The sequence below is a fragment of the Triticum aestivum genome, chromosome 6D, assembly GCF_018294505.1.
Source record: "Triticum aestivum cultivar Chinese Spring chromosome 6D, IWGSC CS RefSeq v2.1, whole genome shotgun sequence".
NCBI lineage: Eukaryota > Viridiplantae > Streptophyta > Magnoliopsida > Poales > Poaceae > Triticum > Triticum aestivum.
Window position 1 is genome coordinate 126,380,529 of NC_057811.1, and position 72,089 is coordinate 126,452,617.

General features: G+C 43.2%; 2 protein-coding genes and 1 long non-coding RNA gene across 13 annotated transcripts; 1 reads left to right on the forward strand and 2 right to left on the reverse strand.

Moving 5' to 3' along the window:
• Window positions 1–11,512: 11,512 nt before the first annotated feature.
• LOC123144050 (putative methyltransferase At1g22800, mitochondrial) lies at window positions 11,513–14,896 on the reverse strand. Of its 4 annotated transcripts, none has more exons than XM_044563064.1 (10): window positions 14,487–14,893; window positions 14,144–14,282; window positions 13,777–13,846; window positions 13,623–13,687; window positions 13,465–13,543; window positions 13,221–13,308; window positions 12,863–12,927; window positions 12,676–12,765; window positions 12,082–12,216; window positions 11,513–11,982 (listed from the first exon to the last, which is right to left on the reverse strand). In XM_044563064.1, the coding sequence occupies exons 1-9, from the start codon at window positions 14,803–14,805 to the stop codon at window positions 12,100–12,102; spliced, it is 1,032 nt and encodes a 343-aa protein (XP_044418999.1). In that variant the 5' UTR covers window positions 14,806–14,893; the 3' UTR covers window positions 11,513–11,982; window positions 12,082–12,099. The 4 variants fall into 4 exon arrangements, 2 of the variants coding, with proteins under 2 accessions (XP_044418999.1, XP_044419000.1); XM_044563065.1 differs by having other exon boundaries at window positions 12,077–12,216; XR_006471236.1 differs by lacking the exon at window positions 12,863–12,927 and having other exon boundaries at window positions 12,077–12,216; window positions 14,487–14,896.
• Window positions 14,897–16,303: 1,407 nt separating this feature from the next.
• On the forward strand, window positions 16,304–34,736 carry LOC123144052 (uncharacterized). 6 transcript variants are annotated; one of them, XR_006471238.1, is made up of 11 exons: window positions 16,307–16,555; window positions 17,665–17,979; window positions 19,198–19,290; window positions 19,402–19,493; window positions 20,923–21,017; window positions 24,110–24,306; window positions 24,394–24,419; window positions 25,841–26,369; window positions 27,706–27,762; window positions 33,326–34,300; window positions 34,429–34,736. It is a non-coding gene; the product is annotated as an uncharacterized lncRNA (long non-coding RNA). The 6 variants fall into 6 exon arrangements; XR_006471241.1 differs by lacking the exons at window positions 27,706–27,762; window positions 33,326–34,300; window positions 34,429–34,736 and adding exons at window positions 25,136–25,245; window positions 26,457–27,258 and having other exon boundaries at window positions 16,304–16,555; XR_006471242.1 differs by lacking the exons at window positions 27,706–27,762; window positions 33,326–34,300; window positions 34,429–34,736 and adding an exon at window positions 26,457–27,258 and having other exon boundaries at window positions 16,304–16,555; window positions 20,906–21,017.
• LOC123144051 (cinnamoyl-CoA reductase 1) lies at window positions 33,545–36,301 on the reverse strand. Of its 3 annotated transcripts, none has more exons than XM_044563067.1 (7): window positions 36,112–36,301; window positions 35,811–35,927; window positions 35,551–35,705; window positions 35,286–35,471; window positions 34,853–35,208; window positions 34,133–34,292; window positions 33,545–33,804 (listed from the first exon to the last, which is right to left on the reverse strand). In XM_044563067.1, the coding sequence occupies exons 2-7, from the start codon at window positions 35,917–35,919 to the stop codon at window positions 33,736–33,738; spliced, it is 1,035 nt and encodes a 344-aa protein (XP_044419002.1). In that variant the 5' UTR covers window positions 35,920–35,927; window positions 36,112–36,301; the 3' UTR covers window positions 33,545–33,735. The 3 variants fall into 3 exon arrangements, with proteins under 3 accessions (XP_044419002.1, XP_044419003.1, XP_044419001.1); XM_044563068.1 differs by having other exon boundaries at window positions 36,055–36,142; XM_044563066.1 differs by lacking the exon at window positions 36,112–36,301 and having other exon boundaries at window positions 35,811–36,048.
• Between the last annotated feature and the right edge of the window lie 35,788 nt (window positions 36,302–72,089).

The following is a 72,089-nucleotide window of genomic DNA, read 5'->3' on the forward strand; positions in this document are numbered from 1 at the left end:
CTCGTAGACCGAAAGCGGAAGCGTTAAGACAACGCGGTTGATGTAGTCGTACGTCTTCACGATCCGACCGATCAAGTACCGAACGCACGGCACCTCCGAGTTCAGCACACGTTCAGCTCGATGATGTCCCTCGAACTCCGATCCAGCCGAGCTTTGAGAGAGAGTTCCGTCAGCACGACGGCGTGGTGACGATGATGATGTTCTACCGACGCAGGGCTTCGCCTAAGCACCGCTACGATATTATCGAGGTGGATTATGGTGGAGGGGGGCACCGCACACGGCTAAGAGATCAAGAGATCAATTGTTGTGTCTATGGGGTGCCCCCCTCCTCCATATATAAAGGGGGCAGGAGGAGAGGGCCGGCCAAGGGGGTGGCGCGCCCTAGGAGGGGGAACCTACTCCAAGTAGGTTTGCCCCTCCCTTTCCTAGTCCAAGAAGGAGGGGGAAGGAAGGAGTGGGAGAGGAGAAAGGCAAGGGGGCGCCGCCCCCCTTTCCTTGTCCTATTCGGACTCAAGGGGAGGGGGCGCGCCTCTTGCCCTGGCCGGCCCCTCTCTCTCTCCACTAGGGCCCAACAAGGCTCATTAGTTCCCGGGGGGTTCCGGTAACCCCCGGTACTCCGATAAATGTTCGAAACCTTCCGGAACCTTTCCGGTGTCCAAACATAGTCATCCAATATATCGATCTACATCTCGACCATTTCGAGACTCCTCAACATGTCCGTGATCACATCCGGGACTCCGAACAACCTTCGGTACATCAGAACACATAAACTCATAATATAACTGTCATCGAACTTTAAGCGTGCGGACCCGACGGGTTCGAGAACTATGTAGACATGACCGAGACACGTCTCCGGTCAATAACCAATAGCGGAACCTGGATGCTCATATTGGCTCCCACATATTCTACGAAGATCTTTATCGGTCAAACCGCATAACAACAACGTTGTTCCCTTTGTCATCGGTATGTTACTTGCCCGAGATTCGATCGTCGGTATCTCAGTACCTAGTTCAATCTCGTTACCGGCAAGTCTCTTTACTCGTTCCGTAATACATCATCCCGCAACTAACTCATTAGTTGCAATGCTTGCAAGGCTTGTAGTGATGTGCATTACCGAGTGGGCCCAGAGATACCTCTCCGACAATCGGAGTGACAAATCCTAATCTCGAAATACGCCAACCCAACAAGTACCTTCGGAGACACCTGTACAGCACCTTTATAATCACCCAGTTACGTTGTGACGTTTGGTAGCACACAAAGTGTTCCTCCGGTAAACGGGAGTTGCATATTCTCGTAGTCATAGGAACATGTATAAGTCATGAAGAAAGCAATAGCAACATACGAAACGATCAAGTGCTAAGCTAACGGAATGGGTCAAGTCAATCACATCATTCTCCTAATGATGTGATCCCGTTAATCAAATGACAACCCATGTCTATGGCTAGGAAACATAACCATCTTTGATCAACGAGCTTGTCAAGTAGAGGCATACTAGTGACACTCTGTTTGTCTATGTATTCACACATGTATTATGTTTCCGGTTAATATAATTCTAGCATGAATAATAAACATTTATCATGATATAAGGAAATAAATAATAACTTTATTATTGCCTCTAGGGCATATTTCCTTCAGTCTCCCACTTGCACTAGAGTCAATAATCTAGTTCACATCACCATGTGATTAACACCCATAGTTCACATCGTCATGTGACCAACACCCAAAGGGTTTACTAGAGTCCATACTCTAGTTCACATCGCTATGTGATTAACACCCAAAGAGTACTAAGGTGTGATCATGTTTTGCTTGTGAGATAAGTTTAGTCAACGGGTCTGCCACATTCAGATCCGTATGTATTTTGCAAATTTCTATGTCAACAATGCTCTGCACGGAGCTACTCTAGCTAATTGCTCCCACTTTCAATATGTATCCAGATTGAGACTTAGAGTCATCTGGATCAATGTCAAAACTTGCATCGACGTAACCCTTTACGGCGAACCTTTTTTTGTCACCTCCATAATCAAGAAACATATCCTTATTCCACTAAGGATAATATTGACCGCTGTCCAATGATCTACTCCTAGATCACTATTGTACTCCCTTGCTAAACTCAGTGTAGGGTATACAATAGATCTGGTACACAGCATGGCATACTTTATAGAACCTATGGCTGAGGCATAGGGAATGACTTTCATTCTCTTTCTATCTTCTGCCGTGGTCGGGCTTTGAGTCTTACTCAATTTCACACCTTGTAACACAGGCAAGAATTCTTTCTTTGACTGTTCCATTTTGAACTACTTCAAAATCTTGTCAAGGTATGTACTCATTGAAAAAACTTATCAAGCGTCTTGATCTATCTCTATAGATCTTGATGCTCAATATGTAAGTAGCTTCACCGAGGTCTTTCTTCGAAAAACTCCTTTCAAATATTCCTTTATGCTTTCCAGAAAATTCTACATCATTTCCGATCAACAATATGTCATTCACATATACTTATCAAAAAGGTTGTAGTGCTCCCACTCACTTTCTTGTAAATACAGGCTTCACCGCAAGTCCGCATAAAACTATATGCTTTGATCACACTATCAAAACGTACATTCCAACTCCGAGATGCTTGCACCAGTCCATAAATGGATCACTGCTGCTTACACACTTTGTTAGCATCTTTTGGATTGACAAAACCTTCTGGTTGCAACATATACAACTCTTCTTTAAGAAATCCATTAAGGAATGCAGTTTTGACATCCATTTGCCAAATTTCATGAAATGCGACAATTGCTAACATGATTCGGACAGACTTTAAGCATCGCTATGAGTGAGAAAATCTCATCATAGTCAACACCTTGAACTTTGTCAAAACCATTTTTCTACAAGTCTAGCTTTGTAGATAGTAACACTATTATCAGCGTCCGTCTTCCTCTTGAAGATCCATTTATTTTCTATGGCTTGCCGATCATCGGGCAAGTCAACCAAAGTCCACACTTTGTTCTCATACATGGATCCCATCTCAGATTTCATGGCCTCAAGCCATTTCGCGGAATCTGGGCTCATCATCGCTTCCTCATAGTTCGTAGGTTCGTCATGGTCAAGTAACATGACCTCCAGAACAGGATTACGGTACCACTCTGGTGCGGATCTCACTCACTCTGGTTGACCTACGAGGTTCGGTAGTAACTTGATCTGAAGTTACACGATCATCATCATTAGCTTCCTCACTAGTTGGTGTAGGAGTCACATGAACAAATTTTTGTGATGAACTACTTTCCAATAAGGGAGCAGGTACAGTTACCTCATCAAGTTCTACTTTCCCCCCACTCACTTCTTTCGCGAGAAACTCCTTCTCTAGAAAGGATCCATTATAAGCAACAAATATCTTGCCTTCAGATCTGTGATAGAAGGTGTACCCAACTGTCTCCTTTGGGTATCCTATGAAGACACATTTCTCCGATTTGGGTTTGAGCTTATCAGGATGAAACTTTTTCACATAAGCATCGCAACCCCAAATTTTAAGAAATGACAACTTTCGGTTTCTTGCCAAACCAAAGTTCATAAGGTGTCGTCCCAACGGATTTAGATGGTGCCCTATTTAACGTGAATGCAGCTGTCTCTAATGCATAACCCCAAAACGATAGTGGTAAATCGGTAAGAGACATCATAGATTGCACCATATCTAATAAAGTACGGTTACGATGTTCGGACACACCATTACGCTGTGGTGTTCCAGGTGGCGTGAGTTGCAAAACTATTTCGCATTGTTTCAAATGAAGACCAAACTCGTAACTCAAATATTCTCCTCCACGATCAGATCGTAGAAACTTTATTTTCTTGTTACGATGATTTTCCACTTCACTCTGAAATTATATGAACTTTTCAAATGTTTCAGACTTATGTTTCATCAAGTAGATATACCCATATCTGCTCAAATCATCTGTGAAGTTCAGAAAATAACAATACCCGCCGCGAGCCTTAACAATCATCAGATCGCATACATCAGTATGTATTATTTCCAATAAGTCAGTTGCTCGCTCCATTGTTCCGGAGAACGGCGTTTTAGTCATCTTGCCCATAAGGCATGGTTCGCAAGCATCAAGTGATTCATAATCAAGTGGTTCCAAAATCCCATCAGCATGGAGTTTCTTCATGCGCTTTACACCAATATGACCTAAACGGCAGTGCCACAAATGAGTTGCACTATCATTATTAACTTTGCATCTTTTGGCTTCAATATTATGAATATGTGTATCACTACGATCGAGATCCAACAAACCATTTTCATTGGGTGTATGACCATAGAAGGTTTTATTCATGTAAATAGAACAACAATTATTCTCTAACTTAAATGAATAACCGTATTGTAATAAACATGATCAAATCATATTCATGCTCAACGCAAACACCAAATAACACTTATTTAGGTTCAACACTAATCCCGAAAGTGTAGGGAGCTTGCGATGATGATCATATCAATCTTGGAACCACTTCCAACACACATCGTCACTTCACCCTTAACTAGTCTCTGTTCATTCTGCAACTCCCGTTTCGAGTTACTACTCTTAGCAACTGAACCAGTATCAGATACCGAGGGGTTGCTACGAACACTAGTAAAATACACATCAATAATCTGTATATCAAATATACCTTTGTTCACTTTGCCATCCTTCTTATCCGCCAAATACTTGGGGCAGTTCCGCTTCCAGTGACCAGTCCCTTTGCAATAGAAGCACTTAGTCTCAGGCTTAGGTACAGACTTGGGCTTCTTCACTTGAGTAGCAACTTGCTTGTCGTTCTTCTTGAAGTTCCCCTTCTTCCCTTTGCCCTTTTCTTGAAACTAGTAGTCTTGTTAACCATCAACACTTGATGCTCTTTCTTGATTTCTACCTTCGTCGATTTCAGCATCGCGAAGAGCTCGGGAATTACTTTCGTCATCCCTTGCATATTATAGTTCATCACGAAGTTCTAATAACTTGGTGATAGTGACTAGAGAATTCTGTCAATTACTATCTTATCTGGAAGATTAACTCCCACTTGATTCAAGCAATTGTAGTACCCAGACAATCTGAGCACATGCTCACTGGTTGAGCTATTCTCCTCCATCTTGCAGGCAAAGTACTGTCAGAGGTCTCATACCTCTCGACACGGGCATGAGTATGAAATACCAATTTTAACTCTTGGAACATCTTATATGCTCCGTGGCGTTCAAAACATTTTTGAAGTCCCGGTTCTAAGCCGTAAAGCATGGTGCACTTAACTATCAAGTAGTCATCATATTGAGCTAGCCAAACGTTCATAACGTCTGCATCCGCTCCTGCAATAGGTCTGACACCTAGCGGTGCATCAAGGACATAATTCTTCTGTGCAGCAATGAGGATAAACCTCAGATCACGGATCCAATCCGCATCATTGCTACTAACATCTTTCAACATATTTTTCTCTAGGAACATATCAAAATAATAATAAATGGGGAGCAACATCGCGAGCTATTGATCTACAACATAGTTATGCAAATACTATGAGGACTAAGTTCATGATAAATTAAAGTTCAATTAATCATATTACTTAAGAACTCCCACTTAGATAGACATCCCTCTAATCCTCTAAGTGATCACGCGATCCATATCAACTAAACCATGTCCGATCATTACGTGAGATGGAGTAGTTTCAATGGTGAACATCACTATGTTGATCATATCTACTATATGATTCACGCTCGACCTTTCGGTCTCAGTGTTCCGAGGCCATATCTGTTATATGCTAGGCTCGTCAAGCTTAACCTGAGTATTCCGCGTGTGCAACTGTTTTGCACCCGTTGTATTTGAACGTAGAGCCTATCACACCCGATCATCACGTGGTGTCTCAGCACAAAGAACTTTCGCAACGGTGCATACTCAGGGAGAACACTTATACCTTGATAATTTAGTGAGAGATCATCTTATAATGCTACCGTCGATCTAAGCAGAATGAGATGCATAAATGATAAACATCACATGTAATTAATATAAGTGATATGATATGGCCATCATCATCTTGTGCTTGTGATCTCCATCTCTGAAGCACCGTCATGATCACCATCGTCACCGGCACGACACCTTGATCTCCATCGTAGCATCGTTGTCGTCTCGCCAACTATTGCTTCTACGACTATCACTACCGCTTAGTGATAAAGTAAAGCAATTACAGGGCGATTGCATTGCATACAATAAAGCGACAACCATATGGCTCCTGCCAGTTGCCGATAACTCGGTTACAAAACATGATCATCTCATACAATAAAATATAGTATCATGCCTTGACCATATCACATCACAACATGCCCTACAAAAACAAGTTAGACGTCATCTACTTTGTTGTTGCAAGTTTTACGTGGCTGCTACGGGCTGAGCAAGAACCGTTCTTACCTACGCATCAAAACCACAACGATAGTTTGTAAAGTTGGTGTTGTTTTAACCTTCGCAAGGACCGGGCGTAGCCACACTCAGTTCAACTAAAGTTGGAGAAACTGACAGCCGCTAGTCACCTGTGTGCATAGCACGGTGGTAAAACCAGTCTCGCGTAAGCATACGCGTAATGTCGGTCCGGGCCGCTTCATCCAACAATACCGCCGAACCAAAGTGGGACATGCTGGTAAGCAATATGACTTATATCGCCCACAACTCACTTGTGTTCTACTTGTGCATATTACATCAACGCATAAAACCAGGCTCGGATGCCACTGTTGGGGAACGTAGTAATTTCAAAAAAATTCCTACGCACACGCAAGATCATGGTGATGCATAGCAACGAGAGGGGAGAGTGTTGTCCACGTACCCTCGTAGACCGAAAGCGGAAGCGTTAGCACAATGCGGTTGATGTAGTCGTACGTCTTCACGATCCAACCGATCAAGTACCGAACGCACGACACCTCCGAGTTCAGCACACGTTCGGCTCGATGACGTCCCTCGAACTCCGATCCAGCCGAGCTTTGAGGGAGAGTTCCGTCAGCACGACGGTGTGGTGACGATGATGATGTTCTACCAACGCAGGGCTTCGCCTAAGCACCGCTATGATATTATCGAGGTGGATTATGGTGGAGGGGGGCACCGCACACGGCTAAGAGATCAAGATATCAATTGTTGTGTCTATGGGGTGCCCCCCTCCTCCGTATATAAAGGGGGGAGGAGGAGAGGGCTGGCCAAGGGGGTGGCACGCCCTAGGAGGGGGAAACCTACTCCAAGTAGGTTTGCCCCTCCCTTTCCTAGTCCAAGAAGGAGGGGGAAGGAAGGAGTGGGAGAGGAGAAAGGCAAGGGGGCGCCGCCCCCCTTTCCTTGTCCTATTCGGACTCAAGGGGAGGGGGCGCGCCTCTTGCCCTGGCCGGCCCCTCTCTCTCTCCACTAGGGCCCAACAAGGCTCATTAGTTCCCGGGGGGTTCCGGTAACCCCCGGTACTCCGATAAATGTTCGAAACCTTCCGGAACCTTTCCGGTGTCCAAACATAGTCGTCCAATATATCGATCTTTACGTCTCGACCATTTTGAGACTCCTCGTCATGTCCGTGATCACATCCGGGACTCCGGACAACCTTCGGTACATCAAAACACATAAACTCATAATATAACCATCATCGAACTTTAAGCGTGCGGACCCTGCGGGTTCGAGAACTATGTAGACATGACCGAGACACGTCTCCGGTCAATAACCAATAGCGGAACCTGGATGCTCATATTGGCTCCCACATATTCTAAGAAGATCTTTATCGGTCAAACCGCATAACAACATACGTTGTTCCCTTTGTCATCGGTATGTTACTTGCCCGAGATTCGATCGTCGGTATCTCAATACCTAGTTCAATCTCGTTACCGGCAAGTCTCTTTACTCGTTCCGTAATACATCATCCCGCAACTAACTCATTAGTTGCAATGCTTGCAAGGCTTATAGTGATGTGCATTACCGAGTGGGCCCAGAGATACCTCTCCGACAATCGGAGTGACAAATCCTAATCTCGAAATACGCCAACCCAACAAGTACCTTCGGAGACACCTGTAGAGCACCTTTATAATCACCCAGTTACGTTGTGACGTTTGGTAGCACGCAAAGTGTTCCTCCGGTAAACGGGAGTTGCATAATCTCATAGTCATAGGAACATGTATAAGTCATGAAGAAAGCAATAACAACATACTAAACGATCAAGTGCTAAGCTAACGGAATGGGTCAAGTCAATCACATCATTCTCCTAATGATGTGATCCCGTTAATCAAATGACAACCCATGTCTATGGCTAGGAAACATAACCATCTTTGATCAACGAGCTAGTCAAGTAGAGGCATACTAGTAACACTCTGTTTGTCTGTGTATTCACACATGTATTATGTTTCCGGTTAATACAATTCTAGCATGAATAATAAACATTTATCATGATATAAGGAAATAAATAATAACTTTATTATTGCCTCTAGGGCATATTTCCTTCAGCGGATACGACACTTGTGCACAACCTATAAGATGCAAAATTGATAAACTTTCTATCCCAAGTTTATGGTTCCCGGTGTTTCGCACACGATGATCCAAGATGATCAATATGGTAGTATGATATGCAATGTGGCGATGCTATGGCTATTGCTTACAAGCTCTTTGTTTTCTCTTTGCTTAAAAGCTTATTCTCTTTTTTTTGTATGGCCACTATGCGAAATGCACAGACCAAGATAGCAATTGTGTATATGCGGGAACAATCTTGTGACACAAGAGATGACATGATGATACCAAGATGATATGGTATGTATGCAATGGGAGGTGCGGATCACTAATGTGCACAAGTAACGTTGCCGGCAATACTCAAATGGCTAGTCTCGATAGAGAAGTGATGCAAAATGGCTAGGGGTTAACAAAGCAATGGCAAGAATGAATGTAGAATGACGGGATACCACGATACCAAGATGATATAGAGGTTACCGCTCTTGCTTACGGTTAGGTGGTCAAAAAGGTGAAGTGGTCAATGTCGATGACGACCTCATGGCGATGATGAGTGGCGGTGTTCTCGATGTAGAACCGTTCCTAATTATCCGAAACACCTTAGGAAACGGAAAAACCGCGAACTCAAAATCTCAAATGTCAAATGTCAAATGGTGGTAGCGGAATGCGATGGTGGTTCCGGAGTAGACAATGCAGAAGTGGTGGTGGTGGTTGATGAAGAAGCAACCGTCCCTAAGTAGCCGAAACACCTTAGGAAACTCAAGTCACCACTCAAGCAACCACAAATGCTATATGGATCAAAATGGGTTAGGTTGCGGAAAGCTATGGTGGTTTTGCGGATGATATGATGGATGGCCTAGGCAAAGATGTCAAAATATCAAAACATTTATGGAGTCAAATGATGTTGAAACATATCTAGATGGATGGGGAATGTCAATAGCTACTCAACGAGCTAAAGAACGTCAAAATCGGCCTCCGGATGTGGAAGATATGGCCAAAACAAGAAATCGGCCAAAGCAGTTTTTGAACTAGCGGACAGTCCGGTCTTCATCCGAAAACCTTCTGATTCGAGCGGACAGTCTGGTATTGGGGAGCGGACAGTCTGGTCCAAAAGCAATTTTGGTCCTGATGCCAGCGGACAGTCCGCTACGGGTGTGCGGACAGTCCGGTGCGGGCTGGGAAAGGACGAACTTGAATTTTTTGGGCAAAAATGGATAATTTTGGGGTCAAAATTAAGGAGATTTCGTGGATGGAAGGTGGGGAAACTTGTGGGGAAGCTAGATCCACTTGAAACACAATGAATCCATGGATCAAAATCAACAAAACATCCTCAAACCAACAAATCACAAAAAAAATTGGGGCTATTTTTGGTGGGGATTTTCGGATTTTAGGACGAAATCAAGCAAAACAAGGCTAGAAAACGATGGGGGAGACTCCAAATTGTGATCAACGTGGCTCATGGTACCAAGATGTTGTAGGGTGGAGACCCTAAGTGAAGATCTTTCACGAATTGGAGGGGGATCCACGAAGAACGCGAAGAACACGAAGAACCAAAGGGTAAATCACAAGAGGAACACTCAAGAACAAGTCCAATCACACATCCACTAGACTCACAAACACATGAGATTCACAAGGTACAAGAACAATCAAAGGGAAACAAGATACATGGTAAAGTTCATCCCAGATCCTATGAAGGAGATGAGGTCTTGATGATCTAGATAGATCCTTCCCACAAGGGGGTCTTGAATCCCTAAGGATCTTCTCCAATGGAGGCCTTGAACTATAATGGAGTCTTCTTCCTCAAGAGGAATCCCACAAGGGGAGATACATGAGCTAAGCTCTAATGTCTAGTTCTAATCTTAGCTAACCCTAAAAACTGAGAGGAGCCGCAATATATAGTCTAGGGGCGAAGGGGTATGGGCCTCGGTTGTTACATGGGCTTTTTAGCCCAATTCGTAGCGAAACTGGGCAGACCGGACAGTGCGGTGGTAAGGACCGACAGTCCGGTGAGTACATATGCATTTTCGGGTCCCACCGGACTGTCCGCTGTGGGGACTGGACTGTCCGATAGTGCAATTTCTGTGCGACCGGACTGTCCGCTGTGGGGACCGGACTGTCCGGTAGTGCAATTTCTGCACGCTTCGTTTTCTTCATCTTGACACTTCCGGTCAGCTCTTGGGTCTTGGGGTCCTTCTCCTTGGCCTCCGGGAAGCTTCCTAGCTGCTTGGTGGTGGTTGCCCTTGTACCTAATGATGCACAACATTCCATGGTGAGGTAACAACCAAGTCCAATGGATATTCATGTAAATCTCAAAGAGGAGTGGGTTCACCTTAAGTCCGGTAGGTCCACTTGGGGCTTGAGGTGCTATGAAGGTGTACATGGAGAGATGACCGTAGGATGCTCCGCATCAATTGTGCCTTACACCGCTCCAAACAGAGATTAGCATTTGTAAGGGTGTGAACTTCATGATACATCGTCGTCTCCGCGTGCCTCAGTTATCTCTTACCCGAGCCCTTTACTTATGCATTTTACTTTGTGATAGCCATAGTGTTTCATGATATATATCTTGTTATCACTTAGTTGTTTATCTTGCTTAGTATAAGTTGGTGGTGCACGTAGGTGAGCCTAGTTGTTTTAGGTTTTGTGCTTGACAAATTAAACACTAGTTTATTCTGCATTTGTTCAAGCCTAAACCATAATTATTTTAAAGCGTCTATCCCCCCCCTTCCCGCCTCTAGGCAACATCCACAATCTTTCAAAGGCGGCAACCGGAACATGTACAAACAAGGTTGGGGCTCACAACACTTCTATGATACGCCTAAATAAATAATGTTTTCTTTATAACCAAATTGGTCAGATTATCTTAAACCCCAAAGTAAGCACATCAAACATTGAATGGTGCAATGATTTGATCAGTAACATCATTATTATCATTAGTTTTTGGTATCTCCTGTGGCATCGCACAGGCATTCGACTAGTACACTAAACATGCATTTGCAACATGTAATGAAGCAATATATAAGGGCAAGAATAATAACATGGCTCCACAAACATGAACTTAAACAACATGATAAAGATAGATAGATAGATAGATAGATAGATAGATAGATAGGGATAGCATGTCTCACAATGTAACATAAAAGGTCTCCAAACCAAATAAGTTCACAACTCAAAGCAAATAAGTTTCAGTTAGAACTTCAATGAGATTTGGCGAAAGCTATCACAACATTTTTTCTACAAAAATATCATTTTCCATGTGATGGGATATTTGTTGCATACAGTGGAAACACGTAGGCTAGGGTCGGAGTACAAATATATAGCATCTCCTTCTTCCACTCCATGATCCGCTTCCAGTTTTCAGGGCGTGTCGAGATCAACCCAGATGCACAGGAGGAGGATTGTGAGCGATGCAAGGAACGCTTCCGCGAATCTTGGTGGGAACCAACAGAGTACACTTTTTCCACAAATGGGAAGCCTCGGAAACCCCAAGTTCTGTTGTGAGCAAATAGGGGTTTCCTTTTCCTTCCTCGAGAGATGTTTTCTATAGAAGTAAAAGAGCACAAAGGATAAGCATAGCTGCAGAAGTGTGGTGAATGAAGAATAGTAGACAACAGAAATGAACTCGGCGCCATCACCTTACCATAGCTGATAAAGTTCTTCAGTCTTGGTTGGAACCAAATTGTTTCCTTATGTCACCAAATGATACAGTGGCAGAACCCCTTCTCTTAGGCTTTTGCTGTGATGAATGCTCCTTCCACCCAGTCATGTAAATTACCTGCACAAAACAACTACTCCCTCAATTGCAATATATATGGAGATTTGAGTGGCTTAAAAGCAGCGAAAACCGTAGAGAAAAAGTCCAAACTAGCCCAGCTGCATTTATTTTGTTTTGGAAAGCATGAATTGCGCATGCAATTCCCCTCTCAGATTTACTCCCCGCTCTCTTAGGCGAGTCCGGTGCAGTGAAGATTGGTTGCTTATGCATATGTACAGCAGAACGGAGTGAAAGCACTAAGAGTAAGATCAGAAAATTAATGGGGAACTGCATGGTTTCTACTCTGTATTTAGTCAAGTTGGAAAACCGTAAAGAAAAGAACTGCACCCTGCAATATGAAATGAATGGAGTAACAAACTTTAAATACGTGGAATGTTTATAACGAGAAACTGCATGGTTTCTACTCTGTATTTAGTCAAGTTGGACAAGATGGGATATTATTTTTGAACTGTACAAAACCTGAAAGGTTGCTGGAATGGTTCCATCTTCTAACCCAAACATTGACTGGTAAATGGCTGCAGTAGCTAGTGCTGTATCTCTCTTTAATATCTGAAAATAGAAAACCAATGTAAATTCAGTTACCATGTCAACTAAATTAATTGGGACTAAGCCAATTTCAGTAAACATTATGATAAGAAAGGCTCAAATGGCTTCTTTGAAAGAGAGCATTCGTTTCTGCCATTGCTCTAAGATGTTCCACAAGTTCAAGAGCTAGTTGGCAATAAGTAATAAAATTGTTAGGAGAAATAAATAACTTGGTGAATCAAATATTGTGGAGAGTTTAAAACAATAACAAATTAACGTGGTTCTTGAATATAAAATATATTTATCAGACACAACATTGCTAATTGTATGTTGATGAGACAAAAGTGACCATTGCAATCTGATAGTCATAAGAATATTTACTGAGCAGTCAGAATAAAGAAAAGATGTTGATTCAATCTTCACAAAATATTGTACGAAGAAATTCACTAATCGGAAAATCCAAGTTTTTTTGTACGCACCACTATTGTACTTGACTGTATATCGATCTACATCAACTCCTGGAAGGGCGAAGCCTGCCCTTGACAAAAGGTTTCCTGCATCACGGACCTTGAAATGTACAACCCAATGTCGCCATTAGAACCAAAGACACTAATAAGTCAAGGTAAAGGCAATGGTTTGCAATGACAGGCTATTCAACAGAGGCATACAAGAAGAACAAGCAATCCCCATTGGACGAAATCTCTGATTATAAAGGAATCATACTTGTGCTAATGGCGACATTCGAGGACTGATGCCTCCCTCACGTTCCATTTGAGCAATAGTGCATGCAATTCTTAGTTCCCTGATCATAGCATCCAAGAAAAGGCAAGTCAAACAAGAAACTGGAAAATGTCGATAAATGGTAAATCTAAGATTATCACTTCAGAGTCTCCCCGCCAAGAATTGCTGCAAGAAAAAGGCCATCAGGCTTCAACGCCAACCTACACTGCCATCAAAGGACAGCCAATTACCATAGTTCAGATGTTTTAGCGCTTGATAACTTCATGCTTTCAGTGTTTAAAATAAAAGACTTACCTGTATCATTGCTCCAGGTAGATCATTTGTCCAATGTAGCCCAAGACAGCTCATTATCAAATCCTGGGAGCTTCAGAAACCAAGAGCCACATCAATAGAGGAGTATACAATGCAAGATCACAATTTATTTACTTTTAAATTTGACAATTAGCCACTCACACCTAAAATATATTGACCCACTCAAGCATAAGATAGCAGACTGCAAATTGACAGTTTATCTCTTTGGTGTATATATAAGTGGGGGGGGCCCCAATACATTAGCATTCAAGGGAGCTAGAGAAAGCATGTGGATCCAGTGCAGTTTACTCTAATCATACGTAAATGGAACCAACAAACACACCGAAAGTATAATATGGCTGGTATTTACTTCTCTTTCATAGGAAGATACTCTTCATCTCCAACGATAAAGTTCATCTCGGGGCCGTCGTCAGTAGCACTCTCCAACTCCCGCCACTTGTTCACCATGTCTACCGACATGTCCATCATGGTCAATTTCTCGATTCCACCTGGCACACAAATCATCAGCGCCATCTTGCAGGTTAGTTCAACATATCAAGGAGAAGCAACGTGTCGCAGATCATTTCAATTGTCGAATGTGAAAACCGGAACTTTCAGGAAGACATTTGACATGGTTCAACGCAGTGATTAGTACACATGATAAGAGGCTGGTGCAAGAAATAACAAGAAAAGCGAGCTGAGTAGCTTCTTACCGCGGCCGCGAAGCGACCGGCGGACGGCGCCGGCCGAACCGCCGAGGCAGAGCGCCGAGGGGAACGCCTTCCTGCAGTCCTCGAGGCGGTCGAGGAGGTTATCGGCGACCGCGTCTACCAGTGGGTCAGTTTCCCGCATCGCCCACGCCGCCCGGTCCCGGTGTCGGCGCTTCAGATCGCGATCGAAGATCTTGACGCGGCCCCCGTCCAGCACTTCGTCCGCCGAGGAGGAAGAGAAGTGGTGATTGGGAACGAGGTGGCGGCGGCGGTGGCGCAATAGCAGAAGGCGACGTGCGGCGGCCGAGGACCCGGAAGCCATGGCGAGCGACGGAGCGACCACCGGCGGTTGGAGGAGAGAGAAGGGCTTCTTTTTAGTTCAGGAGACCTCTTTTCTTAGAAATGGCTTTTTAGGCAATCCGGCAAAGCTTTACTAGTACAGTACGTACTATTCAGCAACAATATTTAGAGGAACTAGTTAAATGTCTGTGCTTGATTCAAATACAACATCCACATGAGCAATTTCATGACCAAGTGAATAATTATTTGATAGAATAAAACAAAAATTCAATAGCAATCATGTTTAAGCAAACTCATCGACAATCTTCGAATTAGTCAGGTGTGTGCTACACTTGCTATTCACAGTGGGAGGTAGTTTTTTATAATTGTCTCATGCCTTTTATAAAAATATGAAAATACTAACACCCACATGTGTGATAGTTTTGCAATTCTCCCAAACGCGTGGATCACCGTCCAATTGAGTTTACATGAATCTTGACACGGCAGAATTTACGTGCCACGTAGGACGAGGCTGGTGTGTGGGCGTTGGAGAGTTCGCCCACACGCCCCGCAACAAGCGGTTTGTCAGCTGCGTTGTGTGGGCGAACTAGTTTCTGCCCACACAGCCAACACCTAATCCACGCGCGTGTGGGCGAACTGCTTTTCGCCCACACGACACTCGTACGTTGTTGGATGGCAACTGTAGTTACGCGTGGCAACTAGGTAAACACACATGGCAACTATGATACGTTGCTAGACGGCAACTGCAGTTGCGCGTACGTGGCCACCAGATAAACACAGATGGCAATTGTGATTAACCATACATGGCAACTGTGGTTGGACCACACGTGGCAACTAGGTAAACAAACATGGCAACTACTGTTTGACCATATGTAGTAAGTAGTTAATCACACACGGCAACTATGGTTTAATTACACGCGGCAACTGCCATAAATTAGACATGGCAACTATAGTTAACCAAAACAGATATAGTTGACATGCTTTTACAACTACATTTGCCATCCCGAATAACTACGTGCCATCCCGGATGGCAACTAAAAATCATCATCACACGGGTACCTAACGTAGCTGCGCCAGGACGTGTGGGCATTTTTTACTTCGTGCCATACGCGCGGGCTGGAGATGAGTAGTACTTGTTGGGCGTGTGGCACGAAGCAGCTGCGTCCACACGTATGGGCAATTCTAATGTTCGCCCACACACTGCCCGTATGGGCTGCCGCCTGCTCATGCCACACACGGTGTGTGGGCGGATGGCTAGTATGCCATATGTGTGGGCGTTATCGGCGTCCTAAAAATATGGTACGCCATGGTGTACTCTCGAAAAGATTTTTTTAGAAACTTCTCGAAAAGAAATATAAGTACTGGTTGCGTTATCTTAACGAACAGCCCAGTTGGTTCCAAGCCCATATTTGCTTTTTTTTAGGTGCAGCCCATATATCTGAGTCCAGGACATATTAAGCCCCGATAGGGCCAGACTTTAAGCCCATCACAAATCGATCACATGACCGCCGCTTCTCCCTGTTCCCTTCCCTCCCCGCACTTCCCGTCGCTGCCGCCAATCCACTACCGCCCACCGCCCACCGCCCTCGAGAGGGAAAAGCCTCGGCCCGTCCACCGACGCAGCATTCCACACCAAAAGCCCAGGTAAATTGGCTTCGTCTCCCCGCTCTGCGGCGATGGAGGAAGGAGGAGGTGCAGAGCACCGCGAATTCCATCGCCACAGCCTCGCGCAGCCGCGTCGTCCTTCTCCGGCATCGCGCGATCCCTAGCAGGTTCGAGACACCCCCACCTCCTTGGCTCCGCCCTAGCCTCTCCCCCCTAGCTCTAGTCGATTCTCTCTGCTTACACCGTGCGATGGCAGAGGCGAATTGGGGCGTCGCTTGGTAATTTCCGATGGCGATTCGTACGGTTCAGGTTCGTGAGAGCCGGTGATTGATTCGGCGCTGTTTATGCTAGCTTCGTGGTTCCGTCCCGGCATTTTTGTGCGCCTCTGCCTACGAATTGAGGCTTCCTGTGGTTTGTTTTGGGCCTGCAGAGTTACGTGCGGCTTCGTTATGATCATTTGATTGATAGCTTTGATTAGTCATCCTCCTGAGTCGGGGTTTGTTCATCATCCTTTGGTACGAAGCGAGTTTTATGTCGAACTGGTAGGCATGTGCAGGAGCAGTTACCCGTAACCTGTTCTGTATCAGTATGTTGGAGTCTGTTTCTGCAATCTCAGCAATCAAGTGTCTGATCATCATCTACAATCTGAGCAGTTATCACCTGTTCATGCTGTGCTCTGTAGATTCCTGAGTCAATTGCAATATCTTACACACAGCTCTGATAATTTTTTGGAATGTATACATGTGAATCTCTATTGCAGTTGCCTCATATGAAATCCTGTTTGCATAGCTGTTGCGCTATGTTTATGTCGCTGAGTTGTTGTGGTATTTTTTTTTACTGAATCACCTCAACAGCCTTCCGTTTTGCCTTGAATCGGTGAATCCATTTGATGCCAACTCCCCAATCATGTCTCACTGTAGAGTTCATGCGCTGATAGTAGCCACCAATATAAGTTAAAATGAGTGTTTCAGGGAATGTAACTACTCTGGTAATATCAGTTAAAATGCTTAGTAAGAAATGTTGTCCATGTGTGTGTGATCCATGCCGTTGAAAGCCATGGCCATCAAATAGCTTGTTCACCCAACTAAAGTTCTAATTATCATTCCAAATGGTGTATGAATATTTGATTCTTCCAGAAAACAAACAACTGCTTGACGGAAGAAAGCGAATAATTCAATTTCTGTTTTTCTATCTTACGATAAGGAATGTTTCATTCTATTTGATTGGGAAATAGTTATTGAAATCTTGCCATTATTTCAAACGTTTGTTGGAACAGACAGATTAGTCAACAAAGAAAAATTAAGTGGTGGAGATCTTCCTAAAATGAAATCAAGACGATGAGATAAGAATGGAGATTTAATGTGGTTTGTTGGAGATGCCAAAGGTAGGAGATGAAGGACAGTTGGAAGGGGATAATGGAGGACAATTATAGCGTCACTAGAGCCTGGGGCGGAGAGGTAGGGGCTGTCTGTGCAGGTTTGCAGTGCAGCTGGGCCAAACATCGCTTACAGTTTAAGCTGTAGGCTGTTATAAAGTAAAAGCTGCGGAGGTACAGTTTCGGCCACTGTGTGCAGGAAGATGAGAAGTCAAGGTACGGGATTTGATCACTCTAGTTTTTCTTTTACAACTTAATAATTCTGTAGATCCCTGTGTATTTATTCCAATCCTGTATGTTTACGTAGGATTTTATGTTGCACTGATCTTCTATATGCACTGATCTACGGCCGCTATCTCCTGTTTATTATCTACTTCACATAGGTTATATATATGATCTTGTTTCCACTTGTTGGTGCTTGTATAGGTATTTTGATTGGACCTTTGTGTCATATTTAGTCTGCCTATTTGGCAGTTGGTACTTGCTATTCGCTAATATAGGAAGGTAATCAGATAATCATAAAATTTGAAGTCATACAAAATGATCAGAAATCAGAAGCTGCCATGTTGTTGTTGTTACAAGCTAGCCTATGCTTGGAGAGACAGGCCTGCAAAGTGGCATTAACACTGCAAGATTTAGTGGTGGTTTGGAAAATCTAAGCGTGTTCAGGACAGATTGTACCATGGTTGGCTTGTGTCTTAAGTATGAAAATCAGCGATAATGACCAAACATTCATAAGATGAGACTTTTCAAACTGGATAAATCGCATTCAAATGCTCCGATCTGTAAATTGTGAATTTTAATTTTAATATATTTATTAAAGCCAGCACTGATTCACCCAAAGAAAGCGATGTTTGTGAAGACTTTAAACTGTGGACCGCAAACGAACGTGGCAACCTCGTCCTACTGTGTGTGTCCTCGTTGTACTAGAGTCTAGATGAATCTTGTACCTCTTCTGCACACATCATATCAATAAAAGTTGATTTTGCTCGAATCAAGCTTATATGTCAGCAAGACCATTTAGCTCAGGAGCTGACACCACATAAATTTATTCTGCGTAAATCAACCTGACTGTAGATTGTCCTGCTGGTATTTGCATTGTTCAATAGACTCTAAGGTTAACTTAACTACTCCCTCTTGCAAGTAATAGGAAAGTTGGTCCCATGGGCCCATGCAAGTCAAGGTAGTTTGTGAGTTTATTTGAGACATCACGTCCTCCAAGTAGTTGTTTCTTTGATTCTGGAACAGTGCATGGTCCAGCTAACCAGCTAGCAGACCCTCTCGTGAATTACTGCTGATCTGGTCGAGTGCCAGAACGCAGCAATGAACCCATACCATAGAATCACGGAGGGGAGGGGTCGGACATTCGTGTAGGTCCTGCGAGAAATTATGGTGTGGCGCACCAGACTTGACTTTGACAACTTGTCTGTGCAGCAGTAGCAATTGGCGCATGTAGGTTCCGCGGGGCACTCAGCGAGATTCAATCTTCACGTGACATTTAGGCCGACCTTTTATTATGGATCGCTGGTGAGTGTCCTTCCCATGCCCCTCTTGCCGGTGGTCCTAGCTTGTTGCGGATAGCCGTTCAGTTCCATGTCAAAACGGTCGTCTTCTGAAGGCTGCCTCTTCTGAATGCAGGGGGGAAGAATCGTAAAAGTTTCAGGTGTCAACAAATTGTGTCGCTGCGGAAAAGAGGGATCAGACCAAAGCAGTGGCCTTGGTAGGGCAAGGTAATGCTGGTTTTCCTTTGGTTAACAGTGCCTCATGTTTCACTGTCAGTTACATCACTTATCCTGCTAGCTCCATTGTTTTCAAGATCTGTCTGGTCAGTCGGCCGGCCACGCTGATCTTACAAGCTACTAGATGCTTTGTTCTCTTATCTTTTGCTTTACCGACTACGATGGGAAAAAGAGCTATCACAACATGACATTGCATCTATTCTCTTCGGGAAAGAGATTGCCTAGGTGTCAAAGGATGTGTGGTTATTCTGTTGCACAAAAAACATACTGTACCCGGATGACTCTGAATTCATCTAACGGCTCTCGACCAGTAGATTGGTCCCGCATCGCCTTCAATGGTCTATCTAAATGCTGGCTGGCCTGCAAGTGCCATCTCAGTCACATCTGCAACACCTTTGCAGTCACAGGTTACACAACACGCAAGTGGGCGAACCCACCAGTGCGAGGAAGCTATATGTCTATTTCCGGAGTATAAATCTATTCCAGATACAAAAAATTGTGAAGGATAGACACAACTAGCTTCTGCACTGCCTCAGATGTTCCTGGTACTGAACACGAGATGCATGCATCACTGTTTCACAACAGTGCTCGCTACATAGATTCTAATTAAATGGGACTGTGATTTGTTTTGCTACAGGATAGATGCATCAAGACATGCAGTCTCGTCTGATATAAGCTTGACTTGTCACGTCAAGCTTGACTTGTCACGTCCTTCCCGCTTTCCTAATTGTTTAACTCTTGCTACTGATGGTGTTGTTATCCGTGCGTACATATTACAGTAACTGTTGCATGATGAGTTCTAGCGAGTAGGCTCTCCATTTGGCATTGTAGCAGAGTTGATAGATAGTTACAGAATTTCCTTCACACCTTGTGAGGTTTTTTTAGATTAAATGGTTATTAATGTATGGTCGCATTGTCACAACTGTTCTGGAACGCACCATAGCAGCGCTGGTTGGTGCAAGCTGTTGATACCTGTAGTAGCTGGAACCACAAATAAAATAATTCTTTGTGGTGACGACACACTAAATAGTTTTTTTTACCTTTTTATGTGCAGTGTGTAATTTTAGAGGAAAAATCAAATTTGCGTGCAAATTGATCAAAATTCTAGCAATGACTTTAATTTTCACTTTTTTTCAGTTCTACCTCGAAGTTGATGGACTGTGAATTCCATAGTATTTTCTCCGTCCGTTTACTATTATAAGATGTGTTCTAACTTATTCTCGAATCAGACGTATATAGACGCATTTTGGTGTGTTTGTCCGTATGCAGTCCATATTGACCGGAACATCTTATAATATTGAACGGAGGGAGTATTATTTAAGCTTTATTTGCTTGCTAATACATACATAAATTTCCATCTAAATTTATACAATAATTCTGATTACTTCTTTTGATACAATTAGATGTAATATTCACATAGGTATTATCCTCGAGGACACTAAGGTTCATGCCCAAGCATCCATATTTTAATGGTTTAGTCGGGATATTTTCTGAGTTGACATTTGCATCTCCCAGGTATGTAAATAATTGACTTTTACTCCGTATTATCAACAATTACTCATACAATATGCTGTTCTGAAAATTCTGCATGAAATCTATGTGGTAAATAAGATAAAAATAATATTTTGGAAATAATTACCTTGTATGCTTAATTAGATGTTTAGTTCAGTGTCTACTTTAAAATCGCATAAACTGAATTTCGTTTTGAACAATCAGGGGAGGCTAGTTTTCCTCTTATTTTTAGAACAACGGGGCTCCATACTGCATCATCATGTTATCTGTCGAAAAATATAGTGTAGTTGGGACTAAGCGAAAGCTCCAAGTTAGCAAAAAGTAAATACAAGAACCAAAAGACCTCGTATGAAGGAAAATAATCAAGGCGTACTAGTTATCTAAAATTTACAATCAAGATGCAGTACAGATGAGATGAGATCGAACTCGGATTTGTCATCTCAGATGCAGCTACATGCGAGCTGTCACTCTTGTACTTGTTTGCTTATGTGTAGATAAGATATACGATCCTAGTACCTGGCATCTGTCAGTGTCTAGCTACTACTGTTCATAACGAAATGTCATAGTACATCCAGAACCCAAGCCACAGAAAAATTGACACGTGCATGTACATCCAAATAAACAATCTAAATCATGGCTGATTCTGATGTAATCTTTTCAAAGTTTGCTCCGAGGTCTATAGTGTACATGAGCGACATGTTCTTTTCGATGCATATGGGAGAAGATTCCTTGAAAGTATTCTAGTAATTAACAAGAGAGAATCTCTATACCTTGCAGCTAGTATATTCAGATGCGGTGTGATCTTGTTGATTGTCGTACTCCGCACTTGGTAGTACTCAAATTATTCAGGTTTAGTAGTGTTATATGGAAGCTTATGAAATTTAGGGCCTGTTTGGTTCATATAGTAAGTATGGCATTTTTTGTCATTTTTTGTCAATATATTACCTAAACCTAATCCATTCTTTCGGGCAAGCCAGTTCAGTTCCTTTCTGGTAGCAAGAGATCGGTAAAGATCAAATTTGTATATAAAGTGCTTCTCTGATTGCTCAAGGCATCTCTTTTCAACCGAGGAACAATCCAATCTCATTTCGTTCCTCTAGGCTGTATATTCATACGCATTTCTAACTATTTTTTAAACGATCAAAATTTGGTGCCACACTTTAGGAACGTAAGATATACTAGTATATGTAATGCAAGATTTGATGCATGTGGGGGGGGGGGGGGGGGGGGTGTGTCCCAAATCAGTAAAGGCAAGATTGCAAGAACACCTATGGTGAGTTCATGAGGTTTACCGGGCAATCTAATCCATGAAGATTTCGGACTCTGTTCATTTAACATCCGATCATCAAGCTATCGCATGAACCTCTCCTGCCACTGCTGGGTATGCCGAGTAGAAGATCTCATAATGCCCTCCCTGCTCCGATCAACTATAGTCGTTGGCCATGGCTGCCTTGGTAGTAGGGATCAGGGAAGGCATGACTCCAGTGCATGAGGGAACAGTGGCCCAACATGGAAGGGGGCTGGAGTTCCTGGAACCATGAGCTCCGGCGCACCACGTGGGAGATTATAAAGGAAGCCATGTTTTGTTGGAGCTTTAGGGGAAGACATATAGGGAAAGTTTCGAGTAATGATTCTGTGAAGATAATCGGAATGAGGAGATTGCCATTGTAGTGGGTTGTGATAGATCTATAAATGTGTAGTTTCTGGTGTTTCCCCCCTCTATAAGCGGTATTAGGAAAGAATTGCAAGAAAATGATTTTCTTTTGAAGTAAAACAACGAAATATAGCACAACCCACTACAATGGCAACCCACTACAATGACCCGACCAATAGTTGACGAAAAAGAGATATGTTGTATTTTAACCTACACAAAACTCATAGCGTGGAACCAGAGTCAATTTATACCCTTTTTTTATCTCATAGAACATATTGAGTTACAACTCATTTAGCTATAATAAGAATACACTGCACCATTTCCATATAAGAAATAAAATTTGTCCTAAGTCCACCTTTTGTAAAGTTTGACCAAATCTATCTATTTTTTACAACATTATGGTATCGAATATTCACTTATGTTTTTACTCTGCAAATTAGGCCCTGTGGGGACAAGCGCGTAACCAATAATTACCTATTAGTATGTAATTTATGAGACATAAAACTGGCATCATTAGATTCATACTCGAAGATATCTTTGTGATTATGATTTTGTATCACAAAAGTTACATATTAATAATGTAATTGTTGGTCAAAGGTTTGTCCTAATGAGACCTAATAATATTCAGAGTAAAAATACTGAGAGATTAATGCAATATGAAGAACATATTTCATGCCTTAATATATGGCGTTATATTTTGGGATGGAGAGAGTACAAGCTGCAAGAAGAGTTGTATATCAGCAGATATCAATTGTTCATATGGCATGGCTTAAGATATAATCCATCAGGCTGCCATAAGCTGCAGAAGTCACGCTGGTTTCTATAAGAGGGTATTTAGACTATCAATTGTTCATATGGCATGGCTTAAGATATAATCCATCAGGCTGCCATAAGCTGCAGAAGTCACGCTGGTTTCTATAAGAGGGTATTTAGACTAAATATTCCCATTTCTTTGTGAGCAATTAACTTCTTTAAATCAACTTGTTGTGCTCCGAAACATCCAGACAGACGTTACTGTTCGTAGGCAGGGAGGTCGTTGACAATAACCCATTCTCAAGGGTATGATTGTAAGTTATAAATTACCGAGACATTGCTGTACTGCGGCCACTCTACCCGCCATCGCGCACTGCCCAGGACGAGGCTCCAAGCCCTCTGGGAGGCCGGACAGCAAGGCCCCACACACCTGTGACCACTCACACCTAGCCACGTAAAGGGTTGGGGCTCGTGGGCCCACCGTTAGCACGGCCAATCAAGGCTCGACAACGCCGTTCCTAATCTCTCCGACACGGCCTGCTGTTTACGATTACCACTGCCGAGGGTCACCTCGAGAACGAGACGCAGAGAAAATAGTTCGTTTCTATATATTTCTAGGTGATTTTTCTTGCCCTCACACTAGTTCCTTTTCTTTTTACTTTTCCCGGCCGGATTCTTTACTGGAAAGAGGGAAGACCAGGGCGTAGGCATGCCACCTTTCGCGGCCGTGGGGGGTTGAAAATGGCTGCTCCTATTGGATGATGGGAAAAGGCACTACAAGATAACGTCTTGGGGCCTACCGCCGGCGACCACATCGCATCGGGGCATGCCTTGCGGTACCACACGCACTGATGACTGCCAGTAATCACTAAGCAGTGCATTAAGGTAACCTCTCTCTCTCTCCCCTTTCTCTCTCTCTCTCATTAATGTTTTTCTGTAAAAATGATGAAAGCGAATTTCTGTCCTTTTCAGGATGTAACATCAGCTCATTAATTAAGGTAATATCCTAGACTTTTTTGAAAGAACAATTTTCTAAGCTTTCTTTAACCATGTTCTTTAATAGTATAGATCGTAATCAAACTGGTCAGTAGTGACTAAGACTAAACATGGGATGGACTAGGAGCAGTGGTAGATCTTGAAAGTGCTCTTTTGACTTGCTACACTCAACTACTAGTACCTTTTATTTTTGTCCAATTAGATTTCTGATCGTTAGGTGTCCATGAAGATTCACATGCCTCTGTGCCTCCAGGAAGCTTGCATGCGTCGCTACCGCTCTAGTTTTATTTTTTAAAATCATGAGTACCTCCCGGTCTCTCCCCACCGCCCACCGACGAATGACAATTCATTTAGGGCCGGCGGCAGTTTGAGTGGACAATCCAGAAGGCCGAAGGGCCTTTACCTTGGCACTTGAAATTTTCCAATACACCAAATTAGATCAATGTGGTCAGGTTTGTATAGGTTTTCGCCTGGTTCTCGTGACTTAACTGACAATTTTCTTCTTAATTAATGTATGAAGTCCATTTCAAAGAATAATAATTAGGTCAACATGCCTGAAATTTTGACTTAAATCTAATAATTATTTCCTTGATTGTTTGTGTACAAATCCTACTTATATAAAAAAAAGAGAATGCACATGTTAACTCGGGAGGTGGCTGTGTTTTTCTTTTTTATCTGTATTTCATGATATTCCTTTTTATCTGTTTGCCGATGATAGCCACTGAATGTCTCTAGTCGCCGGGATTCATAGAAGAGGGAGTATATTCGTCAACTTGAAGAGGGAGGGGATGAGAAGTGACCTTGCTTCCTTTAAATCTTGTCATGAGGGTACACGATGAAGGCTATGCCTTTCTTCATATTTATGCTGGCAAATCTCTCGTTTTTCATTCAAGTTCTTAGATTTTTACGAAGAGTTTTTGTACATGATGCTGAGTCATACGTTAATATGTACTCCCTCTGTCTCATAATATAAGAGAGTTTTTGACACTACACTAATGTCATAAACACTCTTATATTATGGAATGGAGGGAGTATAAGAGAGGGATTGTGACGAGTAATGGCATCAGCACATAGTTAATTAAGTCAACATCGGCCCATGAACTATGTGACAAGGGTATGTGGAATATTGAATATCCGACCACTCAAAAATCAAGATGTACTAGTTTGTACCCTTGAAGATCAAGACATGCAAAGAGAATATGTGGCTTATTTCTTTGATCTTTGGGCACAACTGAACAGTATAGTTGCATTGCATCACCTTTCAGGTGTGTACGTATGTGGTTTGCTAGCATTATTGGTATTCAACTATTCATGCTCAATCCAATCTGAATTATCTCCATCTCTCTTATATATTATTGCCACTGTGTTTATAGCTGATTAGCCTCCTTGATGTTTTCTTACACATTGGTTTGCATCGATGTAGGACGGTCAATGCCGGCAGTGTATAATATACAAAACAGATAGGGGGCAGCAAAAACCATAGACAGCGGAGGGACCATCCTGGATGGTTTCATGGATGCTGGACAGTTGCAGATAAGTATCCTTTTATTCTATGGTATACACGATAGCCAGCCAGGAGATCATGAGATCAAACCAGATACTCTTGGCTGTGTGAATTCGTTGGCGGAAAGTAGCTTGATTTATCCAGATTTAATTCCCAATAGACAAAAAAAAGAAAGAAAGAAAATGGACTAAAAACATAAAATTATAGGGCCTCGTTTGAGATACTAGCTAGAGTATTGCCATACTATGAACAGTGCTAGGTTTAATTCCGTTTTGGGTGGGATATTTGTACTATGTACGACTGCCAAAAGAATATAATATTATCGACAATTAAGTAAATATGCGTACTGTGGTGTCAACTGTTGCTGATTGGAACTACTACTTGGCAGCAGCAGCATGGGTACTACTCCCGGTACTACTTAAAACCATGGGAGGGCTCAGCACTGGAGGTACGACCACCTATCCCATCCATCTCCTCTGCTCCAAAACCAGACGCCAAGAGCCCTTTCTCTCACCACCTCTCCTTTCAATTCCAGTACGGCGGTCGCTCACCGGATCCAAGAAGAAAAAATCTCTCCCATTTCCTGTTGCGTCCGGAGGTTTTGTTTGGGTTTCCTTTCGGATTTTTGGGTTGTTTGCTGCTTTTGTGTCGGAAGTTGTTCTTCGGTTGTGCAATCTGTGAAGTAATGTTAGCTCCTGGTGTGGGGAGGCCCTCGAGAGATTGACAGAAGAGAGTGAGCACATGGCGTGATGCCGGCATAACATGTATGCCGTCTTCGCCGCGTGCTCACTCCTCTTTCTGTCAGCCTCTTTCTCTCAGGAGTTTACGTTACATTCAGATCCACTGGTGGGTATGTAGAACTAATTTGATTCAATTTCAATTCAATAGTTCATAATTTTCCACACAAAAAAGAAGGTTAACCCCTGCTTATGAGAGGAACTCAGCCACAAAAGAAAGACAGAACACGCATGCGGCATGTACTCTGGCTGTTCTCCGACTTTACCATGCCACTTCCTTATCTCTTTAGATGTGTGCGCACGCAAAAAAATAAAATAAAATAAATTGCTCTGTTGTTTTGATCTTTTCAGTCAAGTTGCTCCTGGGAACTACTACCGAGGAGAGTGATACGGATGCTAGTGGTAATTGTAAGGAGTGGCAGCTGTAGGCTTGTAGTACTGGAATAAATGATTGGATTTGTTACTTGTTTTTTTCATCCCCAAATTGTTTTATCTTCTCCCTTTGCAGTTGTACTCGCCTTGGGAGCTGAATCATGGAGATGCTGCCGGTACACTGCAACATGCACCCTCTCTCTCTCTCACCCTAACAACCCCCTTCTTCTTTCCTGTTGCCTTGTTTTCCATGGAAGCAGGTTTTAGCCATGGTGGTGGGGCTTCAGCAAGTTCTTGTTGGGGTAAAAATGGAGCATGGAGTAAACTAAGAGATGAGCTATATTTGGCAAGGAAGGTGGCCTCACTTTGCTTTTGCCAGATCTAGTTTGCATCTTAGGTTAGGCCTCTTGTCTTTCTCTCACTTTGGCCTTTGGTCTCTCTCTCTCCTTCCTGTTCCTCACACACGCTGTAAAAGGGTCCACTGTAACTCCTGCTGTTGCAGTTTTACTGATGGGGGCTTGCTTATGTCTGTTTGCTTTAATTTTCATTTGATTTGTTCAAGTTTTTGTTTTCTTTTTTATGATGAAAGCTCCTTGGTTATATTTTGGTTTGCACCTTGTTTGTGATTTCACTGCTACTCACCGGTGATCCTTCTTCCATTATTCTTTTTTCCAGGATAAGAGCATCATGTTAATAGCGAACGTAACAAGCTGCACCATCAATTTGGACAAGGTACCACTCCCATGGTTTCTTTAGCCCCCTTTTGTTGGTTATACTATCTGGTGCCTCCTTCTGATGGTGCGAACTGCAGCTGCTTTGGTGTCATTAAGATGTGTTATTGGTTGCATCTCTATACAATTTAGTTTTCCTTGCTTTGACATACATGTGATTTGGTCTATGAGTGAGAAGTTGATAAAAATAGATCTCCAGATGACTAATATGTGTGCTTGGTTAACTGAAGCTGTTCTTCAGTTCTAGAAAAAAAAGTCCATCTTGCTTGTTGTTGAACACAGACTTGCCAAGAAGAATCTGAAACGCGTCTAGTAACCTACCTAAGCACAGCCATATCACTTTGCGTGGAGAAATAGGTGACACGTAGTATAACCTAATCTCTTGAATGATCTGGTTGATGTGATTCAAGGTGATGCACACTTTAGACAAGTTAACTGTTAGTCTAACATATATGCATAGACCCATTTTCCAAGCGATGGTAAATCATTAAATTGTCAACATCCTCCTGCTAAGTTTGTTTGTGGTGGCAGTTTTTTCTAGCTATCTACGTTTTAGTTTTCTGTGATTCAATAAAAATGTAGTTATTTCTGTGGATCCATTGTGTTGATGTGATGTATTATTTCTCATTCCTTCATTTCACTATGAAAGTTCTTATTATTTTATCTTTTTAGCTACCTTACTCATAAGCGCATTAGTTTTTAGCTACCTTGTTACTTCATGTTGGCCATATTTCTATCTAATTCAGATTCACCTTGTTTTTCACAAATTTCAACCAGCATATGTTTCCTTTATCGTCCCTTTCCCCTATATGTCCTCATATAAAAGCACAAGATAGCATTACATATGTGGAAAGCATATGTGCGACGTGGCCAAGTTAACAATTTGTGCAAATTATGGCAGATTCAGCTGTGGTTGGATTAAATAATCTAGTTTACTAATCTGAGTATCTTAGTTATCATGCTAGATTCGCCTTGAAAATTGTCACCCAATTTCATGCGGCGAGATACATATCGTAGCGTTTATTTTACTTGCTTCAAAAATAGTAATTCTAAATCGGTTTGTGGCTTATTTCATCTTTGATCTACCTTTTTTGAATGCTTCCTGAAGGAAAGAGATGTAAAAGGGAGAACTTTTAGACTGTGAACCGTAGTCGTCCTTAGGGTCTTACTGGCAAATTGTGTTTATAATTCGACTTGTAGATAAATGTGCATGCTTTCGAACTATATATAAAAGGTGATTTTCTGTATTGCATCCATTTTAAGTTATGGAACCACTAAATTCAGTTGAAGCTTCTTTAGAGTACATAATATTTACTATTGAGCTGACTCGTAGTTTATATCTTGGAAATCAGAAGTAGATAACGAAGACTATCACGATAGTAATTTAATCAGGAAGTATTTGCTAATATGTCGCATGTTTGAAGAAATTATCTGCATTTTGAGTGTGAATGATTGCTCTGATGTGTTGTCGCTGTGCTATATAGCTAGTTCGGGAAATGTTTAACAATTCTAGAGATCAACAATTGTTGTTTCAAAAGCCACCACGATATTGATGCCTGAATCGCAGGGTCTAGCAAATCTCACATCGATTGATGGGCATTGTCTTAAAAAACTGTTTGTTTTGCAATCTTATTCATAACTACTATAACTTGTGAATCTTATATAGTTAATGGCATTCCTCAAATTTTCCCTTATTGAGTTCATTCTCTTCACAGAACATTCTTGAGCATGTGTATATAACTAACCAGACAATACTGTTCTCTCACCTTTAAATGATACTCCCTCCGTATCAAATTATAAGTCGTTTTTTGACACTGTTATAGTGTCAAAAAATGTCTTATATTTTGATTGAGGTAGTACTTAATTAAAAATGAAATCTTGTCACTCTCTCTGGTGCCTTTTCCAATATTAGATACTCTTATTACATAATCTATGTGTTGTTCAAAATATGCCTTATAAAAATGGCATACATTTAGAGAGGTGTATAATTGTACATATAGAAAGAGAATATACGCATGTTCAACTATTGTAACTAACCTTACATAAGCCATCCAACATGGGAAATGCATGTCGTTGCACTCATGTTCTCTTCCATTTCTTCCATTATGTTTACGAATAAATATTTTCGTTGTGTGTACAGTATTTTCTTATTTTTAAACAAAGGCAGAAGTTTGCTATATTTCACTGATTAAGGAGAAGAAAAATAAAGTTATGTACAAACAAGGCTGTAGCAGAAGCGCTGGACTACTCTCCCAGCCTTCTATGAATTGGGCATAGTACGCAGAGGATGCGTAGCAGGAATTTTCTGTAAGCTTCCAAATGTCCTCACCTTTGTTTGTAGCTCAACAGGGAGAAAGTCTCTTCCAAAGGGTGAAGAACTTATAGATGTGGAGTATTCACCTAATTCAAGTTTAGGGAATATTAGTTCAAATAGATAGATAAAAGGCAATAACTGTGAGAAACTAGATATCTATTATGTTAAGGAAAATAGGGTTGTCCTACTATAATTACAAGAGAGTAAGTAAACAACTTGTAATGCTAGATGATACGCTACGTGTTTGCCACGGAATTGGATATATAGTTTCCAAATATTGTGTAGAATACTTGCGTGTTTGCCACGGAATTGGATATATAGTTTCCAAATATTGTGTAGAATACTAATTTGGTTCTTAAGTTTTAAACTACTTGAGAACATTTTGCATAAGAAAAAGAAAATGTTAACATGAAAAGTTGTGCACGTCACAATTAAAGTCAATGTGATTTAAAATTCACTTAGAATGCACTAATGCATGTTCGTGGTAGAGGATTTTCATGCATAATCATATGGATGCTAGTGGATCAAGCTGGTAAATCTAACGGCTACAACAACTTTGATGATGTGGGATGTCGAAGCATGCATGATGAGATAATTAGAAATAGTGAGGATCAGCTCTTAGGTATATACTCCCTCCGTCCCAAACTAAGTGTCTTGACCTTAGTACAACTTTGTATTAACTTTAGTACGAAATTGAGACACTTATTTTGGGACGGAGAAAGTATATGATTAGGGGTATTCATTCCTGTGTTGGAACGGACAATGCCAAAACCAGGCAGATATACCCTAGTTTGAATTTCCTCTTTGCCAGTGATGAGGCTAGCTTTCATAGGTTGGTGAAAACCGTATTTGAACACCCTGTTAATTGTGAACACATGAATGAATAAGATAATAAAAAAGATACACAAAGCTCATTTCATTTGTAGTGGAATATTATTAATGAATATCCGTTTCTGAGGCCAGGCTCATCTGCATCCAGTGAAGAGAAAATCCACAAAAAATAATAAAAAAATGTAACAAGCTAAGTCACATGCGGAATGAAAGGGAAAACAAAGAAAGCTTGCATCGGCCGGGGCAGCTTTACATCAGTAAATGAAGTTCTTATAATGAATCTTACATGTAACTTTACCATACACTCAGTGGCAAGATGGCTCCTTGGAACCCCTATTGCAGCTAATTATATGTCAATGTACTATCTCTAAAGAATTCTGGCCCATAGAAGAAATCTGATATAGTTTGCAGCAAATAGCAAATAGTTTTAGCTACTTTTGTTTGAATTTTATACTCATATCTCCCTATGATTATATTCAAGTATACTGTGTGTACAAGTTTTTTGAAGATGAACTAGCTAGTAATAAAAGACCTGTGCATCATGCATCCACTCTCCAGCCATTTTCATGATATATGGTATTAGTCGTAACTATGGTTAGAATAATTCCTCCATTTTTATTTAGTTTTGGATTTATGTCGAGTGGGGAATGTGTATGGCTTTGTATAAGCCATTGAAATCAACTCCTGGTCTGTTTTGTTCAATGCATATGTATTTGAAAACCACTAACTCTGGGAGGCAACTGGTGTAACTTATCAGGAAAATTCTAAACGTATGCATTTAGTTTTATGGTATATCATATAATGAAGGTTCTGAAAAAAAAGGTGTACCAACAGAAGCAGAAATAATAATAATGAGGTTCCTTTCGAATCAGATTTTCTTCGGGGTGCAGTTTCTTCTTCAGTGTGCATTGCAGATCGAATACACACTAGAGAGTAATTAAATCATAAATCCATTTCTGTTATATTCCTGGGGATTTTATTAGATCCATTACATCACTTTGCCGAGGTTGGGAGCATATCAGTAGCACCAAATTACGGCAGCATGCAGCGCGACACATTTTCCTCTTGTGCTCTTGATATTTCAGTGAAGCCACAGACAGCCTCTTTTTTTCTTTGATTGTGTCGATCCTTGGTAGCCTTTGTGACAACGGGACCTGGCGTGAACTGTTAAGCCATGGTCGACACGTTCAAAAAAAGAGAATCAGATCATCATGTTCCAATGCTGGCGGAAAGAAGGACATGACAGTACGATTGCCTCACCTGCAACACTTGATGGGAGGCATCACGCCTACTGTCGTAGCCTTGCTGCATGCTGCAGGTTTGTCCTGCCTCTAGGCGTGCGCTGTCGATCCCACCATGCATGCATATGGTGCCGCCGTGTCGTGCATGTATGCACTGACATGCACTTGTGTTCATGATGATAATCTTAGCTGGGAAATACACTCGGCAGGAAGAGAGTATACACGTACAGCTAATTGGTATAAGAGTATATGTTGAACAATCTTAGAAGCTGCCTCATCAGCATTTTTAGTGATGGGGTTATTTCTTGTTTGAACGTGTTGAGGTTTGATTTTATGCGTCAGCAGGAAGAGTCCTTCACACACGGTTTGTACGGACTACGGAGGTATAATAACAGCATGCAAAACTATCATATTCCAAAATGTTGTAATTTTGATGCAACTTTGAAACGATTTTGCATGTTTTGTTATAGTTTTCTTTGTACGGTGTTAATTGTTGGGTACTGAAAAAATTCTTACGGTCTTCCTCAACCCATACGGATTCTATAAAAAAGGTAGCATGATAGCAAAACTCCTCCAACGAAGTGCTAGTCAACTTCCACATGCAAAACATATACTCTCTCCTTTCCGGTTTATAGGACTCATCTTAAAAAGTTTGTTTTTCCGTTTTATAAGTCTCAATTCTATTACTTACCATCACATGTTTAGATTTCAAGTTGTATTAACTCACTGCATGCAAGGATGAAGAAAAAACTCACCAATGCATGTAGAAGTTCTTGGTCATTAAGTGGTCATGCATGCATGTGGAGTGATTAATGCATCGGTATACATAAATTTTTAAGAAAAAGAGAGTACTAATTAAGTACGTTTACAAACTACGGAATTAATTTCACCATCCATCATTTACCTTGATTGAAGAGATTTTTAAATTAAGCCCGGAAAGGAGGGAGTACATAGCTTAATTAATGATGTTGTAGCAAAAAATTTAAATTAAGCCCGGAAAGGAGGGAGTACATAGCTTAATTAATGATATTGTAGCAAACTGTCCATGCAGTTTGAAGTTATGGCTCAGTTAACGATGCAACGATTATATCACAGGCGATGCTTGATTCTTCATCAGATTGAAAGCACTTCGTTGGCTGAATGACTAATCTGTGTGTTGAATGAAACTGACTTCATAGGTATGCATACACAAGATCAGAGAGGGAGTTAGTAGAGAAAGCGCATAAACAAGATCACGACCAACAACAAGCAGAAGTTGGCCAAAACAGCATCACTCTCCGAACGAGACTCCAAAGAGGGCACGCTTGTATGCTCTGCTGCCAAGTGCCAACTTGATCGGGTTTTTGTACCCGCTGAGTCAGACAAGGTGAACAACTAGGTGGTGGTAGAAGAACATCGACCAGGGAAAATATTTGGCATGCATCACTGAAGTTGCTCTGTAGCGGTGTACTGTTCCAGGCAACACGGCGCTACTACACAAAGTTGGCAGTTTGCCACATACAAGAACTGTCCAGCAACATATCACTTAATCAAATGAATTACAATTCACATGACGGCGAACTGCATTGTTACTTTGTGCAGAAGCCCATCAAAGTTTCGACATAAACACGGGCGCCGTTGAATTTTGAGGCGGCGAACTCCCTCTACTAGCAAGCCCCTGCAACGAAAAATTGATGACGCAGTGAGGACCTCGATGTGTGCCATACATCTTCAGAAACGGCACATCAGGAATGCGTGTTTGATCAAATTAGTAGCAGGTCAAATGCATCTTGCGGATGATGATGGCCCTTTATCATTCTGCTAATGATACGAGTGTCAATGCTATCATGCATGTGCTTGTTCTATTTTGATCCTCCCTCCTTTCTGAAGAAACCTTTTTTTTTCGAACTCCTCTAGAAGTAACTTGAGATGTTCGAAATGCAAGGTCTGATAGGATCGCGCTGTATGTTGAGATGGTTTTATATGATGCTATGGTTTGTATGTACCTTGTTGCCAGAAGCCTTCTGAATGAATCCCTTCTCTTGCAGGGATTTCACCGCTTCATAGAGGTATTCTTGCACAGGGGTGAACTTCATGCCAAGGTCCTTCAGAGGCTGGTTGGTGTACTTGTAACCCTTCTTTGGCGGATTTACCTCGTCCTTACATCTGTACAGGTTAGTGAAGGATTAGACTGTCACTGTCCGAAGATGCCCACCTAATTAAGTCATTGTTTAGCTAGTCTGTTGTGAGAAGCTTTAAAAGTTGAGGATGGAATCTCAACCCAGTCCACTTTGTCTTTAAGGCGAAGCAAAGCCATCGCTTTCGTTTTACGAAAGTTACAGGTAACTACCAACAACTTGTGGTCTATCAAGGGAACAATTGCAAGCAAGATTGTGTAAAAACATTAGCACATTCGTGGAATGATTCTATCAACGGCACAATTGCAAGCAAGATTGTGTAAAAACATTAGCACATTCGTGGAAAGATTCTATCAACGGAGCAATTGCAAGCAAGATTGTGTAAAAACATTAGCACAGTCATGGAAAGATCTATTCTTAATTCAGTGCTACGAATGAAGAATAGTACTCTACTTGCTATTTTAATTTGGAAGAATCATCTATTGTATCTTGTTGCTCATTTGCGTATCTAACTGTCGGCTGAACAGGGGTCCGAAGTTAATTTGGAGCATTCGTTTGAAGAAGAATGCAGGACGGTATATATTGTACCTTGTGGGAATCGGGTACTCCGGGAAGAGCCCGGCGAGGATCCGGCAGAGCTCGCCGCGGTGCAGCGTCCTCTCGGCGCAGACGTAGCGCCGTCCCCCGGCGTTGGGCGCCTCGAGCACCCTGACGTGCGCCTCGGCGGCGTCCTTGACATGCACGTAGGCGTGCGACTCGTTGACGTACGCCTTGGCCTCGCCGGTGAGGTACTTGAGTATGTGCCTGGTGCTGGTGTTCATGCTCGGCTGCAGCAGCTCGCCCAGCGTCACCACCGGGATCACCACCGCCAGGTCCAGCCCCAGCGCCCGCGCCGCCTCCCACGCGCCCCGCTCCGCGATCGTCTTGGCGTAGCAGTACCAGTTCTGCCGTCATTCGTGGCGTCAATGGCGGGTCGCAGGCAAAGATCGGGTGGATAAATTAAGTTGGATCGGTGGCTGACCTTGGTTTGTTTGCAGTAGTCGAGGTCGCTCCAGCACGACTCGTCGAGCGGCGCGTCCGGGTCGCGGTGGGGGTTCATGTACATGGTGCCGATGGTGGAGGACAGCACCACGCGCCGGACGCCGGCGTCCGCGGCCATCTCCACCACGTTGAGCGTCCCGGTGATCACCGGCTCGATGATCTCCTCCTGCCAAACAACACAGCCTCCGTCAGCTTTATTCCGGCGGAGATAGAGGAGGATATACTACTGAGCGGCCGCTACTCACGGGGGTGTCGTGCATCGGTGATGCGGTGTGGATAACGCCGTCGCAGCCGTGGAAGGCGGCGCGGAGGCTGGCCCGGTCGAGCAGGTCGACCTGCACCATCGTCAGCCGCTCCGCCGCGCCGTCGAGCGCCCACAGGTGCGCGTTCTTGGGGTCATCTGCGCAACCAAGAACTCGTCAGCCTAAGAATCCGGGGCGACAAAGAGACGCAACGAGCGAGAGAGAGAGAGAGAGAGAGAGAGAGAGGGAGAGAGGAACCGTACCGGCGCGGCGGGAGGTGCCGCGGACGGCGTAGCCGCGGGCGAGGAGGAGCTTGACGATCCAGGAGCCGATGAAGCCGCCGGCGCCGGTGACGCAGACGACGACGGCCATGGCCACGCCTGAGCCAACAGATGAGTTAATGCTGAAAAGGTGGGGAGGAATAGGAAGAAACCAAATCTTGGCGCAGAGGATAGGCAGAGAGCGGGGACACGATTTATGAGCCGGGGCCGCTGGCTGGTCTCTTACCACTCGGCAGAGAGACCCCGCTGAAACGGCGGAGAAGAGAAAGCGAGCGGCAATTACCGTGAAAACTAGCGCGGCCCGGTGGTCATGTGAGAACCGCGACGCGCGGACCGGGACGGGGAGACCAAGACGGCGACGAGACAACCGCAGCCGTGTGAACCTCTCTCCGAGCAGCGAGCAACGTGTGGAGTGCACTCCAAGCGCGGTGGGGGAAATAGTAAAGAAAACGACCTAGACTGTTGGAGAACGTGTTTCTCCGTCCCTTTCGCTTTTCTTAAATCACGCCTCATGCGTTGCGTTGCGTTTACAGGGCGCTTCCGGTGTCGACTAGTGACGGTGACAGTGAGCATCTGGACGCTTCCGGTGTCGATTAGTGCCGGTGACGGTGAGCATCTCCGGGCTTCGGATGGGCTTAACAATGGGACTCGTCGCCGTGTCTTTTTCTAGGCCTCTGTGGTGCCAGTGGGCCGCTGCTGCTGCAGTTGCGAGGATCATGTGTGTCCCGAAGCGCTTCGCTTCCCTCAACACGTGAACGTTGGAGCTGGGATGGGGATGGGGACGGTTGGTGGGAGGGACGGACGGCGCCTGCTTTTTATTGCTTTCCCACCTGTGCTGCAACGGAAAATAATTCTGTGGCAAACCAGGCTACACGTACGCTGGATACCGTTTGGCCTGCGCGGCAGATGCCGTCTGGTAGCCTCCACGTAACGTACGACGCGCCGGGCCGCGCGGGAAACAGGATCGATCTACCACGAAGGTGCGAAAACATGACAGCGATAGCGCCGATGTTTCGCTTCGGAGAACATCAATATTTAGATGTGCTCTAGTTAGTGCACATCTAAGTGACTCAATCAAACTAGAAAAAAAGAGAAAAAGACTAAAGAAAATGATTGCACGAGTCTTCACGTAAAATCAATGGCATAGGGCTTATATGTGCAATATTTAGGGCATATCTAGATGTGCTTTAGCAAAAATGTAACTTTTTGTGCGTGTGTGTGTTTCGTTTTTTGTTTTTTCAGAAACTTTCAATCTATTCATCTTCAATCATGGCAGTACAAACAACGACAGAGCTATGGACCACCCAGCGACTACAAGCGCACTGAAGCGAGCCAAAGACGCGCCACCGCCATCGCCCCACCCTCGCCGAAGACGGGCAAAACTTGTTATAGTAGACAGTCGGGAAGTCACCGTGCTAAGGCCTCATAGGACCTGTGCACCAGAGTAGCAACCATCCCGATGAAGAGTAGCGTAGATCGAAAGGTTCAAACCTGTAAACACACGAACATAGACGAACTACGATCAGATCCGAGCAAATCCACCAAGGACATATACGCCGGAGACATACCTCCACACGCCCACCGACGATTCTAGACACACCATCGGGACGAGGGCTAGGTGGGGAGAACTTTATTCCATCTTCAGGGAGCGTCTTATTGAGCAGGACGCAAACCCTAATAAAACACGAAGAAATAACTAAAACAGAGCCCCCCCCTGCGCTGGCAAGGGTCGAGATCCATCGTGCCACCATGGCCCTAAGACCGAGTTCAAATAGATCCATCGCAAACAAGGACCGGCCGACTCCCCGCGAGATCCGATGGAGACACACCTTCACACGCCCTCTGACGATGCTAGATGCACCATCGGGACAGGGGTAGAACGTGGGAGACATTATTCCTACTAATGGGCATTGCCACCACCACACAACCGCAACCAAGACGTCTCTACCGGGGGCTTCGCTCCTCTCTTGTATGTGATGTCGAGGCCGACGTCTCTACTGGGCGCTTGGCTCCTCTCGCGATAAAACTACAGTTGTTGATGGCTATTTGTGGGAGCCATTGGTTTGAAAAGATAAGACTTCATTCGCAAAAAAAAAAGATAGACTAAACGAACTAGTACTCGATTATGGTTCTTATTTTTAAATACTGTAGGACAATGCCCGTGCGTTGCAATGAGAAATACATATTCTAGTATCTTGTTAACTTGTGGTTTAATTGGTCATAAAATAATGATTGTGTAAATAAGTAATTATCAAATCATGTTTGTGATTGTGTAAATAAATGTTTGGTAAGTAAATTAAGGTGGAATTAATTGGTGCAAAAAGTAAGTAAATTAAGGTGATTGATTCACGTACGAAAAAATTGTGTGAATAAAGGGCATGGTGGGACTAAAATACTGGTTGGACGGGGAAACCGGCGAAAGGCCATGGTGGGAGGGAGGACAACCGGTTGACGAAGCGTTCTTCTGTAAGAAAAAAGAATGTTACTCTCTTTTGTAGTTATACAGTAGGCAAAGAAGGGGATGATGTCGTTTGTCAACAAAATATCGCTTTAATTTTTTTTGGCATGTTAGAGAATCTACAACCGGAGCCTCATATCCGCCCAAACGTCTGGGCGGTCTGCCAGGTCACTGTCCAGATGGAAAATTGCGACGCAACCGCACTAGGCAAACTTGGCTCAGATGTCCGGGCAAGCAGGAACCCCCCAAACACATCCCATATATGGGGTGGATATCTTGATGCCACTACAAAAAGAAGACACATCCGTGACATTTTGGGCCGAACGATTTTTTTCTGTCATGCTTATGAGACTTCTATGACGATAATTGTGACAAATCCGGTATCATCATAGATGTGGTGGGGCTCCTACTTCTATGACAAAAAATCATGACAGAAAATGAGCTTTTCATCCCGGGCGGGCCGGAGACGCAGCTGCATGACATTCTTTGGGCCGTCCATGACGGAAAAAACCGTGGTAGATGCGAGGGTGAGGAAAATATCGGGGAGTTCCCGGTTACGGTGGGTGGTCGGGGGCCGAGCGATGCGTGTTTCTCTCGTACATGTACGCGCGTGGGTGCGAGGCATTGGGCTCTAACTGAAACCGAGCGAGGCGTTCGCCTACTGAACCCGAACAATTGCACTGCAGGCTACGCGTTACTGAACCCGAGCGATCGATCGATCTGGCTGTTAACTGAACCCGATCGAGCGATTCCTTCGCTACTACTGCTAACTGAAGCTGATCGAACCTGCTGCCTCTTGATGAACAGTGAGCGTTGTTGGGGGGGGGGGGTTGGATGAACAGTTCCCAGTGGGGGGGGGGGGGGTTGGATGAACAGGAATCTGTGGTGCTGCCGCTAGATGAACAGGACCCCATCGATCGAGCCGGTGGAGGGCTGGATGAACAGGACGACCCCATGGAGGGCTGGTTGAACAGTAGCCGGTGGAGGGCTGGATGAACAGTAGCCCGTGGAGGGGTGGCTGAACAGGATCCCATGGAGAGGGCTGGTTGAACAGTAGCCGGTGGAGGAGCGCGCGGTGGAGGCTGGATGAACAGGAGCCCGTGGATGAATAGTCGCATGTGGAGGCTGGAGGAGGTCGACGGTGGATGAATAGTAGCCCGTGGAGGCTGGAGGAGGTCGACGATGGAGATAAACAGTAGCCCGTAGAGTCCCGTTTTGTGGTACGCCACCCCTCCCGATGAACAGGACCCCCTTTTCGACTGTAGCGCTCCAACACAAGTCCGTTTCCTCCGTTTTGCGGTACGTCACACCCCTCCCGATCAACAGGACCCTGTTTCGACCGTAGGAGGTCCAAGAGAAGTCAGTTTCCTCCGTTTTGCGGTACGCCACACCCCTCTCGGTGAACAGGATCCCATTTCAACCGTAGGCAGTGGAACACAAGGCTGTTTCCTCCGTTCTGCGGTACGCCAGGCCTCGTTTCGATCGGCTGTTCCGTCCAAGCCGGTTGGCTCCCGATGAACACGACGCATTTCGTTCCGACCCAGCCGGTTGGCTGCCGATGAACAGGACACCGTCGCAGCCTCTCCATGTACACGAGCCCTAGCCGTACGTATGCGCGAGTAGACATTCGAGACCCCGCCCGTATGTACATACGTGGCCGTATTTACTTTCTTGCACCCTGGTTGTACATACGTGTACACGATATTAATGGGACTGCGTGACATACTACGTGCGCGCCTCTACTACGACATGTGCCCTTCCTTACTCGGCCACGGTTCATCGCTACAGCCTGCAGACAGACCGATCGACCAGTATCTACGTACACGTTCGCGACCAGAATGACAACGCTACGTACGCTTCGACCAGGTGGGTCCCGACTGTCAGGGAGGATAAGGAGGCACTTCCTTGCATGCGAGGATGTAGCTGGTGGGTCCCAGCAGCCAGGAAGGAAACATTTTTTCACGAAATACGGTGGCCTGTCCGGTGGGTCCCTACTGTCAGGTGGAGGAATCATTATTTTGCGTGTAATAAGGAGGCACTTCCTTCCTGCGGCCGTGGACCCAGCTGTCAGCCTGTCCACTTACAGTACTCTTCCGATGGAAGTCGTTCCTTGACCACATTGACCACGCCGCGCCGAGAGCACCAAGGCGGTGGACGATGGCGAGGCCTAGGAAGGGGACGACGCGGAGCCAGGTAAGACGCGGCAGTGGATGCCCATGCGGACAGGAGTACGAGGGTTCACTGGTTCGGCTGCGGTGTGAGATTGTCGTCGCCGCAGAATAATAGGGGGTGTGGGTGAGTAGAGGGATGGTCTGGCCAGCGATGGGAGTAGTAGGGGGTGGTGAGGCCTCCACGGCAGCACAACCGGCCATGGGAGGCAGGAGCAGGCGGCACGACCGGCGCTGGTTTGGGTGGCTGGAGCAAGAAGACCAAAGGTTGAAGAAGCACTACGGCCGTTGGATGGACATCGTACGGTCACTGGAGCTAGAATCGTTCATATTGACTAAGTTGACAAAGTCCTCCGTCCGCGTCAACTTAGTAGGCCCACAAGTCAGCCTCCCACTATGGTGGGTCCCAGCTAGTAGGGGTATTCATTTTTGTGTGCATAATAAGGAGGCATTTCCTTGCGTGCGAAGATATAGCTGGTGGGTCCGAGCTGTTAGCGGGGGGAACATTTTTTCACGAAATACAGAGGCCCTTCCGGTGGGTGCCAGCTGTCAGGTGGAGAAATCATTATTTTACGCGTAATAAGGAGGCATTTCCTTGTGTGTGGTCATGGACCCAGCTGTCAGCCTCTCCACATACAGTCTACTTCCGATGGATGTCGTTCGTTGACCACGTTGACCATGCCGCGCCGAGAGCACCAGGGCGGTGGACGACGACGAGGCCTAGGAAGGGAACGATACGGAGCCGGGGAAGACTCGACAGTGGTTGCCCACCCGGTGGGGAGTACGAGGGTTGACTGGTTCGGCTGCCGTCGCCTGAAAATAATAGGAGGTGTGGGTGAGTAGAGGGATAGCCAGGCCAGGGATGCGAGTATGGTGGGGCTGTGAGGCCCGCCCGGCAGCACAGCCGGCCACGGGAGGCGGGAACAGGCGGTTCCGCCGGCACTGGTTTGGGCGACTGGAGTAGGAAGATCAGAGACTGAAGAAGCACGATTGCCGTTAGATTGACATCTAACGGTCTGACGCCGGTAGAGTTGATTGTTGACTAAGTTTCTTTTTTTAAGAAACCTTGTGTACGCATGAACTTAGTAGGCCCACAAGTCAGCCTCCAAATCTGTGGCAGACAACATAGAGCCCATTTGCTTTTTTTTAATAATTTGCAGCCCATTTGCTAATTCTTAAGGAATTTATTACAACCCATTTTCTGCCCAGGACCATGGTCAAAAAGTTCAACCTTATTTTGCATATTTCGGTGGAATCCGAACTGTTGTAATCCCGAAATGATAAACATTTATTTTTTAAGAACTTATTGATTTGCCAAAAAATTCATTTTGTTTTTTAAAGCAAATAAGACGTGGGACAATTGAGTTGGTTTAAGGGAAAACCGGTGATAAAAAATCAGCGCTGGGAGGGAAAACAACAAAAATAAATAAGGATGTAAATATGAAAAGGAACTTTATGTATTTTTAATATAGTGATACGTGTATATGAACTAGTAAAACTATAGGTAGAGATTAGAAAACGAAAGTAGGACATGGCGTTTCAAGAGAAAAAAAGAACTGGGCTGTGTGTTTGATTCAGTAAAAAAACTGCCTGCAGATGTTCCAAGACAAAAATATAACTAACGCTGGCGGGCCAGAGTCCAGTAGATACCTGCTGGATCTTTGCGCCCCATTGTCGTCATGGGCTGGGCCTGTTAAAAACAAAACCAAGCCTGGGGAGTCTACAGCCCAGTTGAAACTTGCTCGACCTGAAAAAACAATATATGTGCTAGATCCCAGTTATCAGTCTGTACTTGCAGAATTCTCTCGTTTATTGAGTACAATGAAGACTTCATGGGTTTCACCGTCTCAGACGTCAGCATTATTTTTCCATCGTGATAATAAGTGCATGCACTTGCTTGCGTACGACCATGGGCCTGCTGGTTCCGTACGGTTAGGCTCTGTATGGACAGCCGTCTTATGGTTCCACGGACGAATTTCATGCAAATCGGATGGTTCTCAGTGAAAACAGATTAAATTCATTGCATTTTACATATTTATTTTCATTATGGAATATTTTACGTATTTCAACTAATAATAACGGACTAGGCCCTTTTTTAGTCCATGGGAGGCGCTTCACGATCGAGGTCGCGACACTTAGCTGTTCTGGAAGGCCCAAATCCATCCCTCCTCTCTTTTAACAATTTGCAGCTGGGCTTGGCATGCCACAGCCCAGTTCCGACGTGCCGCGTCCAACTATCAGCCTGTGAAACCGGATGGATCCCCTGCGTACTTCGAAGTTGTAAATTTTTTTGGAGAACTGGGAATTTGAACGGCAGGTGCTTATGCTACCCATCAAATAAAAATCTGGTGCCTGGAAATTTGTTTCGAAACAAATGATTCAGCTTTATATCCACGTCGACCCTCGGCATTATGGTTGGAAGCAAATGCCAAGTTCATACTGAAAGATCGTTGACAACAATACCAACTTGCAGACGACCAGGTAGTACAAGTACCAATACCAAACTAACTTATAATCTTTTTAGTCCTGGCCCTAGTATTCGTCTGGTAGAAAATCTTGTAGAGGACCAGCTCCCGCTCCTTCTCTTGCTCCAGGTCCCCGAGGTGGTACTGGTGCATCACCCAGTTGGTCCTCTGCTGGTCGAAGTTCTTTTTGGTGTGCAGCACCAGAACCTTTTTGCTGCCCGTCTGCCGGCCGTTGACTATCACCGACAAGGTATTGCCGGTCTTGTGCCACATCACGTGCATGCCACACTCTGACTATATATTGCGACGCGTTCATGTGCCCCTTTTGAACGCCCTGGAGTTGCGCTGGAAGAAATGCTTGCTTAGGCCACTCAGTGTGATACCTGCAGTATTGTCGAATACAGGTTTTAGTGTACGTAGTTGGCATTTTCATAACATCTTTGGCATGTTTGCAGTCACTTGTTTCACTTATTATTAACTGTCAAATTGTAATTGCTTCACTAGGTCTGCGTCTAAAAAGAAAAATAGAGCTATAAACAAAGGAATATGTTTGTGCAAGTAGACGGCCGATCAGTGTCTCACCTGGAAGTTTCTCAGGATGGGTGTAGCATATGCCGTGCTCGCTGTCGATGGTTGATATGAACAAATCGATGAGAGGGTGAGATCTCGCGCTGTCAGCACTCACTTTGGCCTCAAGGTGCTCGATCAGCTCCTGATCCGTGGGATCGAACTTGACGCCAGCCGGCATCACCAGCCAATCCTTCTTGGACTTGCATCGGTTAATTCCAGTTATATGGTACTCAATATATGATCAATCGTCTGTTTTAAGTGAATGATGAAAGATTTCGAAAGATAAGTGGTACTCCAAATCTGAAGTCCACAATACCCGAACACGCCGCTGGGACTCTTGTGTCACCTCACGCGCAGCGTGTTGTCACATCAATTTAATGCGAGGACATGATGAATAATTTGACCGACGTATACTAGTACTACCACTGTACTACTTACTAGTCATATTTAGTGTCACATTTTTACATAGGTTTAACTAACAAAATGTTAATGCATGTCACCGAAAATTATACCATTGGAAACTATGTTCAAATACGAATCAAACAATATAATTTTTTATGACATGCATTAACATTTAGTTAGTGAAATTTATGGTCAAAATTTGACACAAATTATGAAGGGGACCAATAAACCAGGAGGGAGGTAGTAGTATGAGTAGCGCAATATACGGTATAGAGGACTAGTACAAATTTAGAAATGGAGTAAGAAGTTACAAGGCTGTGCGATAGACTTTGTAGGCTACATGAGTAATACATAATATAATTTCCATTGGACAACACTTTCACCAACAAGTACGCACTTGAAGCCTAATATATATACATCATCTACATCGTCATTATCAGTACATCCTACGCAGGTGAGTTAGGATGCACTTGATCCCAGAAAGGTATCTATCCTTCAAACCAGAGTAGTGCTTCAAACTAACAACAGTACATAATATCCAACAAAAGAGGGTCATGCTACAACAACATGATACATGGCTCAGTCTAGATATTAGTACGAATCAAGTTGTGCATATTTGTTGCTGGCATGAACCACATTGCCGCATGTTGGGTTTGCAAAAGCCATCCATCGCATGGAAGTTTGATGCCTTTCACACACTGAAGATTATCTGGCAACAAGCTGTGTTGACGAATCTCTGGATATGGTGATTCATGAAACCCATGGTATGATGTGTAAACACAGTTCCCCCTGGCGAATGGAAGTTGATAGCACGGTAATCATCGCCGGTGATATGATCGATGATTGGTTGGATGATCGGATAATTGAACCCGAGGAACATGGAGTGGTTGCCGAGGCTGTAAACCCGCCTCTAGTTGAATACGCCTGGCCCAACGGAGCTGGGATCTTTCTCGAACACGAAGCAGCCATAGCCATCACAGTCACGAATGCCCTAGGCATTGTACTGCATGTGGTTTGATGTAATGGTTTGGTCAATTTGGTACATGCGAATGAGCATCAAATGACCGCCATCAGCTGAACGAGCGATAAACCACCACCCATCGACTGGTATGATGATTCCAGGTCATGGAATCATGAAGGCCAGCGCATTTGCGTCTGCTGCAACAAATCAAATTGGAGACCAAAAGGACAAAAATATACAATCATGTTCAGAGTATGTGTGGAATTAAGATTATTATAACAGTGGCACATATCATAGACAGAGAATTGCAATGCCGCGGTCATAATCATACCCCAAGTTAAAAAATAAGCCAATGGCTTTCATATTCTAGCAATATGTCATGGTTCAAACATCATGTAACAATGAGAGGAAAACAACTATGACAGGGCTGATACGTCTCCAACGTATCTATAATTTTTGATTGTTCCATGCTGTTATATTATCATTCTTGGATGTTTTATAATTATTTCATAGTCATTTATATCATTTTTTGGTACTAACCTATTGACATAGTGCCAAGTGCCAGTTGCTGTTTTTTGCAGGTTTTTTACATCGCAGGAAATCAATACCAAACGGAGTCCAAACGCAGTGAAACTTTTTGGAAATTTTTTTTGACCAGAAGACATCCAGTGGGCCGGAGAAGCACCTGGGGGGGTGCTTAGAGGGGAGCACAACCCACCAGGGCGTGCCTGGGGGCCCAGACACGCCCAGGTGGGTTGTGCGCACCTCGGGTGCCCCCCGAACCGCCTCTTTGCTCTATAAATACCCCAATATTCCAGAAACCCTAGGGGAGGCGATGAAAATCAATTCCAGCCGCCGCAGAGTCCAGAACCACCAAATCCAATCTAGACACCATCACGGAGGGGTTCACCACTTCCATTGGTGCCTCTCCGATGATGCCTGAGTAGTTCTTTGTAGACCTTCGGGTCCGTAGTTAGTAGCTAGATGGCTTCCTCTCTCTCTTTTGATTATCAATACAATGGTCTCTTGGAGATCCATATGATGTAACTCTTTTTGCGGTGTGTTTGTTGGGATCGGATGAACTTTGAGTTTATGATCAGATCTATCTTTTTATCCATGAAAGTTCTTGACTCTTCTTTGATCTCTTATATGCATGATTGCTTTTAGCCTCGTATTTCTTCTCCGATATTTGGGTTTTGTTTGGCCAACTTGATCTATTTATCTTGCAATGGGAAGAGGTGCTTTGTAATGGGTTCGATCTTACGGTGCTTGATCCCAGTGACAGAAGGGGAACCGACACATATGTATCGTTGCTACTAAGGATAAAATGATGGGGTCTATTTCTACATAAATAGATCCTGTCTACATCATGTCATCGTTCTTATTGCATTACTCCGTTTCTCCATGAACTTAATACACTAGATGCATGCTGGATAGCGGTCGATGTGTGGAGTAATAGTAGTAGATGGAGGCAGGAGTCGGTCTACTAATCTTGGACGTGATGCCTATATAATGATCATTGCCTGGATATCGTCATGCTTATTTGAAGTTCTATCAATTTCCCAACAGTAATTTGTTTACCCACCGTTTGCTATTTTTCTCGAGAGAAGCCACTAGTGAAACCTACGGCCCCCGGGTCTCTTCTTTAATATATTTGCCTTTGCGATCTACTTTTGATTTGCTTTTATTTTCAAATCTATTAAACCAAAAATACAAAAATACCTTGCTGCAATTTATTTTATTTGGCGTTCGATCTATCAATATTTATTACTCTCTCATGTATGTTTGCCTATCTCGGGCGCCGTTACCCGAAAGGGATTGACAACCCCTTTTACACGTCGAGTTGCGAGTATTTGTTATTTGTGTGCAGGTGTTGTTTATGTTGTGTATCTTGGTTCTCCTATTAGTTCGATATTCTTGGTTTCTTCACTGAGGGAAATACCTACCGCTGCTGGGATGCATCATCCCTTCCTCTTTGGGGAAATACCGACGTAGCTTCAAGCCGCCATCAAAAGGAATTTCTGGCACCGTTGTCGGGGAGGATCTTCAACATATACCAGGTTCCTAATCACAATTCTCATCTCATCACAATTTACATTATTTGCCATTTGCCTCTCATTTTCCTCTCCCCCGCTTCACAATTTTTTTCCATTTTTTTCGCCTTCTTTTTCATTCGCCATTTCCTTGCCGGATCTGTTTTTGAATGCAATCTTACTACGTAGTCACCATGGCTCAAGAGAACACCAAGTTGTGTGATTTCTCAAATACCAACAACAATGATTTTATTGGCACTTCGATTGCTCCTCCCGCCACTAGTGCGGAGTGTTGTGATATTAATACTGCTTTGCTGAATCTTGTCATGAAAGATCAATTTTTCGGTACTCCTAATGAGGATGCCGCGTCCCATCTTAATACCTTCGTGAAATTATGCGATATGCAAAAGAAAAAGATGTGGACAATGATGTTGTGAAGATGAAATTATTTCCATTTTCTTTGCGTGATTCTGCAAAAAATTGGTTTTCTTCTTTGCCTCGCAATAGTATCGATTCTTGGAACAAGTGCAAAGATACTTTTATCACTAAGTATTTTCCGCTCGCAAAAATTATTTCCCTTAGAACCCAGAAAATGAATTCCAAGCAACTTGAACATGAGTATGTTACACAATCTTGGGAAAGGATGACAATGAGGCTAAGGAATTGCCCAACTCATGGGTTAAATCTTTGGATGATCATACAAAAAATTTATGCGGGGCTGGATTTTGTTTCTCGTAATCTTTTAGATTCCGCCGCGGGTGGTACTTTTATGGAAATTACTTTGGGTGAAGCCACCAAATTGCTTGACAATATCATGGCAAATTATTCACAATGGCATACCGAAAGAACTCCTACTAGTAAAAAAGTTAATTCGGTTGAAGAAATTTCTTCTTTGAGTGAAAAAGTTGACGCTCTTATGAAATTGGTTGCTAGTAAAAGTGCTCCTATTGATTTCAATGATATGACTTTGTCCACTTCGATTGAGCAAAATAGTGATGCCATAGATGTGAATTTTATCTCTCAAAATAATTTCAACAACAATGCTTATAGAGGTAATTTTAATCCTAGGCTTTTTCCTAGTAATTCCTCTAATAACTATGGTAATTCCTATGGAAATCAATCTTACTATAATAATAGGAACACCTCTGATCTTGAGAATAATATTAAATAATTTATCAACACGCAAAAAGTTTTCAATGCTACTATAGAAGAAAAGTTGAATAAGATTGATGATTTGTCTAGAAGTGTTGATAGAATTTCTCATGAAGTAGAAATCTCAAGATGAAAATTTTTGTGCCTAAAGTTGAGGAATCAATTAAATCTCTTTATGTTTCTATGAATGAAAGTAAGAAAAGAACCGCTATGCTTAGAGCTAGAAGAGAATTTTTAGAGAAAGCGTTTTCTAGTGATTGCTTTCATAAAAGTGATTACGATCTTAAAGTGATTGGTGTTTCTTCTATTGATTCCTTGTTTAGTGAAGTTAAGATTGATTAAAAAGGGACTGGAGAAGAGTCAACTTTAGTTATAAGGCATCCCGATAATTCAGAGGGTAAAAATCTTGTTGAGAAAATTGATAAAAGTGGGTTTGAAGAGGTCAAGACTTTAACTAGTGATGTGCCCACTCTTTTGGATTACAAAGACTTTAATTATGATAGTTTCTCTTTGATTGATTGTATTTCTTTGTTGCAATCCATGATAAATTCACCCCATGCTTATGAACAAAATAAAGCTTTTACTAAACATATTGTTGATGCTATGATGAAAGCTTTTGAAGAGAAGTTGGAATTAGAAGTTTCTATACCTAGAAAATTACATGATGAATGGGAACCTACTATCAAAGTCAAAATTAAAAATTATGAGTGTTTTGCTTTATGTGACTTGGATGCTAGTGTTTCTACAATTCCGAGATCTTTATGTGATGTGCTTGGTCTTACCGATATTGAAGAATGCTCTTTAAATTTGCACTTAGTGGATTCTACTATTGAAAAACCTATGGGAAGAATTAATGATGTTCTTATTCTTGCAAATAGGAATGATGTGCCCATAGATTTTATTGTTCTTGATATTGATTGCAATCCGTCTTGTCCAATTATTCTTGATAGACCGTTTTTACGCACTATCGGTGCCGTGATTGATATGAAAGAAGGCAATATTAAGTTTCAATTTCCGCTAAGGAAGGGAATGGAACACTTACCTAGAAAAAGAATTAGGCCTCCATATGAATCAATCATGATGGCATATTATAGATCTAGAACCAAAGATGATAAAACTTAGATCCTTGCTTTATGCCTAGCTAGGGGGCGTAAGACAATATCGCTTGTTGGGAGGCAACCCAATGAATAAAAATTTATTTTTGCTTTTTGCTTTCTGTTCTACAATTATGCTACTGTTATGATTGCGTTTTTTGTGTTTTAATTAGTGTTTGTGCCAAGCAAAGCCTTTAGGATCTTCTTGGGTGATAGTTGTTTGATCTTGATGAAAAACAGAAACTTTTGTGCTCACGAAAATAATTCTCATTTTTAACAGAAGAGTGATTTTGAGTTGATTATTTTTGCATAAGATTAATATACAAATTTCTCACGTGGTCCTATTTTTTCAGAATTTTTTGAGTTGCAGAAGTTTTCGAAATATCCAGATTACTACAGACTGTTCTGTTTTTGACAGATTCTGTTTTCTTTGCGTTGTGTGCTTGTTTTGATGATTCTATGGTTTCTTTGATGAGTTTTTGCCATAGAAAAGTTGGAATACAGTAGATATAATGCAAGAATAAAATATGAATTGGTTTTATACAGTACTTATAGTAGTGATTTGCTTTCTTATACTAACGGATTTCATGAAGATTTTGTTTGAGTTTTGTGTGATTGAAGTTTACAAGTTTTGGGTTATCTTACGATGGATGAAGGAATAAGGAGTAAGAAGAGCCTAAGCTTGGGGATGCCCATGTAACCCCAAGTTATTATGCAAAGAGAAGCAAGCAACTAAGCTTGGGGATGCCCCGAGTGGCATCCCCTCTTTCTTCTAACGACCATCGGTATTTTACTCGAAGCTATATTTTTATTCGTCACATACTATGTGTTTTGCTTGGAGCGTCTTGTATGATATGAGTTTTTGCTTGTTTTGTTTTTCTTTTTAAGTCTTGAATCCTTGCTGGACAAACCTATTTGAGAGAGCCAAAATTATGCCATGACTTGTTAGAATTGCTCTCTATGCTTCAATTAAATTTTTATGAGCTATAGATTTGCTCTAGTGCTTCACTTATATCTTTTTGAGCACGGTGTGCTTAGTTATTTTTGAAGAAATGCTCTCTTGGTTCACTTAGATTTATTTGAGAGTTAGTAATTTTTTTAATAAATTCTCTCTTACTTCACTTAAATTAATTTAAGAGAAATAAATATTATGCTCATCATCTGCACTTATATTTGTTTAAGCTTATGAAAAGCAACACATGAAAATTAGTCCCAAAGTGATAGATATCCAAGAAGGATATAATAAAAAAATTCATGAAGATCATTGGACAAAAGAAACTTGATTCCTTGTAATAGTTTTGAGATATGATGATGTGATATGTGAGTCATGTTGATGAGTAATTGTGCTTTAGTAAGAATATTGGTGTTATGGTTTGTGATTCCCTATGCAAGCACGAAAGTCAATAGTCATGCAATGAAATTACATCCTACTTGTGGTGCATTATTCGGTGTTAATTATGCTTAATGCTCGCTTATGATATTATTCATTTCTTGGTTGGTCCCTTCCCAATCTTTTGCTAGCCTTCATTTTGCACTAAGTATGATCACTACTTGTGCATCCAAAAACCTTTAAACTAGTTTTGCCACATGAGTCCACTATATCTACCTATATGCGGTATTCTTTTGCCGTTCTAAGCAAATTTGTATGTGCCATCTCTAATTTTCAAAATAAACTTCTCTTTTGTGTGTTCGTACCGCTCGTGAGGCGGTGAGGGGTGGCCAATATTTTCCATGCTAGATGTGTTATTCTCACGATGAGTGTTGATTCACTTGTCATTGCACGAGAGTAAGGCAAAGGTATTAGGGATGCCCAGTCCCCAAATGAAAAATGATAAATTCCTTGGAAAGTGTTGGTATGGAGGGAAACCGTGGATACCCCTAGCCATGGAAAGTGAAAGTATGGTTGAAAAAGGAATAAACTTTAATTTCTGTTTGGGAACCGCCTATGATATATCTATCATGGAAAGTGTTGGGAACTCTAAGTCATTTCTTTGGTGGGAAAGGCACACCTCCCAAAATGTTTTTATCTCTAAGTTTTTCGCTTTGAGCTCTGGCACCTCTACAAATCCCTACTTCCCTCTGCGAAGGGCCTTCCTTTTACTTTATGCAAATTTTTATTTTGAATTTGAGTCTCCATCTTCTCTTATAAAAGCACCAACTAGGAGGCACTATGATTTTACTTGAGTATTGGGTGTAGCTAATATGCAAGTGTGTTTCATGAATGGATCAATGATTGAGCATGATGGGCTAGGGATAACTTATTTTAGCGTTGATATTTTGAAACACATGGTTGCTTGTTGATATGCTTGAGTATTTAAGTCATCATGTCAAAACTAGACTATTGCTTTGAATAATATAAAAGTCCAAATGTCCATGCTATAAAAAAAGAATATGAGATGACATGTTATGCAGCATTCCACATCAAAAATTCTATTTTTATCATTTACCTACTCGAGGACGAGCAGGAATTAAGCTTGGGGATGCTGATACGTCTCCAACGTATCTATAATTTTTGATTGTTCCATGCTGTTATATTATCATTCTTGGATGTTTTATAATCATTTTATATCATTTTTGGTACTAACCTATTGACATAGTGCCAAGTGCCAGTTGCTGTTTTCTGCATGTTTTTTACATAGCAGGAAATCAATACCAAATGGAGTCCAAACCCAGCAAAACTTTTTGGAGATTTTTTTGGACCAAAAGTCATCCAGTGGGCCGGAGAAGCACCTGGGGTTTTCCGAGGGGAGCACAACCCACTAGGGCGCGCCTGGGGGCCCAAGCGCGCCCAGGTGGGTTGTGCCCACCTCGCCCCCCCAAACCGCCTCTTTGCTCTCTAAATACCCCAATATTCCAGAAACCCTAGGGGAGGCGACGAAAATCAATTCCAGCCGCCGCAAAGTCCAGAACCACCAGATCCAATCTAGACACCATCATGGAGGGTGATGTCTACTACATAACCTTCTTCTTGTAGACGTTGTTGGGCCTCCAAGTGCAGAGGTTTGTAGGACAGTAGCAAATTTCCCTCAAGTGGATGACCTAAGGTTTATCAATCCGTGGGAGGCGTAGGATGAAGATGGTCTCTCTCAAGCAACCCTGCAACCAAATAACAAAGAGTCTCTTGTGTCCCCAACACACCCAATACAATGGCAAATTGTATAGGTGCACTAGTTTGGCGAAGAGATGCTGATACAAGTGCAATATGGATGGTAGATATAGGTTTTTGTAATCTGAAAATATAAAAACAGCAAGGTAACTAAAGATAAAAGTGAGCACCAACGGTATTGCAATACTAGGAAACAAGGCCTAGGGTTCATACTTTCACTAGTGCAAGTTCTCTCAACAATAATAACATAATTGGATCACATAACTATCCCTCAACATGCAACAAAGAGTCACTCCAAAGTCACTAATAGCGGAGAACAAACGAAGAGATTATGGTAGGGTACGAAACCACCTCAAAGTTATTCTTTCCAATCAATCCGTTGGGCTATTCCTATAGGTGTCACAAAGAGCCCTAGAGTTCGTACTAGAATAACACCTTAAGACACAAATCAACCAAAACCCTAATGTCACCTAGATACTCCAATGTCACCTCAAGTATCCGTGGGTATGATTATACGATATGCATCACACAATCTCAGATTCATCTATTCAACCAACACATAGAACCTCAAAGAGTGCCCCAAAGTTTCTACCGGAGAATCACGACGAAAACGTGTGCCAACCCCTATGCATAGGTTCATGGGCGGAACCCGCAAGTTGATCACCAAAACATACATCAAGTGAATCACGTGATATCCCATTGTCACGACAGATACGCACGGCAAGACATACATCAAGTGTTCTCAAATCTTTAAAGACTCAATCCGATAAGATTACTTCAAAGGGAAAACTCAATCCATTACAAGAGAGTAGAGGGGGAGAAGCAACATAAGATCCAACTATAATAGCAAAGCTCGCGATACATCAAGATCGTGCCAAATCAAGAACACGAGAGAGAGAGAGATATCAAACACATAGCTACTGGTACATACCCTCAGCCCCGAGGGTGAACTACTCCCTCCTCGTCATGGAGAGCGCCGGGATGATGAAGATGGCCACCGGTGAGGGATCCCCCCTCCGGCAGGGTGCCGGAACAGGGTCCCAATTGGTTTTTAGTGGCTACAGAGGCTTGCGGCGGCGGAACTCCCGATCTATTCTGTTCCCCGATCGTTTTAGGGTATATGAGTATATATAGGTGAAAGAAGTACGTTAGGGGAGCCACGAGGGGCCCACGAGGGTGGAGGGCGTGCCCAGGGGGGTGGGCGCGCCCCCTGCCTCGTGCCTTCCTCGTTGCTTCCTTGACGTGGACTCCAAGTCCCCCGGGTTGCTTTCCTTCCAAAAATAACTTCTCCAGAAGATTTCATTCCGTTTCGACTCCGTTTGATATTCCTTTTCTTCGAAACACTGAAACAAGGGAAAAAACAGGAACTGGCACTGGGCTCTGGGTCAATAGGTTAGTACCAAAAATAATATAAAAGTGCATAGTAAAGCCCATAAAACATCCAAGATGGATAATATAATAGCATGGAGCAATCAAAAATTATAGATACGTTGGAGACGTATCAGCATCCCCAAGCTTAATTCCTGCTCGTCCTCGAGTAGGTAAATGATAAAAGAAGAATTTTTGATGTGGAATGCTACCTTACATATTTATCAATGATATATTCTTTATTGTGGCAAGAATATTCAGATCCATAAAATTCAAAACAAAAGTTTAATATTGACATGAAAACAATAATACTTCAAGCATACTAACAAAGCAATCATGTCTTCTCAAAATAACATGGCCAAAGAAAGTTATCCCTACAAAATCATATAGTCTGGCTATGCTCTATCTTCATCACACAAAATATTTAAATCATGCACAACCCCGATGACAAGCCAAGCAATTGTTTCATACTTTTGACGTTCTCAAACTTTTTCAATCTTCACGCAATACATGAGCGTGAGCCATAGACATAGCACTATATGTGGAATAGAATGGTGGTTGTGGAGAAGACAAAAAGGGAGAAGATAGTCTCACATCAACTAGGCGTATCAACGGGCTATGGAGATGCCCATCAATAAATATCAATGTGAGTGAGTAGGGATTGCCATGCAACGGATGCACTAGAGCTATAAGTATATGAAAGCTCAACAAAAAAAACTAAGTGGGTGTGCATCCAACTCGCTTGTTCACGAAGACCTAGGGAATTTTGAGGAAGCCCATCATTGGAATATACAAGCCAAGTTCTATAATGAAAAATTCCCACTAGTATATGAACGTGACAAAATGAGAGACTCTCTATCATGAAGATCATGGTGCTACTTTGAAGCACAAGTGTGGTAAAAGGATAGTAACATTGTCCCTTCTCTCTTTTTCTCTCATTTTTTTGTTTTTTTTGTTTGGGCCTTTTCTCTTTTTTTATGGCCACTTTTTTTTCTTTTATTTATTTATTTTTCGTCCGGAGTCTCATCCCGACTTGTGGGGGAATCATAGTCTCCATCATCCTTTCCTCACTGGGACAATGCTCTAATAATGATGATCATCACACTTTTATTTACTTACAACTCAAGAATTACAACTCGATACTTAGAACAAAATATGACTCTATATGAATGCCTCCGGCGGTGTACCGGGATGTGCAATGACTCATGAGTGACATGTATGAAAGAATTATGAACGGTGGCTTTGCCACAAATACAATGTCAACTACATGATCATGCAAAGCAATATGACAATGATGGAGCGTGTCATAATAAACGGAACGGTGGAAAGTTGCATGGCAATATATCTCGGAATGGCTATGGAAATGCCATAATAAGTAGGTATGGTGGCTGTTTTGAGGAAGGTATATGGTGGGTATGTGACACCGGCGAAGAGGTGCGCGGTATTAGAGAGGCTAGCAATGGTGGAAGAAAGAAAGTGCGTATAATCCATGGACTCAACATTAGTCATAAAGAACTCATATACTTGTTGCAAAAATCTATTAGTTATCGAAACGAAGTACTACGCGCATGCTCCTAGGGGGATAGATTGGTAGGAAAAGACCATCGCTCGTCCTCGACCGCCACTCATAAGGAATACAATCAATAAATAAATCATGCTCCGACTTCATCACATAATGGTTCACCATACGTGCATGCTACGGGAATCACAAACTTTAACACAAGTATCTCTCAAATTCACAACTACTCAACTAGCATGACTCTAATATCACCATCTTCACATCTCAAAACAATCATAAGGAATCAAACTTCTCATAGTATTCAACACACTCATAAGAATTCTTACAAATCTTGTATGCCTAGCATATTAGGATTATTTAAGCAAATTACCATGCTATTTAAGACTCTCAAAATAATCTAAGTGAAGCATGAGAGGTCAACAGTTCCTATAAAACAAATCCACCACTGTGCTCTAAAAGATATAAGTGAAACACTAGAGCTAATGACAAACTACTCCGAAAGATATAAGTGAAGATCAATGAGTAGTCGAATAATTATGCAACTATGTGAAGACTCTCCCATTTTAAGAATTTCAGATCTTGATACTTTATTCAAACAGCAAGCAAAACAAAATAAAATGACATGACGCTCCAAGCAAAACACATATCATGTGGTGAATAAAAATATAGCACCAAGTAAAGTTACCGATGAATGAAGATGAAAGAGGGGATGCCATCCGGGGCATCTCCAAGCTTAGGCTTTTGGTTGTCCTTGAATATTACCTTGGGGTGCCTTGGGAATCCCCAACCTTAGGCTCTTTCCACTCCTTATTCCATAGTCCATCGAATCTTTACCCAAAACTTGAAAACTTCACAACACAAAACTCAACAGAAAACTCGTAAGCTCCGTTAGCGAAAGAAAACAAAACACCACTTCAAGGTACTGTAATGAACTCATTCTTTATTTATATTGGTGTTAAACCTACTGTATTCCAACTTCTCTATGGTTTATAAACTATTTTACTAGCCATAGATTCATCAAAATAAACAAGCAACACAATGAAAACAGAATCTGTCAAAAACAGAACAGTCTGTAGTAATCTGTAACTAACGCAAACTTCTGGAACTCCAACAATTCAGCCAAAATAGGACGACCTAGACAATTTGTTTATTGATCAGCAGAAATTGGAATCAATATTTTATCACGTTCTGGTGATTTTTAACAATTGTTTTCGTGAACAGAAAATTTCTGGAATTTTCAGCAAGATCAAATAACTATCATCCAAGAAGATCCTATATGTTTAACTTGGCACAAACACTAATTAAAACACAAAACCATATCTAAACAGAAGCTAGATGTATTATTTATTCCTAAACAGAACCAAAAAGCAAGAAACTAAAATAAAATTGGGTCGCCTCCCAACAAGCGCTATCGTTTAACGCCCCTAGCTAGGCAAGATAATTTCAATGATGCTCACATAAAAGATAAGAATTGAAATATAAAGAGAGCATCATGAAGAATATGACTAGCACATTTAAGTCTAACCCACTTCCTATGCATAGGGATTTTGTGAGCAAACAACTTATGGGAACAAGAATCAACTAGCATAGGAAGGCAAAACAAGCATAACTTCAAAACCTTAAGCACATAGAGAGGAAACTTGATATTATTGCAATTCCTACAAGCATATATTCCTCCCTCATAATAATTTTCAGTAGCATCAGGAATGAATTAAACAATATAACCAGCACCTAAAGCATTCTTTTCATGATCTGCAAGCATAGAAAATTTACTACTCTCCACACAAGCAAAATTCTTCTCATTCGGAATAGTGGGAGTATCGAAAGAGACTTGAATACTATAAATTGTTTCCACCTTAAAAGAGTAATGTTCAGAGAAAGGGTACTCATAATCATGACAAGTTTTATAAATATTATCATCACTACTTTTTATAGCATAAGTTTCATCACAATAATCATCATAAGTAGCAACTTTGTTCTCATCATAATCAATTGAAACCTCTTCCGAAATAGTGGATACATCACTAAATAAAGTCATGACCTCTCCAAATCCACTTTCATAAATATTATCATCATAAGTAGGAGGCATGCTATCATCATTATAAATTTGCATATCGAAACTTGAGAGGCTAAAAATATCATCATTATTAAACATAGCATCCCAAGCTTGGGACAAACATTAATTTCAGCAAATATATTCTCAAATATGTCATCCTCATCAAACATAGCTTCCCCAAGCTTGGGCCTTTTCATATCATAAGCATAATCACTCGCATCATTAATAGTATGGATAGCACCAATAGTATAGCAATTATCATATTCTTCCAAGCAAGTGCCAAAAAGATTTTCAAGATCATAAGAAGTATCATCATATTCCCAATCATAATCATCACAACAAGCAATAGGCATAACGAGATCATCATCAAGTGCATCATCTTCCACAATTATTTTTGATTCATTTTCATGGGGAACAACAATAATAGGAGCAACATTATTTGGGAGGGATACCTTTTTACCTCTCTTCCTTTTTCTTTTCTTCTTCTTCACCTCATGTGTGGGTTTAATCCCCTTTTTGGAGCTCCTTATTAATGAGATTGGTTGAATAGAAGGCTCCTCCTTGTTACCTGATTCATCATAAGAAATAATAGGAGAATATTGGGAAGTCTCTTCCCTTTCGTTAGCATTCTCTTCATCTTCTATTTGTTTTATTTTCTTTATGTAATTGGCAATATAAGGATTTTCAATGCAATTCACCTCACAATACATATAAATTTCCTCTAAATCAAAACCAAGAAGTTTATAACGGGAAAATTCTGGAAGATGCCTAGTTATATGTTTCATTTCTTCACAACCCATAAGCAAGCTAAGTTCATTATAATGTGCAAGGGAAATCAACTCATCACAATTTTTGGACACGATTAGATCATGGAACAATTTGCATCGGATAGCTAAAAGACCACTTTCATTGCAAAGTTCGCAAGTACGGCCAAGAAAATTTAAATTTTCAGTGCAAACATCTAGCCTTTCTTGCAACAATTTAGTTTCTAAATGCTTATGCCTCTTGCAATATCTATCTTCCCTATTCGGTGTGTACTTGCAAACCCAATGCACTCCACAAAAATTGACATGTTTATAGGAGACATTTTCATCATAACTAGTGCAATCATCATTAGTACCATGGATATTCAAGGAGTTCATACTAAAAACATTGCAACCATGCTCATCATTCAAAGATTTAGTGCCAAACATTTTAATGCATTCTTCTTCTAACACTTTGGCACAATTTTCCTTTCCATCATACTCATGAAAGATATTAAAAAGATGAAGTGTATGAGACAAACTTAATTCCATTTTTGTTTTGTAGTTTTCTTTTATAGACTAAACTAGTGATAAAACATGAAACAAAAAGATTCGATTGCAAGATCTCAAGATATACCTTCAAGCACTAACCTCCCCGGAAACGGCGCCAGAAAAGAGCTTGATGTCTACTACACAACCTTCTTCTTGTAGACGTTGTTGGGCCTCCAAGTGCAGAGGTTTGTAGGACAGTAGCAAATTTCCCTCAAGTGGATGACCTAAGGTTTATCAATCCGTGGGAGGCGTAGGATGAAGATGGTCTCTCTCAAGCAACCCTGCAACCAAATAACAAAGAGTCTCTTGTGTCCCCAACACACCCAATACAATGGTAAATTGTATAGGTGCACTAGTTCGGCGAAGAGATGGTGATACAAGTGCAATATGGATGGTAGATATAGGTTTTTGTAATCTGAAAATATAAAAACAGCAAGGTAACTAAAGATAAAAGTGAGCACAAACGGTATTGCAATGCTAGGAAACAAGGCCTAGGGTTCATACTTTCACTAGTGCAAGTTCTCTCAACAATAATAACATAATTGGATCATATAACTATCCCTCAACATGCAACAAAGAGTCACTCCAAAGTCACTAATAGCGGAGAACAAACGAAGAGATTATGGTAGGGTACGAAACCACCTCAAAGTTATTATTTCCAATCAATCCGTTGGGCTATTCCTATAGGTGTCACAAACAGCCCTAGAGTTCGTACTAGAATAACACCTTAAGACACAAATCAACCAAAACCCTAATGTCACCTAGATACTCCAATGTCACCTCAAGTATCCGTGGGTATGATTATACGATATGCATCACACAATCTCAGATTCATCTATTCAACCAACACATAGAACCTCAAAGAGTGCCCCAAAGTTTCTACCGGAGAATCACGACGAAAACGTGTGCCAACCCCTATGCATAGGTTCATGGGCGGAACCCGCAAGTTGATCACCAAAACATACATCAAGTGAATCACGTGATATCCCATTGTCACGACAGATACGCACGGCAAGACATACATCAAGTGTTCTCAAATCTTTAAAGACTCAATCCGATAAGATTACTTCAAAGGGAAAACTCAATCCATTACAAGAGAGTAGAGGGGGAGAAGCAACATAAGATCCAACTATAATAGCAAAGCTCGCGATACATCAAGATCGTGCCAAATCAAGAACACGAGAGAGAGATATCAAACACATAGCTACTGGCACATACCCTCAACCCCGAGGGTGAACTACTCCCTCCTCGTCATGGAGAGCGCCGGGATGATGAAGATGGCCACCGGTGAGGGATCCCCCCTCCGGCAGGGTGCCGGAACAGGGTCCCGATTGGTCTTTGGTGGCCACAAAGGCTTGCGGCGGCGGAACTCACGATCTATTATGTTCCCCAATCGTTTTAGGGTATATGGGTATATATAGGTGAAAGAAGTACGTCAGGGGAGCCACAAGGGGCCCACGAGGGTGGATTGCGCGCCCAGGGGGGTGGGCGCGCCCCCCTGCCTCGTGCCTTCCTCGTTGCTTCCTTGACATGGACTCCAAGTCCCCCGGGTTGCTTTCGTTCCAAAAATAACTTCTCCAGAAGATTTCATTCCGTTTCGACTCCGTTTGATATTCCTTTTCTTCGAAACACTGAAACAAGGGAAAAAACAAGAACTGGCACTGGGCTCTGGGTCAATAGGTTAGTACCAAAAATAATATAAAAGTGCATAGTAAAGCCCATAAAACATCCAAGATTGATAATATAATATCATGGAACAATCAAAAATTATAGATACGTTGGAGACGTATCAGAGGGGTTCACCACTTCCATTGGCGCCTCTCCGATGATGCGTGAGTAGTTCTTTGTAGACCTTCGGGTCCGTAGTTAATAGCTAGATGGCTTCCTCTCTCTCTTTTGATTATCAAACAATGGTCTCTTGGAGATCCATATGATGTAACTCTTTTTGCAGTGTGTTTGTTGGGATCGGATGAACTTTGAGTTTATGATCAGATCTATCTTTTTATCCATGAAAGTTATTTTAGTCTTCTTTGATCTCTTATATGCATGATTGCTTATAGCCTCGTATTTCTTCTCCGATATTTGTGTTTTGTTTGGCCAACTTGATCTATTTATCTTGCAATGGGAAGAGGTGCTTTGTAATAGGTTCGATCTTACGGTGCTTGATCCCAGTGACAGAAGGGGAACCGACACGTATGTATTGTTGCTACTAAGGATAAAACGATGGGGTCTATTTCTACATAAATAGATCTTGTCTACATCATGTCATCGTTCTTATTGCATTACTCCGTTTCTCCATGAACTTAATACACTAGATGCATGCTGGATAGCGGTCGATGTGTGGAGTAATAGTAGTAGATGCAGGCAGGAGTTGGTCTACTAATCTTGGATGTGATGCCTATATAATGATCATTGCCTGGGTATCGTCATGATTACTTGAAGTTCTATCAATTGCCCAACAGTAATTTGTTTACCCACTGTTTGCTATTTTTCTCGAGAGAAGCCACTAGTGAAACCTACGGCCCCCGGGTCTCTTCTTTAATATATTTGCCTTTGCAATCTACTTTTCCTTTGCTTTTATTTTCAGATCTATTAAGCCAAAAATATAAAAATACCTTGCTGCAATTTATTTTATTTGGCGTTCGATCTATCAATATTTACTACTCTCTCACGTCCGTTTGCCTATCTCGGGCGCCGTTACCCGAAAGGGATTGACAACCCCTTTTACACGTGAGGTTGTGAGTATTTGTTATTTGTGTGCAGGTGCTATTTACATTGTGTTGCTTGGTTCTCCTACTGGTTCGATAACCTTGGTTTATTCATTGAGGGAAATACCTACCACTGTTGTGCTGCATCATCCCTTCCTCTTTGGGGAAATACCGACGTAGCTTCAAGCCGCCATCAAGGTGTTGGGGATCGTAGCAGAATTTTAAAATTTTCTACGCATCACCAAGATTCATCTATGGAGTTTACTAGCAACGAGAGGGAAGGAGTGCATCCACATACCCTTGTAGATCGCGAGCGGAAGCGTTCAAGTGAACGGGGTTGATGGAGTCATACTCGTCGTGATCCAAATCACCGATGACCGAGCGCCGAACGGACGGCACCTCCGCGTTCAACACACGTACGGAGCAGCGACGTCACCTCCTTCTTGATCCAGCAAGGGGGAAGGAGAGGTTGATGGAGATCCAGCAGCACGACGGCGTGGTGGTGGAAGTAGCGGGGATCCCGGCAGGGCTTCGCCAAGCGCAAACGGGAGGGAGAGGTGTCACCGGAGGGAGAGGGAGGCGCCAGGGGCTAGGGTACTGCTGCCCTCCCTTCCCCCCACTATATATAGGCCCCCTGGGGGGCGCCGGCCCTGGGATCCCATCTACAGGGGGGCGGCGACCAAGGGGGGAAACTTGCCCCCCAAGCCAGGTGGGGCGCCCCCCACCCCAGGGTTTCCAACCCTAGGCGCAAGGGGAGGCCCATGGGGGCACACCAGCCCACCAGGGGCTGGTTCCCTCCCACTTCAGCCCATGGGGCCCTCCGGGATAGGTGGCCCCACCCGGTGGACCCCCGGGACCCTTCCGGTGGTCCCGGTACAATACCGATAACCCCCGAAACTTTCCCGGTGGCCGAAACTGGACTTCCTATATATAATTCTTCACCTCCGGACCATTCCGGAACTCCTCGTGACATCCAGGATCTCATACGGGACTCCGAACAACTTTCGGGTTTCCGCATACTAATATCTCTACAACCCTAGCGTCACCGAACCTTAAGTGTGTAGACCCTACGGGTTCGGGAGACATGCAGACATGACCGAGACACCTCTCCGGTCAATAACCAATAGCGGGATCTGGATACCCATGTTGGCTCCCACATGCTCCACGATGATCTCATCGGATGAACCACGATGTCGAGGATTCAATCAATTCCGTATACAATTCCCTTTGTCAATCGGTATGTTACTTGCCCGAGATTCGATCGTCGGTATCCCAATACCTTGTTCAATCTCGTTACCGGCAAGTCTCTTTACTCGTACCGTAACGCATGATCCCGTGGCTAACTCCTTAGTCACATTGAGCTCATTATGATGATGCATTACCGAGTGGGCCCAGAGATACCTCTCCGTCATACGGAGTGACAAATCCCAGTCTCGATCCGTGTCAACCCAACAGACACTTTCAGAGATACCTGTAGTGTACGTTTATATCCACCCAGTTACGTTGTGACGTTTGGTACACCCAAAGCACTCCTACGGCATCCGGGAGTTACACGATCTCATGGTCTAAGGAAAAGATACTTGACATTGGAAAAGCTCTAGCAAACGAACTACACGATCTTTGTGCTATGCTTAGGATTGGGTCTTGTCCATCACATCATTCTCCTAATGATGTGATCCCGTTATCAATGACATCCAATGTCCATAGTCAGGAAACCATGACTATCTGTTGATCAACGAGCTAGTCAACTAGAGGCTCACTAGGGACATGTTGTGGTCTATGTATTCACACATGTATTACGATTTCGGATAACACAATTATAGCATGAACAATAGACAATTATCATGAACAAGGAAATATAATAATAACCATTTTATTATTGCCTCTAGGGCATATTTCCAACAGTCTCCCACTTGCACTAGAGTCAATAATCTAGTTACATTGTGATGAATCGAACACCCATAGAGTTCTGGTGTTGATCATGTTTTGCTCTAGGGAGAGGTTTAGTCAACGGATCTGCTACATTCAGGTCCGTATGTACTTTACAAATATCTATGTCTCCATTTTGAACACTTTCACGAATGGAGTTGAAGCGACGCTTGATATGCCTGGTCTTCCTGTTAAACCTGGGCTCCTTGGCAAGGGCAATAGCTCCAGTGTTGTCACAGAAGAGAGTCATCGGGCCCGACGCATTGGGAATCACCCCTAGGTCAGTAATGAACTCCTTCATCCAGATTGCTTCTTGCGCTGCCTCTGAGGCCGCCATGTACTCCGCTTCACATGTAGATCCCGCCACGACGCTTTGCTTGCAACTGCACCAGCTTACTGCCCCTCCATTCAAAATATACACGTATCCGGTTTGTGACTTAGAGTCATCCAGATCTGTGTCAAAGCTAGCATCGACGTAACCCTTTACGACGAGCTCTTCGTCACCTCCATACACGAGAAACATATCCTTAGTCCTCTTTAGGTACTTCAGGATATTCTTGACCGCTGTCCAGTGTTCCATGCCGGGATTACTTTGGTACCTTCCTACCAAACTTACGGCAAGGTTTACATCAGGTCTGGTACACAGCATGGCATACATAATAGACCCTATGGCCGAGGCATAGGGGATGACACTCATCTTTTCTCTATCTTCTGCCGTGGTCGGGCATTGAGCCGTGCTCAATTGCACACCTTGCAATACAGGCAAGAACCCCTTCTTGGACTGATCCATATTGAACTTCTTCAATATCTTGTCAAGGTACGTACTCTGTGAAAGACCAATGAGGCGTCTTGATCTATCTCTATAGATCTTGATGCCTAATATATAAGCAGCTTCTCCAAGGTCCTTCATTGAAAAACACTTATTCAAATAGGCCTTTATACTTTCCAAGAATTCTATATCATTTCCCATCAATAGTATGTCATCCACATATAATATGAGAAATGCTACAGAGCTCCCACTCACTTTCTTGTAAACACAGGCTTCTCCATAAGTCTGTGTAAACCCAAACGCTTTGATCATCTCATCAAAGCGAATGTTCCAACTCCGAGATGCTTGCACCAGCCCATAGATTGAGCGCTGGAGCTTGCATACTTTGTCAGCATTCTTAGGATCAACAAAACCTTCCGGCTGCATCATATACAATTCTTCCTTAAGGAAGCCGTTAAGGAATGCCGTTTTGACGTCCATTTGCCATATCTCATAATCATAGAATGCGGCAATTGCTAACATGATTCGGACGGACTTCAGCTTCGCTACGGGTGAGAAAGTCTCATCGTAGTCAACCCCTTGAACTTGTCGATAACCCTTAGTGACAAGTCGAGCCTTATAGATGGTCACATTACCATCCGCGTCTGTCTTCTTCTTAAAGATCCATTTATTTTCTATGGCTCGCCGATCATCGGGCAAGTCAGTCAAAATCCATACTTCATTTTCATACATGGATCCTATCTCGGATTTCATGGCTTCTAGCCATTTGTCGGAATCTGGGCCCGCCATTGCTTCTTCATAGTTCGAAGGTTCACCGTTGTCTAACAACATGATTTCCAGGACAGGGTTGCCGTACCACTCTGGTGCGGAACGTGTCCTCGTGGACCTACGAAGTTCAGCAGTAACTTGATCCGAAGCTTCATGATCACCATCATTAACTTCCTCCCCAGTCGGTGTAGGCACCACAGGAACATCTTCCCGCGCTGCGCTACTTTCCGGTTCGGAAGGGGTGACTATCACCTCATCAAGTTCCACTTTCCTCCCACTTATTTCTTTCGAGAGAAACTCTTTCTCCAGAAAGGACCCATTCTTGGCAACAAAGATCTTGCCTTCGGATCTGAGGTAGAAGGTATACCCAATGGTTTCCTTAGGGTATCCTATGAAGACGCATTTCTCCGACTTGGGTTCGAGCTTTTCAGGTTGAAGTTTCTTGACATAAGCATCGCATCCCCAAACTTTTAGAAACGACAGCTTAGGTTTCTTCCCAAACCATAATTCATACGGTGTCGTCTCAACAGATTTCGACGGAGCCCTATTTAAAGTGAATGCGGCAGTCTCTAAAGCATAGCCCCAAAATGAGAGCGGTAGATCGGTAAGAGACATCATAGATCGCACCATATCCAATAGAGTGCGATTACGACGTTCGGACACACCGTTACGCTAAGGTGTTCCAGGCGGCATGAGTTGTGAAACTATTCCACATTTCCTGAAGTGTGTGCCAAATTCGTGACTTAAATATTCTCCTCCACGATCTGATCGTAAGAACTTTATTTTCCTGTCACGTTGATTCTCAACCTCACTCTGAAATTCCTTGAACTTTTCAAAGGTCTCAGACTTGTGTTTCATTAGGTAGACATACCCATATCTACTCAAGTAATCAGTGAGAGTGAGAACATAACGATAGCCTCCGCGAGCCTCAACACTCATTGGACCGAACACATCGGTATGTATGATTTCCAATAAGTTGGTTGCTCGCTCCATTGTTCCAGAGAACGGAGTCTTGGTCATCTTACCCATGAGGCATGGTTCGCATGTGTCAAATGATTCATAATCGAGAGACTCTAAAAGTCCATCAGCATGGAGCTTCTTCATGCGCTTGACACCAATGTGACCAAGGCGGCAGTGCCACAAGTATGTGGGACTATCGTTATCAACTTTACATCTTTTGGTATTCACACTATGGATATGTGTAACATCACGTTCGAGATTCATTAAGAATAAACCATTGACCAGCGGGGCATGACCATAAAACATATCTCTCATATAAATAGAACAACCATTATTCTCGGATTTAAATGAGTAGCCATCTCGCATTAAACGAGATCCAGATACAATGTTCATGCTCAAAGCTGGCACTAAATAACAATTATTGAGGTTTAAAACTAATCCCGTAGGTAAATGCAGAGGTAGCGTGCCGACGGCGATCACATCGACCTTGGAACCATTCCCGACGCGCATCGTCACCTCGTCCTTCGCCAGTCTCTGTTTATTCCGCAGGTCCTGTTTTGAGTTACAAATATGAGCAACCACACCGGTATCAAATACCCAGGAGCTACTACGAGTACTGGTAAGGTACACATCAATGACATGTATATCACATATACCTTTGGTGTTGCCGGCCTTCTTGTCCGCTAAGTATTTGGGGCAGTTCCGCTTCCAGTAACCACTTCCCTTGCAATAAAAGCACTCAGTCTCAGGCTTGCGTCCATTCTTTGGCTTCTTCCCGGCAACTGGCTTACCGGGCCCGGCAACTCCCTTGCCGTCTTTCTTGAAGTTCTTCTTACCCTTGCCTTTCTTGAACTTAGTGGTTTTATTCACCATCAACACTTGATGTTCCTTTTTGATCTCCACCTCCACTGATTTCAGCATTGAATTTACCTCAGGGATGGTCTTTTCCATCCCCTGCATATTGAAGTTCATCACAAAGCTCTTGTAGCTTGGTGGAAGCGACTGAAGGATTCTGTCAATGACCGCGTCATCCGGGAGATTAACTCCCAGCTGAGTCAAGCGGTTGTGCAACCCAGACATTCTGAGTATGTGCTCACTGACAGAACTATTTTCCTCCTTCTTACAACTGAAGAACTTGTCAGAGACTTCATATCTCTCGACCTGGGCATGAGGTTGGAAAACCATTTTCAGCTCTTCGAACATCTCATATGCTCCGTGTTTCTCAAAACGCTTTTGGAGCCCCGGTGCTAAGCTGTAAAGTATGACGCACTGAACGAGGGAGTAATCATCAGCACGTGACTGCCAAGCGTTCATAACGTCTTGGTTCTCTGGGATGGGTGCTTCACCTAGCGGTGCTTCTAGGACATAATCTTTCTTGGCAGCTATGAGGATGATCCTCAGGTTCCGGGCCCAGTCCGTATAGTTGCTGCCATCATCTTTCAGCTTGGTTTTCTCTAGGAACGCGTTGAAGTTGAGGGCAACGTGGGCCATTTGATCTACAAGACATATTGTAAAGATTTTAGACTAAGTTCATGATAATTAAGTTCATCTAATCAAATTATTCAATGAACTCCCACTCAGATAGACATCCCTCTAGTCATCTAAGTGAAACATGATCCAAGTTAACTAGGCCGTGTCCGATCATCACGTGAGACGGACTAGTCAACATCGGTGAACATCTTCATGTTGATCGTATCTTCTATACGACTCATGCTCGACCTTTCGGTCTTCCGTGTTCCGAGGCCATGTCTGTACATGCTAGGCTCGTCAAGTCAACCTAAGTGTATTGCGTGTGTTCCGAGGCCATGTCTGTACATGTTAGGCTCGTCAACACCCGTTGTATGCGAACGTTAGAATCTATCACACCCGATCATCACGTGGTGCTTCGAAACAACGAACCTTCGCAACGGTGCACAGTTAGGGGGAACACTTTCTTGATATTATTATAAGGGATCATCTTACTTACTACCGTCGTTCTAAGCAAATAAGATGTAAAACATGATAAACATCACATGCAATCAAATAGTGACATGATATGGCCAATATCATTTTGCTCCTTTGATCTCCATCTTCGGGGCGCCATGATCATCTTCGTCACCGGCATGACACCATGATCTCCATCATCGTGTCTCCATGAAGTTGCCACGCCAACGATTACTTCTACTTCTATGGCTAACGCGTTTAGCAATAAAGTAAAGTAATTTACATGGCGTTATTCAATGACACGCAGGTCATACAAAAAATAAAGACAACTCCTATGGCTCCTGCCGGTTGTCATACTCATCAACATGCAAGTCGTGATTCCTATTACAAGAACATGATCAATCTCATACATCACATATATCTCATTCATCACATCCTTTTTGTCCATATCACATCACAAGGCATATGCTGCAAAAACAAGTTAGACGTCCTCTAATTGTTGTTGCAAGTTTTTACGTGGCTTCTATAGGTTTCTAGCAAGAACGTTTCTTACCTACGTAAAACCACAACGTGCTATGCCAATTTCTATTTACCCTTCATAAGGACCCTTTTCATCGAATCCGTTCCGACTAAAGTGGGAGAGACAGACACCCGCTAGCCACCTTATGCAACTAGTGCATGTCAGTCGGTGGAACCTGTCTCACGTAAGCGTACGTGTAAGGTCGGTCCGGGCCGCTTTATCCCACGATGCCGCCGAAACAAGATAAGACTAGTAGTGGCAAGAAAAATCGACAACATCTACGCTCACAACAATCTTGTGTTCTACTCGTGCATAGTAACTACGCATAGGCCTGGCTCATGATGCCACTGTTGGGGATCGTAGCAGAATTTTAAAATTTTCTATGCATCACCAAGATTCATCTATGGAGTTTACTAGCAACGAGAAGGAAGGAGTGCATCTACATACCCTTGTAGATCGCGAGCGGAAGCGTTCAAGTGAACGGGGTTGATGGAGTCGTACTCGTCGTGATCCAAATCACCGATGACCGAGCGCCGAACAGACGGCACCTCCGCGTTCAACACACGTATGGAGCAGCGACGTCTCCTCCTTCTTGATCCAGTAAGGGGGAAGGAGAGGTTGATGGAGATCCAGCAGCACGACGGCAAGGTGGTGGAAGTAGCGGGATCCCGGCAGGGCTTCGCCAAGCGCAAACGGGAGGGACAGGTGTCACGGGAGGGAGAGGGAGGCGCCAGGGGCTAGGGTACTGCTGCCCTCCCTTCCCCCCCACTATATATAGGCCCCCTGGGGGGGCGCCGGCCCTGGGATCCCATCTACAGGGGGGGCGGCGGCCAAGGGGGGAAACTTGCCCCCAAGCCAGGTGGGGCGCCCCCACCCCCAGGGTTTCCAACCCTAGGTGCAGGGGGAGGCCCATGGGGGGCGCACCAGCCCACCAGGGGCTGGTTCCCCTCCCACTTCAGCCCATGGGGCCCTCCGGGATAGGTGGCCCCACCCGGTGGACCCCCGGGACCCTTCCGGTGGTCCCGGTACAATACCGATAACCCCCGAAACTTTCCTGGTGGCCGAAACTGGACTTCCTATATATAATTCTTCACCTCCGGACCATTCCGGAACTCCTCGTGACGTCCGGGATCTCATCCGGGACTCCGAACAACTTTCGGGTTTCCACATACTAATATCTCTACAACCCTAGCGTCACCGAACCTTAAGTGTGTAGACCCTACGGGTTCGGGAGACATGCAGACATGACCGAGACGCCTCTCCGGTCAATAACCAACAGCGGGATCTGGATACCCATGTTGGCTCCCACATGCTCCACGATGATCTCATCGGATGAACCACGATGTCGAGGATTCAATCAATCCCGTATACAATTCCCTTTGTCAATCGGTATGTTACTTGCCCGAGATTCGATCGTCGGTATCCCAATACCTTGTTCAACCTCGTTATCGGCAAGTCTCTTTACTCGTACCGTAACGCATGATCCCGTGGCTAACTCCTTAGTCACATTGAGCTCATTATGATGATGCATTACCGAGTGGGCCCAGAGATACCTCTCCGTCATACGGAGTGACAAATCCCAGTCTCGATCCGTGTCAACCCAACAGACACTTTCAGAGATACCTGTAGTGTACGTTTATAGTCACCCAGTTACGTTGTGACGTTTGGTACACCCAAAGCACTCCTACGGCATCCGGGAGTTACACGATCTCATGGTCTAAGGAAAAGATACTTGACATTGGAAAAGCTCTAGCAAACGAACTACACGATCTTTGTGCTATGCTTAGGATTGGGTCTTGTCCATCACATCATTCTCCTAATGATGTGATCCCGTTATCAATGGCATCCAATGTCCATAGTCAGGAAACCATGACTATCTGTTGATCAACGAGCTAGTCAACTAGAGGCTCACTAGGGACATGTTGTGGTCTATGTATTCACACATGTATTACGATTTCCGGATAACACAATTATAGCATGAACAATAGACAATTATCATGAACAAGGAAATATAATAATAACCATTTTATTATTGCCTCTAGGGCATATTTCCAACACAAGAGCCTACTCATCTTCTACCATAACACTTACTACTGTTCTCATATCAACTCTAAGCAATAACATGTGTTGTTATAAAAGTCTTGGAAATGAGAGTAACATATAGCAATCATGAGTTTATGCTCATAATATCAATTCTAACAATCATTAGATGCCAATTGTTCTCATATCAACTCTAAAAATAACATGTGTGGTCATAAAAATCTTGGAAATGAGAGGAACATATAGCAATGATGTGGTTATGGACATACTATCTATTCTAAATTTGTAACAATCAACAGGCAGTCGTATTCATAAGGTAAAGATGAGATGACATAGAACAATTACACGACGATAGATTCCACCAGTATCGGCAGCCAATCTGTTCATCGACCGCGTAAACGATGCCATCATGCACTATAGCATCAGATAGAAATGTTGGCTCAACAGGATTGACAATGAGCCATAACAATGTATGGCGACCGGATTCCAGATACCCATGTTGAACAAGGCAATGAGCTTGTAATCCATGTAGTCTTCAGATGGTGTGGGCACTTCGCAGATTACAACCTTCGGCAAACAGAGGTCGAGCCAAAAGCTCGACGTGTCTCGTGCGTAGTAGACAGGAGTGTCCGGCGGGCCGCGAGGCTCGATGGCGGCGGTATCCAACGATGGAAGGGTGATCTCTCGCTGGGTGTAGATATCCATGAGATGCCACGGACTACCGGATTGGTGGATGAGGACGATCTAGTTGGCCTTCATGCCCGCCTAGTAGTGGCTGCGCATGAAGGACCGCTGGACGGATAGTGGTAGCATGTCGAGGGGCACCACGGCAACCTCCGTAGGATCGTCAAGTCGGTGTCTGGGCCACCTGCGAGGATCGGGCATCAGCAAGCAGGGTGTCTTGAAAAGGGCCGGCCGGTTGCAGACGAGTAGACGGTACAAAGACACCGAGCATGCGGCCAGACGGACGGTGCTGAGCAGGTCCATACGATTACAGATTTGCTCCAAAAGAACATCGGGGAGGGAATTCCAATCGCGGATCTATGTGTCAGTCGGTTCTGCCATAGGGTTTTTTAGGGCGCTGAGTGATTGGGGTTTTCGGTGCCTGCGAGCCAGCGGGGAAGTGGATTCGGGCGGGCGAGCGAAGAAGATGGCGAGCGTGGCCAAGCAGTGAGCGGGGTGATATGGTACGTGCGAGCTACCAAGGAAGATGGCTCAGGCGGGCGAGCAGTGAGCGGGGGGAAATGGTGTGCGGCTAACGATGGGGAAGAGAGGAGGAAGAAGAGTGAAACACGGGGAAGAAAGTGCATTAAATCTCAATTCTACTAGTACTACTACCAGGATATACCGTCCTTCAGAGTGTAAATAGTTACGCCGATGACATGTGGGTCTACCTCAAGAGGGCCCATATGTCAGTTAGTTTAGGAGAGAGGTGCGTAGGTGTATTTGCGGAAGCGTGCTCCACTGGAAAATGTGATGGCAGTACTAGGTAAGGCTGATTTAGTAACATCAACACGCTGGTTCAGCTTATTAATTAAGTGTCCCATCTGCTGCAGCGTGTATTGTCACTTCACTGTGAAGACTAGTTGAATAGTTCTCTCTGACCGAGATGGGGAATAATGGATCGCTAAGACTTCCTATCTACAGTATCCCTATGCCTCTACGCTCATCCTGTCCAACAAGATGAAACATTGGCCAAGGCACCCGGCGCCAATAATGTAGGAGTATTAGTACTACCTCCTTTCTGGTTTATAGGGCTCAATTCAAAAATCTCATCAACAAAGGTAGATGGTGAGTGCTGGAATAATTTTTGTAGTTTGCAAAAACACTCAATTAATGCACTCGTTTTCCTCAAAAATTATGTTTACCAATGCATTAATTTTGTGTCAAACTTTGACCATCTACTCCCTCCGTCCAGGTGAAGAAGTCATCTTTGGTTGTGCACCGTGACCAAGGAGGGAAAACAAGAGAACTTAATATTTATTTGCTAATTAATA

What these genes read in the sequence shown, in the direction of transcription:
- LOC123144050 (XM_044563064.1), bottom strand. Translation starts at nt 14,805, where the DNA reads ATGGCTTCCGGGTCCTCGGCCGCCGCACGTCGCCTTCTGCTATTGCGC. An exon ending in CCGGTCGCTTCGCGGCCGCG is followed by an intron (nt 14,283 to 14,486) that starts GTAAGAAGCTAC and finishes TTTGTGTGCCAG; the next exon opens with GTGGAATCGAGAAATTGACC. An exon ending in CTCTCTTTCAAAGAAGCCAT is followed by an intron (nt 12,766 to 12,862) that starts TTGAGCCTTTCT and finishes TTCTATTTTCAG; the next exon opens with ATATTAAAGAGAGATACAGC.
- LOC123144051 (XM_044563067.1), bottom strand. Translation starts at nt 35,919, where the DNA reads ATGGCCGTCGTCGTCTGCGTCACCGGCGCCGGCGGCTTCATCGGCTCC. An exon ending in ACTACTGCAAACAAACCAAG is followed by an intron (nt 35,209 to 35,285) that starts GTCAGCCACCGA and finishes GAATGACGGCAG; the next exon opens with AACTGGTACTGCTACGCCAA. An exon ending in AGAAGGCTTCTGGCAACAAG is followed by an intron (nt 33,805 to 34,132) that starts GTACATACAAAC and finishes TTTTCGTTGCAG; the next exon opens with GGGCTTGCTAGTAGAGGGAG.